We start from the raw sequence: 72,089 nt of genomic DNA on the forward strand, positions 1-72,089 counted from the left end.
GAACTAGTTTATTTTTAGTAAATGCTTAGTTGAACTTGTTGAATTAATATATATAACTAGTTTATTTTTAGTAAATGCTTAGTTGAACTTGTTGAATTAATATATAGAACTAGTTTATTTTTAGTAAATGCTTACTTTGAACTAGTTGAATTAATATATAGAACTAGTTTATTTTTAGTAAATGCTTAGTTGAACTAATTGAATTAATATAACTAGTTTATTTTTAGTAAATGCTTAGTTGAATTAATAGAAGTAGTTGAATTAATTGAATTAGTAAGTGTTTAATGTTTCGCCTAATATGAACATAGGAAATGTCGTCTGACGACGGAAAAAATTTCGGTATGTGCCAATACTGTGAAGACCAGTGCGGCCAGTGCGACAGAAATTTCCTTGTTGATGGTAGGCGATTCAGCATCAAGCTGGATGAGACTTTCGAATTCGATACAGTAAGTCACAACGACAAGTCTGTTTTCGTAATTAAGAATGACTTATATATGCTTCATTTTCCTGACTTATAATTTTTAATTTTCACTATTCTACTAGCGCATCCCCTGCCATGCAAGAATTTTTGTCTTGGATAAGATAGGTTTCAAAGATATGGAAACTATGGAGGTAAAGAGAGCTTACCTGAAAACTGAGCATGATGGTTATACTTTCAACGTCAAAGTATACAATGCACACACGTACACCTATTTTGAATGCAAAACTTGGCAAGCACTATGCAAGGCTTATGCATTTGAGCCTGGTATGGTTATCACCTTTGATATTCGTCCGAAAGATGATATTGAAGGTAATAGAGACATATGGGTCGATGTGCAGACGCCTCCAGTTCTACCATTATGTGAGTTCTTCTCAAATATATTTTTGTCTTTGATATTGCTTATTTCAAAAATAACTGACAACTAATTTCTATTGACAGCTTATCTCCATTCAACCAAACATGTACGACGCTTGGTAGACAGGACCTTCTACTGTCCCGGAGCTGAACTAAACTGCGAGGAGATAAGTCATTATGTTTCATGGCTTGAGGATCTTCATACTGTCAAGACAAATTTTTTTCCTGCACTTACAAATGTTAGTACTCAAAACGTGCGACCAATAGTGATGGTATTGAACTACGGTCACATCTATTTAGGAATGAAGGTAAGATATTTACTATTTGTCCTCAGTGCATATTTTGCATACATATTTTTTTGCTAAACTTTCATTGCTAAGTATATTAATTAAGTACTATACGATGTTCTTCAACAGGGACTCCCGATGACAGTTGTGCCTCAGGGGATCGAGACTAAAGGTCAGATGTCAATTGTTAGCTTATGACCAAGATATCCTGCATTGCACATGAATGCATTCAGGATTTCTAGAAGCGATGAATGCTTAATAGTGAAAGATTGGAGGAAAATTGTTAATGATCGCAGAGAAGTACTAGGGGGCAGCAATGAGAAGCGCAACCCACGATTAGGAGACAGGTTCATCGGCATGCTCCAGTATGATCAATCAGGAGAGCTATACATGTTCTATGCTATTTTACCAGAGAGAGTAGCTAGCAGGAGTGATTTAGCTAGTTCTTCATGCTGCTCTTAGTTAGTACTTGTTCTTTCATGTCCGTGTTCTTTTTTCTGAACTTAAGTGATTTGCTTTTGTGGTGTTATATATGAACACTTATAATATCATGACAATCATGTTGAACTCGATGATTGGTTCTACTAGAAATTCTCTCTCTCTCTCTCTCTATATATATATATATATATATATATATATATATATGCATAACGTTTACAATGTGTAGTATCGTAAAATACCAGCAAACAAAAAAGAATTAAAATGGAAACACAAAATTAAATGAAAAAGAAATCATAAAACTAAAAACCCCCAAACCTTATAGTATCGGTTGGTCTTACCAACCGGTACTAAAGGGCTCCAGGCCCCCGGAGCTGGCTCGTGCCACGTGGTTGCCCTTTAGCATCTGTTCGTGCTGAACCGGTACTAAAGGGGGGGGGCCTTTAGTGACCACACTTTAGTGCCGGTTATGGAACTGGCACTAAAGGGCCTTACGAACCGGTGCTATTGCCCGCTTCTGCACTAGTGCTTAATGGGAAAGGAAGGGGTAAAGTGATGAGGTTGCAGCAGCGACTAAGCATGATATGGTGGCTAACATATGCAAATAAGAGCGAAAAGAGAACAAGCAGAATGGTCGTGAAGCTAGCAATTCACTTCCCGGACTCCGCCGAAAAGAGACCATCACGGCTACACACGTGGTTGATGCGTTTTAATTCGGATCTGGTGTCAAGTTATCTAGAACCGGACATTAACAAATTCCCATCTGCCTATAACCGCAGGCACGGCTTTTGAAAGATTATACCCTGCAGGGGTGTCCCAACTTAGCCCATGATAAGCTCTCGCGATCAACGAAGGATATACCTTCTCCCAGGAAGACCCGATCAGACTCGGAATCCCGGTTTACAAGACATTTCGACAATGGTAAAACAAGACCAGCAAAGCCGCCCGATGCACCGACAAATCCCGATAGGAGCTCCACATATCTCGTTCTCAGGGCAACACCGGATGAGACTAGCTACGAGTAAAACCAACCCTCAAGTTGCCCCGAGGTGGCCCCACAGGCATCTCAGTTCGGACCAACACTTAGACAAGCACTGGCCCGGGGGGCTAAAATAAAGATGACCCTCGGGCTCCGGAAACCCAAGGGAAAAAAGGGGTAGGTGAGGCAAATGGTAAAACCAAGGTTGGGCCTTGCTGGAGGAGTTTTATTCAAAGCGAACTGTCAAGGGGGTCCCATAAATCACCCAACCGCGTAAGGAACGCAAAATCCGGGAACATAACACTGGTACGACGGAAACTAGGGCGGCAAGAGTGGAACAAAACACCAGGCAAAAGGCCGAGTCTTCCACCCTTTACCAAGTATATAGATGCATTAATAATATAAGAGATATTTTCATATCCCAACAAATCCTGTCCACCATGGAGCAATCTTCAACTTCACCTGCAACTAACAATGCTATAAGAGGGGCTGAGCAAAAGCGGTAACATATCCAAGCAACGGTTTTCTAGGAAGGGTGAAAAGGTTAGAGGCTAACATGGCAAAATAGGGAGGCTGGAAGAGCAAGCGATAGGTAGCGCAGCAACGCGATAGAACGAATCAACTAGCATAGCAATGATAGTAGTGAGATCCAGGGTAGCGGTCATCTTGCCTGAAATCCCGCTAGGAAGAAGAACGAGTCCATGAAGTAGACGAACCAACGTAGTCGAACGAATCCTCACAATCGCGACATTACCGGAACTCAGAAGAAACACCAGAAAAGAAACAAACAACATGGTAAACACACAAGCATAATCATGGCATGATGCACAATCAAGTATGATGCATGACCGGTTTAATAAGGCATGGCATGGCAAAGTGCAACAACAATACTACAAGTTAAATGGGGCTCAATATGCAACGAGTTGCATATTGACAAAACACCACATGGACATATTTAGTTAAATCTCATTTAAGCTACCAAACAATATTAAATGTTGTTAAACATGTCAAGAGGTGAGGCATAATAAAACTACCTATCTAAGCAAGTTTAAATGACGCCGGAACAACAAAACAATAATTCCGGAAAAACCTCATGTGCAATTTATGAATTTGGTACTGTTCTGCCTATTACATAATTTTAGAGTTGTTAAACAGTAAAACAAAGTGCACCATGTTCTTCTATTTATTTTTCCACCACATTTACATATAAAGTTTATTTAAAACGGAGCTACAGTTATTTAGTTATGAAATAAATCATTTTAGCATGGCATTTATGCAAATTTAAACAAACAACATTTTAAACACTTCAAACATGGATGAAAGTGGCATATTATGAAATTAGACAAAATTCTAAGCACTTTTCATATATATATATCATTTTAATCCAATGCATGATTGTGAAGTTATTAGATGCATGAACAAAAGGGGTAATCTGTAAATAAGCAGTTTCTCTGGAAAATAGAAAAAAACACAACAGGAAAAAATATGACACAGGCCGAATCTGGAGGGGCTGGGAGGGGCCTCACCCCTGGGCTCGGCCCAGTCGGTGTAGGAGGCCTGGCAGGCCGGCTGGATCTAGAGGCGACCGGGCTTCTCACCATGGGCTCAAAGGCCAACTGGAACAGAGGGGTTCGCGGGCCGGCAGATCTGGATGCGGCTGCTGGGCTTGGCACTGCGGACGGGGTCGACAGGAGCCTCGTGAACAGAAGTCAACGCGGGCGCTCGGGCAGAGGAGCTCGATGCAAAAAAGTCATTGCTCGTCTCCCTCGCTCGAACAGAAGGAAGGGGCGCTGGGGACTCGCAGCAGGGCCAGCAGGCGCGGGACTTGGAGCTCGGGGAGGATCCGGGCGGCGGTGGCTTGCAGCCAGGGCGGGAGGATGGGGAGGCTTGGCGAAAGAAGGCGCGGGAAGCAGCGGCGGGGCAAGCTGAGCAGATGGGCGCCGACCGCGCGATGACGACAAGGCAGGCAACGGCTGGGAAAACCCCGGCGTGGACGAGCCAAATTCCGAAGGCCGGCGAGGACGGCCGGGGAATGAGGCAAGCTCGGTCATGGCTATGGCGTCTCTGACGGCAGCGGAGGCAAACAGTGGCGGGGACGAAGCTGCAGCAGGCTCCGGCAAGGAGGTGTCGGAGATGGCCGGATCCGAGGCCAGGGCGACGGTGGAGCTCCGTTCCGAGGTAGCCCGCGGGCAGAGACGAGGCGACGTCCTGGTTCAGAGAGAGAGATGTGAGAGGAGGTACTAGAACGCAGGGGAGGGGAAGGAAGGAGCGACGCGGGGCTCATCTGTTGGTTCGATCGGCCGGCGACGAGGCGGACGAGGTGGCCGTCGGGGTCGAGTGGAGGCGCACACAGGAGGAGCTCGGGCTCCTACGGGATCAAGAGGGGCTGGTTGGTCTCTGTGATTTGGTGGAGGCGATGGATGGGGAAAATCCCAAGGAGGAGGAAGATGGCTGTGATTGGTCAGGCACAGAAACAGAGGAGGTGGGCGGCGACAGATCTGGGTGATGGATGGAGAACAGTGGCGGCGGCTAGGGAGGATCCCTAGGAAATAGGGTTAGGTTCAAAATGGACTAGGGGTAGACTATATATATAGGAAGGGATTAGGATAGGGTTAATCCGGTCCGTCCGATCATAATCGGGCGATCAAGAATAACTAGGTTAGAGAGTCCAAATAAGAAAACGAAGATGTTTTATAGATGTTAGGGGATGATCCGGACTCATTGGTCATGACCGCTCGGGTCGGGTTCGGGGGAGTTTCGGACGCGCACGCGGGGTCTGCGGGCTGGCAAGAGAGGTTAGGTGCTCACGGTCAAGAGGGAAGCAAAAACCCGATTGGTCTCGGAACGGTCAACGAAGGCAACAGAGAGAAGTGAGGAACGCAACTACGAACGGTTACGAGTTTTGTGAAAACATGCGGATGCAAGTTAAAAAAAACGATGATGGCAACGAGTGCCGATGCAATGCAAATGATGCGATGATGAAATGCATGACATGAACAAAATGCAAAACAAAAGATAAAAACCCAAGCACGGAGCAAATAACAAATCCCATAGCCGGAAATGGCAAGAGTCGGAGTTACGAATATGGAAAGTTGCATCTGGGGCGTTACAATGGATGTGATGCCTATATACATGATCATGCCTAGATAACATCATAATTATTCGCTTTTCTATCAATTTCTTGACAGTAATTTGTTCACCCACCGTAATACTTATGCTCTCGAGAGAAGCCTCTAGTGAAACCTATGGCCCCTGGGTCTATCTCTTCTCATATTTTCTTTCAGTCTACTTTTATTTGCATCTTTTCTTTCTTGCATCTATATTATAAAATACCAAAAATATATTTATCTTATCATACTATCTCTTTCAGATCTCACTTTCGCAAGTGGCCGTGAAGGGATTGACAACCCCTTTATTGCGTTGGTTGCGAGTTCTCAGTTTGTTTGTGTAGGTGCGTGGGACTTTTGAGGAGCCTCCTACTAGATTGATACCTTGGTTCTCAAAAACTGAGGGAAATACTTACACTACACTTGTTGCATCACCCTCTCCTCTTCGGGGAAAACCAACGCTAGCTCAAAATGTAGCAAGAAGGATTTCTGGCGCCATTGCCGGGGAGGTCTTCGCTCAAGTCAAGACATACCAAGTACCCATCACAAACTCATCTCCCTCGCATTTACATTATTTGCCATTTGCTTCTCGTTTTCCTCTCCCCCACTTCACCCTTGCCGTTTTATTCGCCCTCTCTTTCCCAATCTCCTCCTCTCTTTTCCGCTTGCCTCCTTTTGTGTGCTTGATTGCTTGTTTGACCTTATGGCTACGCCTAAGGGACCTAAATACCTTCTCAGAAGGATGGATGAGATTTAATCAAATATTAGAAGCTTTATGAATTTACAATTTGAGCATAATAATTTCTTTAGAAAAGAGCTTAAGGAACAAAAAAGTTTTTTGGGATTTATGAACAAAGAGCTTGATGATATGAATAAAGAATTCTATGGTGTTAATGCTCAAATTACCCGGCTTGAAAATGCTATAGCCAAAATTTCTGACAAGCAAGCCACCTTAGTCAATAAGATGGCCGCTAAACCAGTAAAATTACATGAAAATAATGATGAGGATCTTAAAGTTATTGATGCGTCTCTGATTAGATCTATGTTTTGCAATATGAATTTTGATGATTATGGGACTGATGATGAATCAACTTTGCCTAGAAGGTGTCCCAAGAATTCAGAGTCTTTAGATCTTAATGCTAAATTTGGTAAAAGAGAGATTGGAGAATCCTCAACTTCTAATAATGTTGAACCTACAATCTTGGATTTCAAGGAATTTGATTATGATAATTGTTCTTTAAAAGGTTGTATTTCCTTGTTGCAATCTGTTGTTAATTCTCCTCATGCTTATAGTCAAAACAAAGCTTTTACCAAACATATTGTTGATGCTTTGATGCAATCTTATGATGAAAAACTGAATTTGGAAGTTTCTATACCTAGAAAACTCAATGATGAGTGGGAACCTACTATAAAGATTAGAATTAAAGATTTTGAGTGTTTTTCTTTGTGTGATTTGGGTGCTAGTGTTTCCACGATTCCGAAAACTTTATGTGATATTCTAGATTTTCATGATCTTGACGATTGCTCTTTGAATTTGCACCTTGCGGATTCCACCATTAAAAAGCCTATGGGAAGGATCAATGATGTTCTTATTGTTGCAAATAGAAATTTGGTGCCCCCTATTATTCTTGGTAGACCTTTCCTTAGAACGATTGGTGTGATTATTGATATGAAGGAAGGGAACATTAGATTCCAATTTCCTTTAAAGAAAGGCATGGAGCACTTTCCAAGAAAGAAAGTCAAATTACCTTATGAATCTATCATGCGTGCTACTTATGAATCAAGTGCCAAAGATGGCACTAGTTAGATCTATCCTTGCTTTTATGCCTAGCTAAGGGCGTTAAACGATAGTGCTAGTTGGGAGGCAACCCAATTTTTCTTTATGTTCTTTGTTTTTGTTCCTCTTTAGTAATAAATTTTGTTTCTACTTTATGTTTAGTTGTGTTTTTATCTTTTGTTTAGTGTTTGTGCCAACTAGAACCTATAGGATAAACTATGATGATGGTTGATTTGATTCTGCTGAAAAACAGAAACTTTGCGCTCATGAAAAAACATTCAATAAATCACAGAAAAGAGCTTTTGCATTGATTATTTTTTATGCTGTTAAATAAACAAAGTTTCTAGTACTTCCTATTTTTTTAGGATTTGTAGAGCTCCAGAAGTTTGCGTTAGTTACAGATTGCTACAGACTGTTCTGTTTTTGACAGATTCTGTTTTTCGTGTGTTGTTTGCTTATTTCAATGCATCTATGGCTAATAAATTAGTTTATAAACCATAAGGAAGTTGTAATACAGTAGGTTTAACACCAAAATAAATAAAGAATGAGTTCATTATAGTACCTTATGTGGTGGTTTTGTTTTCTTTCACTAGCGGAGCTTATAAGATTTCCTGTTGAGTTTTGTGTTGTGAAGTTTTCAAGTTTTGGGTAAAGCTTTTATGGACTATGGAATAAAGAGTGGCAAGATCCTAAGCTTGGGGATGCTTATGGCACCACAAGATATTCAAGAATAGGCAAAAGCCTAAGCTTGGGGATGCCCCGGTAAGGCATCCCCTCTTTCGTCTTCGTTCATTGGTAACTTTACTTGGAGCTATATTTTTATTCGCCACATGATATGTGTTTTGCTTGGAGCGTCGTGTATTATATTGGTCTTTGCTTGTTAGTTTACCACAATCATACTTGCTGTAACACACCTTTTGGGAGAAGCCTATTTGAATAGAATTTGCTAGAATACTCTATGTGCTTCACTTATATCTTTTGAGCTTGATAATTTTTGCTCTAGTGCTTCACTTATATCTTTTAGAGCATGGTGGTGGATTAATTTTATAGAAATTTCTAGTCTCTCATGCTTCACTTATATTATTTTGAGAGTCTCTTAGAACAGCATGGTATTTGCTATGGTTTTAATTTGGTCCTAGAATGACGAGCATCCAAGTTGGGTATAATAAAAACTATCATAGAAAGTGAATTGGATGCTATGATCAATTTGATGCTTGATAATTGTTTTGAGATATGGAGGTAGTAATATTGAAGTCATGCTAGTTGAGTAATTATGGATTTAAAGAATGCTTGTGTTGAAGTTTGTGATTCCCGTAGCATGCACGTATGGTGAACCGCTTTGTGATGAAGTTGGAGCACAATTTTATTTATTGAATGTCTTCCTTATGAGTGGCAATCGGGGACGAGCGATGGTCTTTTCCTACCAATCTATCCCCCTAGGAGCATTCGCATAATGCTTTGGTTTTTGATGACTTCTAAATTTGTATAGCAAGTATATGAGTTATTTTGACTACTGTTGAGTCCATGGATTATATGCACCCTTTCACCCCTCCATTATTGCTAGCCTCTCTTGTACCGTGCAACTCTCGCCGGTACCATACACCCATCATATACCTTCCTCAAAACAGCCACCATACCTACCTATTATGGCATTTCCATAGCCATTCCAAGATATATTGCCATGCAACTTTCCATCGTTACATTTATTATGACACGTTCCATCATTGTCATATTGCTCTTTACATGATCATGTAGTTGACATCGTATTTGTGGCAAAGCCACCATCATAATCTTCATACATGTCGCTCTTGATTCATTGCATATCCCTATATACCACTGGAGGCATTCACATAGAGTCATATATTGTTCTAGCTTTGAGTTGTAAATCCATAAAAGTGTGATGATCTTCATTATTAGAGCATTGTCCCAGTGAGGAAAGGATGATGAAGACTATGATTCCCCCACAAGTCGGGATGAGACTTCGGACTTTACAAAAAGAAAAAAAAGAAGGCCAAAAAGAAAAAAAAGATAAGGCCAAAAAGAAAAAAAAGGGAAAGAAGAAAAGAAAAGAACAAAAAGAATGAGAGAAAAAGAGGGAAGACACAATGCTACTATCTATTTTTCCACACTTGTGCTTCAAAATAGCACCATGATGTTCATGATAGAGAGTCTCATATCTTGTCACTTTCATATACTAGTGGGAATTTTTCATTATAGAACTTGACTTGTATATTCCAATGATGGGCTTACTCAAAATGCCCTAGGTCTTCGTGAGCAAGCAAGTTGGATGCACCCCCACTAGTTTTCTTTTGTTGAGCTTTCATATATTTATAGCTCTAGTGCATCCGTTGGATGGCAATCCCTACTCACTCACATTGATATCTATTAATGGGCATCTCCATAGCCCGTTGATATGCGTAGTTGATGTGAGAGTATCTTCTCCCTTTTTGTCTTCTCCACAACCACCATTCTATTCCACATATAGTGCTATGTCCATGGCTCACGCTCATGTATTGTGTGAAAGTTGAAAGAGTTTGAGATTATTAAAGTATGAAACAATTGCTTGGCTCGTCATCGGGGTTGTGCATGATTAAATACTTTGTATGATGAAGATGAAGCATACCCAGACTATATGATTTTCTAGGGATAACTTTCTTTTGGCCATGCTATTTTTAGAAGACATGATTACTTGCTTGGTATGCTTGAAGTATTACTATTTCTCATGTCAATATGATCTTTTATTTTGTGTTATTTGGATCTGAACATTCATGCCACAATGAAAGAAAATTATATTATGAATTATGCTAGGTAGCATTCCACATCAAAAATTCTCTTTTTATCATTTACCTACTCGAGGACGAGCAGGAATTAAGCTTGGGGATGCTTGATACGTCTCCAACGTATCTATAATTTTTTATTATTCCATGCTATTATATTACCTGTTTTGGATGTTTATGGGCTTTATTCTACACATTTATATCATTTTTGGGACTAACCTACTAACCGGAGGCCCGGTCCATATTGCTGTTTTTTTTTTGCCTATTTCAGTATTTCAAAGAAAAGGAATATCAAATGGAGTCCAAACGAAATGAAACCTTCAGGAGCGTTATTTTTGGAACAAATCTGATCCGGAGAGCCTCGAGTGCAAGTCAAGAAAGCTCCGAGGGCCCCACGAGATAGGAGGGCCCCCCCCTGTAGGGCGCGCCCCCTGTCTCGTGGGCCCCTCGGGCGTCCACCGACGTACTTCTTCTTCCTATATATATCCTCGGACCCCGAAAACATCTAGGGGCACCACAAAACACAATATCCACCACCATAACCTGCTGTATCCGCGAGATCCCATCTTGGAGCCTCCGTCGGCACTCTGCCGGAGGGGGAATCGACCATGGAGGGCCTCTACATCAACATCCTTGCCCCTCCTATGAGTTGTGAGTAGTTTACCACAGACCTACGGGTCCATAGTCATTAGCTAGATGGCTTCTTCTCTCTTTTTGGATCTCAATACAATGTTCTCCCCCTCTCTTGTGGAGATCTATTCGATGTAATCTCTTTTTGCGGTGTGTTTGTCAAGATCCGATGAATTGTGGGTTTATGATCAGATTTATCTATGGATATTAATTGAATCTTCTCTGAATTCTTTTATGTACGATTGAGTTATCTTTGCAAGTCTCTTCGAATTATCAGTTTGGTTTGGCCTACTAGATTGATCTTTCTTGCCATGGGAGAAGTGATTAGCTTTGGGTTCAATCTTGTGGTGTGCTTACCCAGTGATAGAAAGGGTTGCAAGACACGTATTGTATTGTTGCCATCGAGGATAACAAGATGGGGTTTATATCATATTGCATGTGTTTATCCCTCTACATCATATCATCTTGTTTAATGCGTTACTCTGTTCTTATGAACTTAATACTCTAGATGCAGGTAGGAGTCGGTCGATGTGTGGAGTAATAGTAGTAGATGCAGGCAGGAGTCGGTCTACTTGTTATGGATGTGATGCCTATATACATGATCATGCCTAGATAACGTCATAATTATTCGCTTTTCTATCAATTGCTTGACAGTAATTTGTTCACCCACCGTAATACTTATGCTCTCGAGAGAAGCCTCTAGTGAAACCTATGTCCCCCGGGTCTATCTCTTATCATATTTGCTTTCAATCTACTTTTATTTGCATATTTACTTTCTTGCATCTATATTATAAAATACTAAAAATATATTTATCTTATCATACTATCTCTTTCAGATCTCACTTTCGCAAGTGGCCGTGAAGGGATTGACAACCCCTTTATTGCGTTGGTTGCGAGTTCTCAGTTTGTTTGTGTAGGTGCATGGGACTTTTGAGGAGCCTCCTACTGGATTGATACCTTGGTTCTCAAAAACTGAGGGAAATACTTACGCTACACTTGTTGCATCACCCTCTCCTCTTCGGGGAAAACCAACGCTAGCTCAAGACGTAGCAGTTCCCAACCTGGTAATAGCAAAGTTGATGGAGATAGTGTTGCTATGAATATTGGTCCAAGCACACTTGGTGGCTCTCCTGTTCATCGGAGTCCACAAGTTTTGACAAATAAGAAGACTTCTTCGTCTCCTCTTCTAGAGCGCTCTTTGTTGAAGCAAAATAAGAAGCATAAAGTTCCTCCTACGAAGGTGAACAAAGGTGTGACGAAGCATGCTCGTGTTGAAGCTGAAGATCCTATATCTTAAGAAGATGATATCGAAGTTAATTTTGAAGATGAATATGCCGTGGTACGTGTTTGTACTGTATGTGACTTACTATTTGTACTTGCAATGATTTAGTTATGTCTAGGCTGGTATGCTGGCCAGGTGAGGGCTGGTCATTGTTTGCATCAATTGAGGTGGTACTGATGTTGTTTTAAGAATTGAAATTGTGCAATCTTTGTTTTTTATTCTTGCCTTCATATGCTTGTTTTGTTTTCTATATTCATTTAATTAAGATGTGCCTTCTTTATTTTCATTTACAGCCTGTTAGCGTTATGGGTCCGGTCAAGCCGGTGAGAGGCAATGCCGGAAAAGTTGTTTTGGATGAAGGTGACCTACAACGATTGAACATAACTGTGCGATGTTCGTTGAGAGAGATTGATGCTTGTGCTAAATTGCTTGAGAGTCGCCATGTGGCTAGGGTTCATGCTGCTTGTTTTGGTTCTATCTTCAAGTGGAAGGTGAAGTCTAACATTTCCCGCGCTCTCATGGGAGCTTTGTACCTGAAGATAGATCCTGATATGATGACTCTTGACATGGGTGAGGCTAATAAGAAGCTTCCCATCACTAGCGATGGTATACATCAACTATTTGGGTTCCCTGGTGGTGGTCGTTCTGCACCAAGGCCGTCAAAGGATGGATATGACGACGCTCTGATGAAGTTAAGACCGGAGCTTGACATTAGCAGGAACAAAAATATCAAGACAAAGGATTTGAGGGATAGGCTCAAGGTGCTTGTCAAGGATCCTAGAAAAGATGACCTTGCTCTCAAAGTGTTCTTCATTATGGTATTTATGAAGGTTGTGTTGCCTGGTGCCACCCCGCGTGTTTCCAGAGAGGCAGCAATGTTTGAGGATCTTGTCATTGAGGACATGGCTAATATGGATTATTGCCAGCTGATGGTTGATGAGCTTAGAAGGCCTGTTGTCAGGTACCAAGATGGTATTACCACGGGGAAGGCAATCATAGGCTGTGATATAGGGCATGTACTAATGTACCTTGACGGCCTTATCCGTGGCAAGACTTCGGAACCTGACATGCGAGTCCCCCTCATATGTTTCATGGATCCTGACAAGCTTTTCGATCTGGCTGATGCAGATTTGATAAAAAAAGGCAACGCAGATCCAAAGACTTGGGTGTTTGGGAAGCTTCCGGTGAGTTTTATTTCTGTCGTGTCTTGCAGACCTTTTTTATTTAGGTATAGATGTTTTTGCTGGAGTGAACATGTGTAGTGCAGAGTTACGTGTTTAGATTTTGTCATTTCTTAAGCTTTGTGAGGTTTAGGTATGATTTTTAGTACTGTTGTGTCATGTGTGGTTGAATTGAATCTCTTGTTCAACTGACCTGTTTGTAAATACTAACAAACTGGCACTGATACTGAAAGATTGTTAGTGACGTTGATTTAAATCTGTTAATATAATGTTTATTTTTCCTTGTGTATTGCATTAATTAATTAACTCTTTTCCCCCTTGTTTGTAGTGGAAAACTCAAGATGAGGTTGTCTTTTTCCAAGTGTATAAACGGCCAGTCCTGGAGATGTCGTCGTCTTAGGTTCCAAAGATTTCATCTCTGCATGATGAGTTGAGAGATGGCCGTGGTGTTGAGGGTGCTCGTTATGTTCCCCCTGGCCCTAGTAAGGCTAGTACTTCACAGAGGTAGGGTTTTTGCGTTGGAGCGCGCTGAGCATATTTTTAGTAATGTGTGTTCTGAGCTGCAAAAGGTCCCAACTACAGTTGAGCGTCTGAGTTGTATCAATGGTATCCTTCTTGAAGGTTATCAATTTAATGTTGAGGAAGCAGCGGATTATATTGAGATGGAGAGAATTTTAATTAGTGACATGCGTGATGGTGTTGCTCAACTAATTCAGAGCTCGGTTCGTCTGTTGAACAACATGAAGCATTTCAAAACTATGCAAGACTCTTGCTGCAAGCCATATGAAGAAAGTGCAAATGTTGTTATCAGGCAGATTGAGCAAGATGAGGCTGCTGCCACCGACTGCAGGGCTGGTGATGGTATTGAGGCTAATGTTTCTGATCACCATACGAATGATGTTGGCTTGGAGCGCCTTGTTGTTGATGTGAGTTAGTCCTTGATGTTTGCAATTTTTACTATGTTGTTCTGCTGTCAGTATTGTAGTTGAACTTCCTCTTCTTCATCTGTTTATTAATTTTTCTTTCATGCAGGATGAGGCTGCTTCCACCGACAGCACGGCTGGTGATGGTACTAAGGCTAATGTTTCTGATCACCATATGAAAGATGTTGGCTTGGAACCCCCTATTGTTGATGTGAGTCAGTCCTCGATGTTTGCAATTATTACTATGTTGGTCTGCTGTCACTATTGTAGTTGAACTTCCTCATCTTCATCTGTTTATTAATTTTTCTTTCATGTAGGAGACCAGTCATAATGTTGAGGCTGTTATAATAGCATTCTTTTTTTGCTTCATTACTATGAATCAGGGTCCTGTTGTTGGCGATGAGCCTTGTTCGACCATTGGTGGTGTTCCTTTGAATTTTAGTAGCAGCAAGATCGATGATGTTGCTGTGAATGCTGCTAAGGTTTGTTTTTCTGTGCACCTCTTGCTAGCTTTTTTATTGTTAGTTTTGCTCATATTATTCACTTTTTTGAATTTTCATTTTTTTCAGATGACTGATGTTGAGGGTGAGGCTACCGTTAGTGGTGGAGATGATGCTTATGGTGTTCCGTTGAGTAGTGGGCGCAATGTTGGTACCAAAGTTGCTGATGAGGATGTTGGTGCTGCCAGCATACTTGATGCCAAATTGTCTGGTGTTGGTATTGCTGGGAATGAAAATCTTTCTGATTGTGAAGATTTGCCATCGGAAAATTTCCCGCCTGGAGGCCTTGATTACGGTGATGCATTGCAAGATGCCTCTAGTGTGGAGGAGGTGTCATCCGAGGATGATGATTTACTTTTGTCGATTTCTTCTGGCCCCTTGACGTAAGAGGCGCTCGTGTCGTCCCAGGAATTTTTTTCTTCAGAACCTGAAAGCGCAACCATACTGCCTTCCTCACAAGATCTTCCATCGTCAAACCCTAAAACTGGAGGCATATTGGTGTCATCACAGGAACTCCCATCGTCAAACGCTGATAGTGCAGGTAAGGACTTGTAAATGAGGCATACTTCTCATTTATGGCATTTTGGACATGTTCACTTGTAGTGCTTGAACTTATTATTTTTCTTCTTTTTCTGCAAGCAGAAGGTGCTAATGTTGTTAACTTTGATTAGTTTTTCTTCGCTATTATGAGGTTGCGCACGAACCGTGGGAAACAGTTTGTTTGGGATTTTGCCCGTATCATTTTCATCTCTTTTTCTTTCTCTCATATGACTATTGTTGTTATTGCAGTAGTTTTAATTCATGTCATCTTTTGTGTTTTCATAGTGACAAGCCAATGTTTCAAAATCGCGAATGTGATGCCAGTGTTGGTTCTATTGCTAAAGCGTTTATCCCCACTGGCATGCTCAACTCAGACAGTGCTGACGTTGTTTTATATTCTCTACGTCAGAAGTAGCAAGACACTGGCAAGTTGATAGTTCCCAGATGGGCGAAGGTAAGCATTTTGTTTTGTAGATAGGATGATAACTTATTTTGCCAATTTTCTAACTGTTGTTGTTCTTTTTGTACAACAGACCAAGATCCGTGATGGAAACATTGATGCCAATGTGCTACAGTGGTTCAAGAGATAATGGCCTGATGGTTTTGACCAAGTAGGTCAACTTGAACTTATTGTACTCATGAACTAGAACTGTCATGTTTTCTTGCAAGTTTGGGAGGTGGGAATGAACTTGAGTAGGCTACTTTTTACCCCTATACTTATGAATGATGTGTGCTTCTTTTTTTAAAGATGGACTTATTGTCGCAAGGAAATTGAACTGATATGTTTGTTGCAAGTTTGGGCGGTGGATATAAACTTGAGTAGCATTTATTTTTTGTAGTGGGTTGCTTAATCAATTAGAACTTACGATCATCTGATTTTTTTTGTACTTCTGAATTTCAATTTCCCTCTTCTATTTTGTTGTTTGGAGGCTGAATTTATTGTTTCATTATGATTTGTTAAATTCATTTTTCCTCTGCGTTTTTTTGTTAGCTTCTTTTCCCTACTTTTGATCCGCCATCATTTGCGCCTACCACGAAGCCTAGTGAAGAATTTGGGCATTGGTGCTTGATTGTTCTGAATTTCAGGTTTCGTCGTTTCGAGTGTCTTTATTCACTCCACGGTGAAACCCGGAGTGATGCAGTTAGATTCTTAATGACTATGACAAATAACGTAAAGAATCTTTGGAGGGAGTCCAGCATAGAGAGGGCCAAACCGTTGTCACCGGCGCATATTGATGGTTACTCTTGCGAGTTTGTGCGGGTGCCGCAGCAGAAAAACACGTGAGTATCTGTTTTTAATGATTTTTATTAGTTGTTTTTGTTGCTGGTAGGATGATGATCCTATTTTTTCAAATTTGTGATGTACCCTTTTGTATTTGCTTTTGTTAATAGGCATGATTGTGGCTTCTTTATGCTACAAAACAGCAAGACCTATCATTGCCGGGAGGATGGTGTGATTGAAATGTTGGATTACAACCACGAAGACATTCTTGACATTAGGAAGACTTTGCTGTATACCTGCACAACTAGCGATGTGTTTGATGTTGACTTCTGGGGTTTGTTTGGCATCGAACCCTATACGTATGCATGACCTTCTGTAATTTTTTGCAGCTTGTACTTGTTGATTAGTACTGTCATGAATTTTGTATTTGAACTTACCCTTGATGCGGTCCTTTTTTTATTTAGCAGGTGAGTGGATGGATCTTGGTGAGCATGACTATAGGATCTTTGACAACCAGTTCTCGAAGCTCGAGCGTGTAGCTATTGATTTTAGCCAAGGGCGTTCTCCTGAAAAGACAAGATCTGGTGTTATGAAGGGGCAGTTGGCAGCTCTGAAAGGTTCTACGACTGCTTGTGTAGAGAGCCCCTCTATACCCAAGAATCCCATTGCGGAATTGATAGACAACGATGATGATGCATTTGACAAGATTGCTGGCATGGGAAGAGTCACCAGGAGCGCCGCTGCCAAGGGTTTATCCCCCCTTGCTGGAATAGTGGCCCATAGAGATGGTGCTGCTAGGAAGGATCCTGCTTTGGATTTCGGAAATGTTACAAGCACGAAGCATGCACCCAAAGCTCCTATAAAGTTTTGCTCCCCTATGTAGTAGCTTCACCCTCATAAATTCCCTCACCTGGACAAGTCTCGCAAGTTGTATAATATGTTGCTTAGTGATGAATGGCGTGAGAAGTATGCCGAGTGAGTATCTCTCATTATGTTTCCTCTTCATTTCTTCTGTTCTTTCTAACTGCTAGATAAATATGACCTGAACTGTTCCTTTTTATACAACTTGAACTGCTGTGAATGCCTTATCTTGCTTCCCCTGCTTTTTGTTCTTGTCTGTGCTGCAGGACTGCATTCTCAATGATACCTCAGCCTGATGATAGCGCAACTAGCTTCACTGGGAAACGCATCTGGGAAGTTTTTTCACCTAGGAAAATGATGGAGGGTGATGTAATGGACTTCCTCATTGATGATTGGAAGCAAGATCCCGAGAGAAATAATGATTTTGCATCTGGAAAAAGGGTATTGCTGAGTCCATATTTCATCACGGTAATCAATCAGATCATTTGTTTCTGTTAAACAAGACTGCCTATTGTTTTTCAAGTTTTAATAATACTTTGCTTGTTGATCCTTTCCCCCTGTCTCTTTCTTTTTTGGCTTTTTGCAGTTTGTGCTTGACTGTATGTTTTACGGTGATGAAGATAAAGAGTTTAATGTGGAGAATACAGCGAGAGATTTCAAGAGCTATGTTAAAGATGAGGAAGACTTGCTCACTGCCGACCATGTGAGTTCTACTAGCTGATTTTCGGTTTTATTTTTTTGCTATGATGCTGGTTTTTATTTTGAATATTTAATATCTATTTTTGGTCATTTGTTTTTAGATCATGAAGCCTCTATTCAAACCTATGATTTTAGCAAAGGATAGGAAAGTGAACCACTTTTCCTTATATGTCATGAATCGGTACCGAAGTAGCGTCGACATCCTTGACTCTTTACCTTATAAGAAGAACCATGGTCCTTCAAAGAACACCTATCATAAAGACTGCGAGAACATTGTGAGTGACATTTATTATCTATACTCGATTAACTTTTCCACATCTTTGTTTCTGCTTTTCTGAGACCTGAAAATGGGTGGTTTCTTTTCTTTTTTTATAGATCTCTAGATTGGTCCAAGTAATGAAGGCTGTGTATGGTGATGCTCAGTAAAATGCAAGAAAGCAGCCCAAATGGGAGGTTTTTGCAAAGAAACCAACGTTTGTCAAGGTTCCACTTCAAGGGAAGAATGAATGTGGTCATTATACTCTGAAGTATGCGGGAACCTATGATGATGAAAAGATCGTTGAGAACATTCGAAATAATGACGTGGGTTCTAGTTGAGCTTGTCACTTTTCTGTGTTTGGCTGATTGTGTATTCTTTTTTTATGTGTCATGACTTTTGATTAAAAAAATATTGTTTTGCAGCCTCATATTGTTGATTGGAACGCTGAGGATCTGTATACAGTTGTGTTCAACCGGAATAACCAGCTTCTGGTGACGGACCTTCGCAAGGAGGTTCAGGATTTGGCTCCTGGTGCATAGAAGAAATGGTCATCATTTGCGTTGTGAATGGGATAGTTGTGTGATATATCTCTTGAAAGCATTGTAGGCTTTGTTTGTAGTGTTTGGATGTCTTGTCAAGTACTATGTTATAACTGGTATATTTTGTGATGTGTTTAAGTGTGGCGCAATGTTTAACAAACTTTTTTTCCATGATGATAGTGTGGTTGAATAGCTGTTCCACTTGTGTATGTTTCATCGGGAATTCATTTTGGTTAAGTTTTATTTTTGTACTAAAGTCTTATAAACTACTTGAACTGAAAACACATTTTTTCAAGTGCATTACGAGTTGTTGCTGAAAAAGTGAGATTTATTTTATTTTTCATCTGTTCCAACCTAAGTTGGACCTTTATAGTTTATGTACCCTCATTTCTTGTACTTATGATATAGTTCTATTAGTACTGAATTGTAATCTCATTCAGCGTAAGGCTTTTAAAATTTGGTGTCACAATAGCACTTGTGGATCTAGCGTGAGTGGAGTGACGCTTACTTGTTATGTAGAACTAATATCATATAATGTATTAGAACTGAAGTTTTTTTGGGACCGAAATTATTTACGACGAAGTTCCTACATGATCTCTAGCCAGATTTTCTTTAAGTATAAGAAATTTAGCAAAATTTGGGAGCCAAATTTTTTTTGAACTTCTTGAATTTAAGTAGTTGAACTTCATAGTAAAAGTTAAAGCACTGGTTTAAATTAGCTACATTTAACAGATAGCCCTATTAAGTTCATAATTACTTAACTAGTCAATGTGGACTGATGCTTCTGTTGTTTGTTTTTCTGAATTTTTGTCCTTGGTTGAACTGTGATCTATTTGGTTGAGTCTTGGCCTTCTTTCTCAAGGCATTAATTGGTATCATCATAGCACTTACCGAGTAAACTAAGTTGTACTGAGATTTCAATTGTGCTAGTACTTTGATCATTTTTTTGTTGTTTGAAACAAGTACCTCGCTAGTCAATGTGGGCTGATGCTTCTGTTGTCTTTCTTGTGATTTTTCTCCTTGGTCAAACTGATATCTTTTTGATTTAGTTTTGTCCTTCTTTTTTCTAGGCTGTGGTTCTTCTCAAGGCAATATTTGGTATCATCATAGTACTTGCCATATAGACTAAGTTGTACTGAGATTTCAATTGTACTATTATTGTTATTCTTAGTGTGTCACTGTGTTAGGGAATGCGAACTGAAGCTTCATGTTCCTTTTTATTTTTGTAGAATGAATGTACTGTGTGTTCAAGTGTACAAGTACTTCCAATCCTAGCATGCTAGTGACTAGGAAATACGTACTGATGGTTCTTTGTTTTTCCTGTTGCGGTACTTAGTAATTTTCTAACTACTATTACCATGATGTTGTTAGTACTGAATGTTGTCCTCGGCTAAAACTTAGTCTTTTTAGTGTTCTTCTGAAACTAAAAACTGCTTTTTAGTGTGATAGTACTACTGACATGTCTAAGCTGTACTGAGCATCCAAGGCTACTATTTGTTGTTGTCCTTAGTTAGTCTGCCACTGTTTTTTTGTGAAAATATCCATGTGTGATTTGTTGATCCATGACTAGTGCTGCATAGAAGCCATCAAGTTTCATTCACAACCTACTTGAACTTCAAATGATGGATAAGCAAAATAGGAAGCTAGCAAACTTGTCGAACGACATAAGCAAACGATGTACTTGATAGACATAGGCAAACTTGTTCAAACCCCAACACACATAACACAAGGAAGCTGGTTCAACCTAACGAAGGCAAACAACAAATCTGAAACAACAAGATTAAGGACAAGGAGAAGCGCGAGTAACACGAAGGCAGACTTTCATGCCTCTTCATCCCGCGAAGTTGCAGTGGTAGTAGGGGTCAGCCTCTTGCTCTTTTGAAATATCCCAACCTGTCATGATGTTATCGATTATCTTCCATAACTTGTACGTGGCGTGCGCATCTATTCTTGCGTACTCGATGAGCTTGTCTAGCAGCGGGCTGACCCCCCATAGTTTGTGGTCTTCCTCCTTGTCGATCTTCTTCTTCATGCCTTTGTAGAATGGGTGGATGACGCTACCTGCAACATCGGCCAAGGAGTCATAGAATTTGTTGGTGGTTGGAACTTTCCACTTGCGCTGCATGTCGATGAAGTTGTTGGGGTTGATCTCCAAACCAGACTTGTTCAGCATCCGCTTGTCACCTTCAATGTTGAAACCGGCAAATGTGTACAATTTCTCCTCCTGCAGGAACTTTTTGAGGCGCTTGGGCCTGCAAGGGGGGAGACACATATTGAACATTAGTGTTCTTTTTTTAAGATTTAATTCTCCTACTTTTTGGTTTACAAGTGATAATCCATGAGGTAGATGCTTATATAGTACAAGTCATGGATGAATGTAGTTCAGAAACTAGTACACAAAGTCCTGAAATTAAATTCAACTACACCATGTTATTTTTCTTTTTTGGTATCTTTAGTGCTCACCAAATGCTTCACCAAGTTCAAGAACCTATTTACCAGAGTCAATGATATATGTGCTGCTTACTTCAAGTTTAGTTTTCTTTTTTGTTGAATAAAACACCTATACCAGTGCTTGATACATCTTTGTGCATCAATTCTATATCAAGCTCAGAAATTAATTTGAGAAACATGTGCATCAAGATATGGACCTATACCACTTCACCAAACATCTTTTAATACATCAATTCTATAAACTATACTAGTGCATCAAGATCAGAATCTATGCTAGTACATCAAGTTCGGAAATTAATTTGGTGAAACATTTTTCAGATGCTAATCGAGTGCATCAGTTTCAGATGCTAATCTGGTGAAACAATCCACTTCACAATTTCAGAAATGCATGTAACTTGAGAAACATGTACTCGTGCATCCACTTCACAAACTATAGTAGTTCATCTAGTTGGGAAACAAGTTTAATGAAGTTTTTAGGGAGTAGTACTAGTACAACAGATGAATGAACAGTAGTATGGGTTACCATTTTGTGGCCGCTGCGATGTGGTACACCAAGCAGAGTTCCTCGACGCACAACTGCAGGACTACTGCCATCTGGGGAGGTTCATCTTCGCTGGTGTACTCCACATCAACTCCGATGAAGCTCAGATAAAAGCCGCCGCCTTTCATCCTAAGCCTGCTCATCATCTCGTCAACCTTGTCTGGTTCGCTGGTGCAGACGACCTCCAGCGTCTCCTTGTCGTGGAGCTCAACCCCTGTGAGGGTTTTCGTGTACTCGTGCTTCTCGCCGGGGACATGAACGTCATCGAGGTTGCTGCTCTTGTAAGACATCTCGCCATGATGTCGCTTGGTGGACGGTTCCTCCGCCATCGCCCTCCTTCGACGACTATGGGCTTGGGGGAGCGATGTTTGTGGTTTGTCTGCAGTGGAGATGGAAGCAGAAATGGTTGTTCTGGGAATGAGGCATAGATGGAAGACAATGGGTTATTTTCCAGCGCGTTGACGGGGATGTGTGGGAGGTGGTTCGTCGGGGACGTGGATGTAGTGGTCGTGGGGGTCGCCATTTGCAGTCCCTTGTGGCAACCGCCCAGTGGGTGGCGCGAGTGGTGGCATGGAAGAACAATCCGTCCAAGTCAAGGGTTTTTACTGTCGCACTAAGTAGTCTTGTCAAGTTGTACTTATCAGCTGCTTATCCCACTTGCACGTCTCAGGGGTGGTGATGATGGCATTTTGCACTGTTTAAGTAATGTATGCTTTTTGATGTTTTTCCATGTGGAGGTTAAATCTTGTTTTTCCACTAAAGTCTTATACAATAGTTGATCTCAAAACATTTTTCAGTGCCCTGCGAGTCAAAATTGGGACTTATTTTATTTTCATCTGTCCGAACCTAAGTTAGGCCTTTATAGTTTTTGTATTCTCTTTTTAGTGCACTTATGGTTTAGTGCCGTGTGAACTGAATTGTAATTTCATACAGCGTACGGTTTTGAAATTTGGTTTCAGAGTGGTGTGAGTGGCCTGACTGTTCCTGCTTTTTTAGTACAGATGTCATATGTATGTTTGAACTGAGTTTTTTTGGGGGGATTGAGATTATTTACGATGAAATCATTCGTTGAGGTGTGGACAGATTTTATATAAATAAGAAATTTAGTAGAATTGACAAAAAAATCTATTTGAACTTCTTGCATTTTAGTAGTTGAACTAGTCAGACTTTATATAAATAAGAAATTTAGCAGAATTGACAAAGAAAATCTATTTGAACTTCTTGCATTTTAGTAGTTGAACTTGTCAGATTTTATATAAATAAGATATTTAGCATAATTGACGAACATTATCTATTTGAACTTCTTGCATTTTTGCAGTCGAACTAGTCAGATTTTATATAAATAAGAAATTTAGCAGAATTGAGAAACATTATCTATTTAAACTTCTTGCATTTTAGTAGTTGAACTTGAAAGTAATATTTAATTTGGTGTTTTAAATTATGTACATTTAACAGATAGGCTATTAAGTTCTTTGCTTTTTAGAGTTTCATTGTTTTTGTATCATATTTTTTTCCTTTTTATCATCCTTGGTGCAGAGCTAAAATTATTTTTATTTTTATTTTCGTATTTAAAGTTATTGTCTGCGAACTAGTATTTGAACTTTTATAATTTTAGTTTTCGAAGATTTTTTTGTAGTTTATATTTCTTTGCCCCACGCTCTGCTTTGTTTAACTAGCCTTATTGGTGGGGTGTTTGTAGACGATGGAGGCTATTGGGCCATTTTCCGGCCCAAATGGCCCGCTCAGGCATTTTGGGGACAGCTGGATGTGCATGTGCTCTGGGTTTAGTCCCAGCTTGCTAAGGGAGGAGGCTCTCGACCTGTTTATAAGCGCAACCGAGTCCTACTGGTCGAACTCCTTTGAATAGTTACCTGAGTGCATATACATGGTGCTCGCTCTCTCTCATGACCTGTGGGCCCTGGTCAGCTGGCCCTGTATTGTGCGGATTACTAGGGATTCCCCGATGGCTCCGCCGTGGGCTCGAGTTCAAGTATCTAGCAGCGTTAGGGCTTGCGCATGTCCTTGGGCGGTTAATTTTTACTTTTTTTTGTTTGAATCTAGTACTTGACTCCACCAGTAACTTGCACTGATACTTTTTGTTCTAGTTCTTGTGAGTTTTGTGGAAGTGTTATCTTTTTCATTCGAGTTTTTTTGCCTTTTTTGTGTTTGTTTTTGTGATTATTCTCAAGGGTCTTCTGGTATCATTTTCAGCACTATGGTACTTGCGTGTAGACTAAGTTGTATTGATAGTCCATTAATAGTAGCACTTATGTTCTTAGTCTGATATTTTTTTGTGAGGATTACGAACTGATGCTTCTTTGTACTTTTTATTATAGTAAGTATGTACTGTCCGATCAAATGTACTAGTACTGTCATTCTTAGTCTACAAGTGTGTGCTGATGCTTCTTAACCTTTTCTATTGTAGTACTTGTTAATTTTCTAGCAGCTACATATGAATGAGAACAGTACATGAAGTACTAAGAATTTCTGCTTCAACTTTTTGAAGCGTTGTTAAGCAACTCAAATTGTACTGATTGTTTTCAACGTTATGTTTTCTATACAATACTGAATCGAAACTACACATGGAACATCATTGTGTGATTAGTTGCTTCATAACTAGTACAGAAGAGCAGCCACAAAGTTCCATTCAGAAGCTACTTTGAATTTGAAATGATGGATTAACAAAATATGAAGCTACCAAACTTATATAATGAGATAAGCAAAACAATGTACTTGATGACATAAGTAAACTTGTCCAACCATGACAAGCACGGCATAAGCATAATGGTTCAACCCAACAAGAGCAAACTATGATTTTGAAACTACAAGATAAAAGGCAAGCACAAGAGGAAGCAAAAAGAAGGCAGGCTTTGATGTATCTTCATCCCTAAAAGGGGCAGTGGTAGTGGGGGTCAGCCTCCCGTGCTTTTGAAATTTCCCAACCATTTATGATGTTGTTGATCATGTTCGATGACTTGTACGTGGCGTACGCATCTACTCCTGCGTACTCGATGAGGTTGTCTGGCATCGGACTGATCCCCCACAACTTGTGGTCTTCCTGCCTGTCGATGTTCTTCTTCATGCCTTTGTAGAATGGGTGGATGACGCTGGCTACAACATCAGTCAAGGAGTCGTACTCTTTTCCGGTGTATGGAACTGTCACACCCTGATTTTCATGGCACAACACTTAAGATGATAAATCATGATAAAATGTGGTTTGACAAAAACTTTTGAGTGTTTTGGACTTTTCCTTGATTTATTTTTGTCTGTTGTTTGCAAGTGCTCTAAAAATCAAATAAATCCTCCAACTCTTATACTCCTTCTCCCTGATCCAAAACTTCTGCCCAATGATCATGCCATGTGTATAGTACAACATAGAATTTTCTTATAAAAATAATTTGGCTAAAAATTATTTTCTAAATTTAGTTTTCCAAAACCCCTGAATTGAGGTTTGCACTGCAAGTACTTGATTTGGGGTATGAAAACTATTTCAAAGAGTATGTTTGAATCCTATTAGGTATAGGACTGCCATAAACCACAAAAATATAATTTTAAAAGTTATTTTACTATTTTATTTATAGGAATTTTCTTCAGGCCAGAAATGGTATTTAATAGATTAAAATTATTTTAATGTTTTAAAAATATTTGTGAAAATTTAGGGAAACTCAGTGGACATATAGTGTCCATATATAGGAGTTCCAACACATGGTCATGTTCAAAATATTGGTCAAATCACTCAAAAACCCTTTCTGGATATTTAAAGCTTTTCAAATATTTACAAAGGAAATATTCTCTAAAAATTTCAAGAACATTCTAGCATGTCACAAATTCTCTGTTTGGTGATCTTGCCAAGTCTCATGTCTTGGAGAACAATATAATATGATCAAATCCCCTCAAAACCATTTCTCTCCATTTTGAAGTTTGAGCAACTTTACATTGCCAAACATGTCCAAACGTTCTCAAACTTGGTGCACATGCTCGAATGGTCTAATTATTCATCTATACCAAATGTCACAAGTTGGAGTGAATGTTATATTGATCAAAGTGCCCCAAAACCCTCTCTGTCCAGAACCAAATTTGAACAACTTTACATTGCCAACTTCCTCCTTTTGCTCTCAACCTTTGTGGGCATGTTCTAAACCCTAAATGATGACACTAGACAAAGTGGTGCATCAAGGATAATAGTTTTGCATGACTAGATCTTGGAAAACTCATTTCTGTTGATTTCTAGGGTTTACAAAAGTTGCATAGGCAACTTTGCCCAAATGGACTCAATCTTGGTGGAACCTCTTATTTTCTCATGCCATTTGACCCTATCAAGCCTCATGACAATAGGAGTTCATCTTATTACCCAAATCAACATCAAACACCTTCTAGCAGAAACTTAAAATGCATGTTTTGGACATTTCCACAAATCTCCATGAGCTGAACTTTTTCCCATAGCCTCATCTGCTCCTCCTCTACCTCATACATGCTTTGCTTCCGAAGAAGCAATGATTAAGGGGGGCATAGACCCATTTTTCCTCTCTGGACAACAGCATGTCCCCTCTCTCTCCACCTCCACTCTCTTCCAGAGAGCACACAAGGCATCCAATGCCACTTTCCCATTGTTTAGTCCCCCTGCAGCTGCCAGACACAAGTGGACGTGCTGGTGCGCGCAAAAAGCCGCGGACACCGGCCAAATATGCGCTCTGGAGCACGTCATCATGCTCCCGAGTGTTGACGCTGCGTCCCCTGACCACCTTGAGCCTCCCCCTTGCGCCAGCCGAGGCGCCTCGACGTCTGCAACATGCTACCATGTCAGGGGCCTTCTCTTCCCTCCTCTCTCTCACCCGGCCGCGCGTGCTCGACGCCGCCCGGCTCGGCCAATGCATGGCCTCGCACACGCGAGCATTAGAGCCCTGTCGCCTCTCCCCTCTCTCTCCCCAGCGGCCTACTCCACCCCCACGAATGCCACAGGTCGGCTACTTAAGGTCGTCCCAGGACCTCCTCTCCACTCCATTTGCTCCCCCCTCTCCTTGAGCCCCTCTGGACCAACCCACACCCCTCCTCGTTCCCTCCATCCACCACCATGACCGAAGCCTTGCCGTCGGCCTCCACCTAAATTCACACCTACCACTCCTCCTCCTCCCCTCTAGACCGCACTAGAGCACCTCCACCATCAATGCGCGCCCCTCCCGTGCTTCTCCCTCTCCTCCCCGTTTCCGTGCCGTCAAGATCCATCACTGTCGGTCAAACCGGCGGATCTCGGGTAGGGGGTCCCGATCTATGCGTCTAAGGCTAATGGTAACAAGAGGCAAGGGACACGATGTTTTACCCAGGTTTGGGCCCTCTCAATGGAGGTAAAACCCTACTTCCTGCTTGATTGATATTGATGATATGGGTATTACAAGAGTTGATCTACCACGAGATCCTAGAGGCTAAACCCTAGAAGCTAGCCTATGATGATTATGATTGTGTCTCTAAGGACTAAACTCTCCGGTTTATATAGACACTGGAGAGGGCTAGGTTTACATGGAGTCAGTTACAAAGAAGGAAATACAATATCCGGATTGCCAAGCTTGTCTTCCACGCAAAGGAGAGTCCCATCCGAACATGGGATGAAGTCTTGACTCTTGTATCTTCACGGTCCAACAGTCCGGCCAAAGTATATAGTCCGGCTGTCCGGATACCCCCTAATCCAGGACTCCCTTAGTAGCCCCTGAATCAGGCTTCATTAACGATGAGTCTGGCACGCAGTTTGTTTTCGGCATTGCAAGGCGGGTTCTATCTCCGAATACTCCAAAGTAATTATCGAACACTTGAACCGTGTCCGGATCTGCAAAATGATCTTCACAGCCTAGCACTTCATAAATCTGATCTGCTGGTAATTTTTGCACGGCGTGCTCCTGCAACGTGGCCCGACCCAACACGAAGCGGTTTTACTTGGCCTTCCCCGATATGCGTCGCAAGGCGGTTTTACTGGCATGCCTTGCCAAAGCAGGGATCGTGCTCCCCTTAGCGCGGGATCTTCCATTAATATAGGTGCACGCGTCCCCACAATGTATTTGGTATGACTCTGTGTTTTTAGGTAAGTCCCGAGCGGTTATGCCGAGGACGCTTGATATTCACCCCCTATGTAAAGGGGCCGAGGCCTATCCCTCTTTTACACCACCCTTGCACCTTTTCGCATCTCGAGTTCTAACACCCGAAGACCAGGCTTAAGCACTTCAGATCCTTAACCATGTCCGGATCCGACCTTCAAGGCCGGTGGGTGGCCTCCTCGGTCACAGAGGAAGATATTGTGAAGCTTAGGGAGGTCAGATATCTGACCGCCGACATCAAGCACAGGCTTCCTGCTCTCGGGCAGGTCATCCCTACTCCCGAGCCCAAAACGAGCGTCGTGTTTGTTTCCCACTTCCTCCGTGGCTTGGGCTCCACCCTTGATCCCTTTGTGAGAGGGCTCATGTTCTATTACGGGTTAGATTTTCATGATCTAGCTCCGGACGCTATCCTCCATATCTCGTCGTTCATCATTGTGTGCGAAGCTTTTCTCCATGTCACCCCACACTTCAGCTTATGGCTCAAGACCTTCAATGTGAAGCTGAAGATGATTGAGGGGAGACACGCGGAGTGTGGAGGTGCTGTAATAAGCAGGAATGCCGATGCCCCATGGCCAGAGGGCTCCTTCCCAGAGGAGTCCGATCTATGGCAGCGGAGGTGGTTTTACGTCACGGCTCCCAGAGGCACAAAGTGGGTAGCTGTCCCAGACTTCCGTTCGGGCCCTCCTTCTCAACTGGCATCGTGGACCAATATAGGACGGGATTGGGGATCTGCTAGTGATGTACCAACATTGCAGAGCCGTATCTGGGAGCTTCTTGAGAGGGACATTAGCCTTGTCAGCATAATTCAAGTAATGCTAATCCGACGGATGTTGCCGCGCAAACGCCGGCCTCTCCAGATGTGGGAGTTCAATCCGGAAGGTCCGCGGACTATTCTGCACTTCTTCGGCCTGACGCTCCAAGGGATGTGTAAATTATTCTTCGGACCGCAAGTAAAGTGTCCGGATACCACCGAAGATGCGGGCCTGAGTTGCAATCGCCCAGATACCCAAGTAAGTAACCCACAAAACGAACACTTCATCTATTTTTGTCATAGTCATTATTCTGAAAATCTTCCGTGGGCAGGAATGGCTTAGCAAGGTGGAGAGAATCATGTGTCCGACGCCACTTCTCGAAGGCTCGCCAAGTCTCACCATAGCCATGATGCTAGGTCGTGTGCTAAGCAAATTGCCCTCAGGGAAAGGCGAAGGGAAGAACAGGGAAGCAGAACTTCACACATTGTGCATCCAAACCGGGGGAATTGCTACCTCCCCAAAGGGGGATAGCCGAGAAGAGGAATCTAAGGCCTCCTCCCCTCGCGGGAAGAAGAGGGCCACCTCCGAAGACTTGGAGATGGAGGAGCCCAAACAGGGGAAGAAATCTTCACCATGGGGCCCTGCCCCGAAGGGCGTCCTCAATGCGTCATGCCCGCCAACGGGCCAGCCCTCAGCCGAGCTATAAGTTCATCGTAAATATGAAGGTACTACTTTTCTCCGAGAACTATAACCAGGATCCATTATTTGCAGTCCGGCTAGCAGCTCTTCTCGATAGAGTTCATCTTTGGGGGATCTCCTTCCGGAGATGATGGAAAGTTACACCCCACCAACTTCTCCGCCTCATGAGGTGGGCGACCCCGAGGTGTCGTCACGGAGGAGTCCGGATCTGCCGAAGCCAGAAGCTAATCCTTCGGCCGCCTTGAGCCCGGAGTGCTCGGCTCCCACGGGGGGCGATGAGAAGGGTCCAACACAGTTCGGTGTCCGGCCGGACACACTGACAGGACTTCTGGAGCAAGCTGCTCTCTCGAAGGAGCACCGTTCATTAATGAGAATGGTGCTCGAGAAGATTTCCTCCACCACAAGCGGGTTGAATGAAGCCTTTACGAGCCTGCTTAAAGGTTTTGAGGTATGTAATGAAAAATACGTCATTTTTGGCTATGACGCACGCGCTAGGTGTGCTCCATATGGATGTAGCCCCTGAGACTCTGGTTGCCCGCCCTAGGTGGCAAATGGAGGATCATATTGTGTAAGTAATGATTGCGCTATATTTATGCGCGGGTGTCCAAGGATCCAGCAGCCGACCGGTCCGTTGAAGTTGCCGAACTAAGGAGGCAAATTGGGGTTATTGACGCCGATATCACATTGGTGAACGAGCGGCTTAACGAGTCACAAGGTATGTGCTCTGCTATCCTTTATTATTTATTATTTTTTATAGGAAAAATTTGAGAGGAGTATAATATTAATGTGATATGCTTGGGCTGCAGACGGTGCTGCTGCCGTGGAAGCCCTGAGGGTGGAACTTGCCTTGGCCAAGGAACAGGCCCGGGCGAGCAATGCGGCTGCCCTAAATGCAGTCGAAGAGTTGAGAGCCGAATAGGCTGCTCATTGCCGAAGCGAAGAGAAAATAGCCGAAATGGCTGTGGAGCTAAAAAACACCGCCAACCATTATGAGCTTCTTGAAAAAGAAAATCATGCGAATAAAGATGACCTAAAGAAGGCCCTTGATGTGGCCAAGGAGACGCGTTCCGACCTTAGGGATGCGCGGGAGGAGCTTCGACAGGCCGGAGAAATCGCGGCTGGAAACCCCTATTTGTTGCGGGTGAAGTTTTTAGATCCGTAGTATGCTCCTCTGGATCGACGCTGGAGTCCTGTAGACGCCTATGTGGATTTGTCGAAGGCTGCGGCTGATGCAGCCAAGTTTTTTGAGGATCAAAAAGATGATGAAGTGGAAAAGCTGTTCTGGTGGCAGTTCAGCGCTCCAACGTGAAAATTGCCTTTGATTGAGAACATGGTTTTTGTGGCCGAGCTCCACAGGCTATCCGGTCTTGCAATGCGGTCTGTAATAGACCATCTATGGCCGAAGGGGCCTAAGCCGGGCAGTTATTTTGGTTTGGTGCAACAATTCCTTGGTGCCGTATCGCAGATCGATTCCATGAAGAGGTCGGCGTGCATAGAGGGTGCACGGATGGCTCTTTCCCGTGTTAAAGCATACTGGACAGATATGGAGGCCACCATCATTGCGACCCAGAATCCGGCGGGCGGCCAGGATCCGGCCGAGCACATCTTGGAGCAAGTAGTAGAAGGTGCTCGCTTAATAGAGGCTTAGTGCTCGAAGAATATCAAGTTCGAGTGACAAATTGTAAAACAATGTTATTTTGGTTATGTAGGCTATATTTATACTTTTTGCCCAAAAGTATTGTTGGGCCTCCTGTGCGGCCGTTTTTTATGTATATGTGTAATCTGAAAGTTAGCAGTCGTTGGCTTCAGCCCCCACGCATACAATGCGGGGGTGTTCACGAAAAATATGCGTAATCACACTTGATCCAACGTCTTGGTCCATTAAGGAGGTGATCGCACGTCGAACTAGGCAACCGGACTATATAGCTGTAACACTTTCACTTTGCCATAGGAGTTTGATGGTGGGGCTATTAATTAGCCCCTGGTACCTTTGCGTGCATCCAAATACGGGCGCGTGTGTACATGACCGGGAAACGGTCCTTCGTTAATGCGGAGGAATCCTAGAGATTCTGATACGTCTTCGAGTGGTTGAACAGTCTCTCGCTATATCATGACAGTCAGTTTTTGGCTTTCTCTATTGAGGTGCTCGTCCGGAATAACCAGGGCACAATTGTAGTAGTTCTCCTTTGGCCGCCTTAGCCGATAAGAACGGAACGTAAGGCGGCGAACCCAGGAGCCGGGTAAACCAAACATTTGACCAAAGACATGATTCGGAGCTGATGCATATAAGGCCAAACTCGCGACGCCGAACACTCCCGAAGGTATTCGGACTTTATAACATATACTGAGCCGAGTAACTCCCTTTATTCTGAACCCTGTATTCCCAGGTACGTGCATTAGTCTGTCGTGGCGAAATGCCAATAACGGCAGTATCCTCTGTGGGTGTAGTACCCATGGGATGTGTAAGCAACAAGAGACAATAAAAAAGGTTTACACAGGGGCTTAATCTAAAGAGAAAGCTTTGAGCGGGGTCCTGCTGCACGTTTGTGCCTTTGTCCCCGTTGTGCCGTGTCCTGGGAGGGTGTCGCACAAATGACGTCTGTAAAAAGAAAAAACTCATGTAGAAGAGTGTGACATAAGCGTGCGAAAAGTTGGCTATCACTAATGGATAGTAAAATTGTAAGACATTGGCATGTTAATAAGGTCAGGCCAGGAATTGGGATTTATTAATTATCTATAGCCCCTTGTGTCCTCTATGGGATTACATGTGTGGCGCCTAGATAAGGTTTATCTGGGCTGCTGGACTTGTCTAACCGTGTCTGTGGTCTTAATGACCAGTCATGTTTTCAGGTATTAGAGGCCGCTTAAAGTCCGGCGGCTTGAGCCGTCGCATATTCTTCCGCGCGTAAGGAACGCTCTGTGTTTCCGTTAACGGTGATGATGCCACGTGGACCGGGCATCTTGAGTTTAAGGTAGGCATAGTGCGGTACTGCGTTGAAGTGGGTGAAGGCCGTTTTCCCAAGCAGTGCATGATAGCCGCTTTGGAGGGGAGCGATGGTGAAGAGCAGTTCTTTGCTTCCGGAGTTGCCTGGGGAACCGAATGTTACTTCCAGTATGAGGGAGCCCCTGCCGTAGGCTTCAGTGCCTGGTATCACCCCTTCAAAGGTGGTGTTACTTTGGATGATTCTCGATGGGTCTATCCCCATCCTGTGGATAGTGTCCTGGTATATTAGGTTAAGACTACTGCCGCCGTCCATGAGGACGTGAGTGAGATGGTATCCATCGATTATTGGGTCGAGCAACAAGGCAGCTGATCCTTTGTGCTGGGCAGTCCCTGTGATCGAAAGTGATCGGGCAAGCTGACCAGTGGTTAAGTTTGGGTGCGACGGGCTCCACAGCGTATGCGTCTCTGAGTGCGCAGTCGCGCCTTCTCGTGGATGTGTGAGCGTGTGGATCATGTTTACCGTTTTCACCTCTGGGGGGAATTTTTTTTCTCCCCCAGTGTTCGGCTGGCGATTCTCATCTTCATCTTCACTTGGTGTTTCTCTTTCCTTGTGTTCGGCATTTCACTTTCCGGCCTGCTTGAAGACTCGACATTCTTTGTGAGTGTGGTTCGCAGGTTTTCCGGGGGTGCCATGAATTTGGCATAGTCTGTCCAGGACTTTGTTCAGGCCGGACGGTCCTTCTTTGCCGCCTTTAAGTGGCTTCTTTTGTGGACCGGGTTGAGAGCCCCTGAATCCGGTGTTGACCGTTGTGTTGTCCGTACTTTCTTCCATGTTCTGACGTTTCTTTTTGTTACGCCGTGGCCTCCCGTTGCCATCCCTGATTTCGGATGTACTTGGGTCGCTGGTGCCTTTACGGGCCAACCAGCTATCTTCGCCTGCACCAAAACGGGTCATAAGGCTTGTTAAGGCTGCCATTGTCGTCGGTTTTTCTTGGCTGAGGTGTCTGGCGAGCCATGTTGGAAATATGCCCTAGAGGCAATAATAAAAGTATTATTATTATATTTCCTTGTTCATGATAATTGTCTTTTATTCATGCTATAACTGTATTATCCGGAAATCATAATACACATGTGAATACATAGACCACAATATGTCCCTAGTGAGCCTCTAGTTGACTAGCTCATTGTGATCAACAGATAGTCATGGTTTCCTGGCTATGGACATTGGATGTCGTTGATAACGGGATCACATCATTAGGAGAATGATGTGATGGACAAGACCCAATCCTAAGACTAGCACAAAAGATCGTGTAGTTCATTTGCTAGAGCTTTGCCAATGTCAAGTATCTCTTCCTTCGACCATGAGAGCGTGTAAGTCCTGGATACCGTAGGAGTGCTTTGGGTGTATCAAACGTCACAACGTAACTGGGTGACTATAAAGGTGCACTACAGGTATCTCCAAAAGTATCTATTGTTTTATGCGGATCGAGACTGGGATTTGTCACTCCGTGTAAACGGAGAGGTATCTCTGGGCCCACTCGGTAGGACATCATCATATACGCAATGTGACCAAGGAGTTGATCACGGGATGATGTGTTACGGAACGAGTAAAGTGACTTGCCGGTAACGAGATTGAACAAGGTATTGGATACCGACGATCGAATCTCGGGCAAGTAACATACCGATAGACAAAGGGAATTGAATACGGGATTGATTAAGTCCTTGACATCGTGGTTCATCCGATGAGATCATCGTGGAACATGTGGGATCCATCATGGGTATCCAGATCCCGCTGTTGGTTATTGACCGGAGAACGTCTCGGTCATGTCTACATGTCTCCCGAACCCATAGGGTCTACACACTTAAGGTTCGATGACGCTAGGGTTATAAAGGAAGTTTGTATGTGGTTACCAAATGTTGTTCGGAGTCCCGGATGAGATCCCAGACGCCACGAGGAGTTCCGGAATGGTCCGGAGGTAAAGATTTATATATGGGAAGTCCTATTTTGGCCACCGGAAAATGTTCGGGATTTTTCGGTATTGTACCGGGAAGGTTCTAGAAGGTTCCGGAGTGGGGGCCACCTGCATGGGGGGACCCACATGGACGTGGGTAGTGGGGGCAAGGCCCCACACCCCTGGTCAAGGCGCACCAAGATCCCCCCTTAGAAGGAATAAGATCATATCCCGAAGGGATAAGATCAAGATCCCTAAAAAGGGGGGATAACAATCGGTGGGGAAGGAAATAATGAGATTTCTTTCCTCCCACCTTGGCCAACGCCCCAATGGACTTGGAGGGAAAGAAACCAGCCCCTCCACCCCTATATATAGTGGGGAGGCGCATGGGAGCTATAGACGAAGTTATGGCGCAGCCCTCCCCCTCTCCCATGTCGTCCTCCTCTCCCGTGGTGCTTGGCGAAGCCCTGCAGGATTGCCACGCTCCTCCACCACCACCACGCCGTTGTGCTGCTGCTGGATGGAGTCTTCCTCAACCTCTCCCTCTCTCCTTGCTGGATCAAGGCGTGGGATACGTCACCGGGCTGTACGTGTGTTGAACGCGGAGGTGCCGTGCGTTCGGCACTTGATCATCGGTGATTTGAATCACGACGAGTACGACTTCACCAACCCTGTTCACTTGAACGCTTCCGCTTAGCGATCTACAAGGGTATGTAGATGCACTCTCCTTCTACTCGTAGCTGGTCTCTCCATAGATAGATCTTGGTGACACGTAGGAAAATTTTGAATTTCTGCTACGTTCCCCAACAGTGGCATCATGAGCTAGGTCTATTGCGTAGATTCTTTGCACGAGTAGAACACAAAGTAGTTGTGGGCGTTGATGTTGTTCAATATGCTTACCGTTACTAGTCCAATCTTGTTTCGACGGTATTGTGGGATGAAGCGGCCCGGACCGACCTTACACGTACTCTTACGTGAGACAGGTTCCACCGATTGACATGCACTTGGTGCATAAGGTGGCTAGCGGGTGCCAGTCTCTCCCACTTTAGTCGGAGCGGATTCGATGAAAAGGGTCCTTATGAAGGGTAAATAGCAATTGGCATATCACGTTGTGGTTTTGCGTAGGTAAGAAACGTTCTTGCTAGAAACCATAGCAGCCACGTAAAACATGCAGACAACAATTAGAGGACGTCTAACTTGTTTTTGCAGGGTATGCTATGTGATGTGATATGGCCAAAAGGATGTGATGAATGATATATGTGATGTATGAGATTGATCATGTTCTTGTAATAGGATTCACGACTTGCATGTCGATGAGTATGACAACCGGCAGGAGCCATAGGAGTTGTCTTTATTTATTGTATGACCTGCGTGTCATTAAAGAACGCCATGTAAACTACTTTACTTTATTGCTAAACGCGTTAGTCATAGAAGTAGAAGTAGTCGTTGGCGTGAGAACTTCATGAAGACACGATGATGGAGATCATGATGATGGAGATCATGGTGTCATGCCGGTGACAAGATGATCATGGAGCCCCGAAGATGAAGATCAAAGGAGCTATATGATATTGGCCATATCATGTCACTACTCTATTTGATTGCATGTGATGTTTATCATGTTTATGCATCTTGTTTGCTTAGAACGACGGTAGTAAATAAGATGATCCCTTACAACAATTTCAAGAAGTGTTCTCCCCTAACTGTGCACCGTTGCTACAGTTCGTCGCTTCTAAGCACCACATGATGATCGGGTGTGATGGATTCTTATACAACGGGTGTAAGACAGTTTTACACAGCGAAAACACTTCGGGTTAACTTGACGAGCCTAGCATGTACAGACATGGCCTCGGAACACGGAGACCGAAAGGTCGAGCATGAGTCGTATAGTAGATACGATCAACATGAAGATGTTCACCGATGATGACTAGTCCGTCTCACGTGATGATCGGACACGGCCTAGTTGACTCGGATCATGTAATCACTTAGATGACCAGAGGGATGTCTATCTAAGTGGGAGTTCATAAGATGAACTTAATTATCTTGAACATAGTCAAAAGATTCTTTGCAAATTATGTCGTAGCTCGCGCTTTAGTTCTACTGTTTAGTTATGTTCCTAGAGAAAATATAGTTGAAAGTTGACAGTAGCGATTATGCGGACAGTAGAAAGCTTATGTCCTTAATGCACCGCTCAGTGTGCTGAACCCCAAACCTCGTCTGTGGATGTTGTGAACATCGGACATACACGTTTTGATAACTACGTGATAGTTCAGTTAAACGGTTTAGAGTTGAGGCACCAAAGACGTTTTCGAAACATCGCGGAACATATGAGATGTTTCGAGGGCTGAAATTGGGATTTCAGGCTCGTGCCCACGTCAAGAGGTATAAGACCTCCGATGATTTTCTTAGCCTGCAGACTAAGGAGAAAAGCTCAATTGTTGTGCTTGTGCTCAGATTGTCTGAGTACAACAATCGCTTGAATCGAGTGGGAGTTGATCTTCCAGATGAAATAGTGATGGTTCTTCGAAGTCATTACCACCAAGCTACTAGAGCTTCGTGATGAACTATGATATATCAGGGACATATATGATTATCCTTGAGATATTCGCGATGTTTGACACCACGAAAGTAGAAATCAAGAAGGAGCATCAATTGTTGATGGTTGGTGAAACCACTAGTTTCAAGAAGGGCAAGGGCAAGAAGGGATACTTCATGAAACGGCAATTCAGCTGCTGCTCTAGTGAACAAACCCAAGGTTGAACCCAAACCCGAGACTAAGTGCTTCTTTAATAAGGGGAACAACCACTGGAGCAGAATTACCCTAGATACTTGGTAGATGAGAAGGCTGGCAAAGTCGATATAAGTATATTGGATATACATTATGTTAATGTGTACTTTACTAGTACTCCTAGTAGCACCAGGGTATTAAGATACCGGTTCGGTTGCTAAGTGTTAGTAACTCGAAATAAAAGGCTACGGAATAAACGGAGACTAGCTAAAGGTGAGCTGACGATATATGTTGGAAGTGTTTCCAAGTTTGATGTGATCAAACATCGCACGCTCCCTCTACCATCAAGATTAGTATTGAACCTGAATGGTTTATTGAATCTCGATCGTAGTGATACACATTTTCATTCCAAAAGATATAAGATAGTAATGATAGTACCACTTACTTGTGGCACTGCCATGTAAGTCATATTGGTGTAAAACGCATGAAGAAGCTCCATGTTGATGGATCTTTGGACTCACACGTTTTTGAAAAGTTTGAGACATGCGAACCATGTCTATTGGTGTATATGCATGAAGAAACTCCATGCAAATGGATCGTTCGGACTCACTTGATTTTGAATCACTTGAGATATGCAAATCATACCACATGGGCAAGATGACTGAAAAGCCTCATTTTCAGTAAGATGGAACAAGATAGCAACTTGTTGGAAGTAACACATTTTGAAGTGTGCAGTCGAATGAGTGCTGAGGCATGCAGTGAATATCATTATGTTCTTACTTCACAGATGATTCGAGTAAATGTTGAGTATATTTACTTGATGAAACACAAGTCTGAATTATTGAATGGTTCAAGTAATTTCAGAGTGAAGTAGCAGATCATTGTGACAAGAGGATAAAATGTCTATGATATGATCATAGAGATGAATATCTGAGTTACGAGTTTTGGCACACAATTAAGACATTGTGGAAATTGTTTCGCAATTAATACCGCCTGGAACACCATAATGTGATGGTGTGTCCGAACATCATAGTTGCACCCTATTGGATATGGTGCGTACCATGATGTCTCTTATCGAATTACCACTATCGTTCATGGGTTAGGCATTAGAGACAACCACATTCACTTTAAATAGGGCACCACGTAATTCCGTTGAGATGACACCATATGAACTATGGTTTAGAGAAACCTAAGTTGTCGTTTCTTAAAAGTTTGGGGCTGCGACGCTTATATGAAAAAGTTTCAGGTTGATAAGCTCGAACCCAAAGCGGATAAAATGCATCTTCATAGGAAACCCAAAACAGTTGGGTATACCTCCTAATTCAGATCCGAAAGCAATATGGATTGTTTCTAGAATCGGGTCCTTTCTCGAGGAAAAGTTTCTCTCGAAAGAATTGAGTGGGAGGATGGTGGAGACTTGATGAGGTTATTGAACCGTCTCTTTAATTAGTGTGTGACAGGGCACAGGGAGTTGTTCCTGTGGCACCTACACCAATTGAAGTGGAAGCTTATGATATTGATCATGAAACTTCGGATCAAGTCACTCCCAAACCTCGTAGGATGACAAGGATGCGTACTACTTCAGAGTGGTACGTAATCCTGTCTTGAAGGTCATGTTGCTAGACAACAATGAACCTACGAGCTATGGAGAAGCGATGGTGGGCCCGGATTCCGATAAATGGCTTGAGGCCATAAAATCCGAGAGAGGATCCATGTATGAAAACAAAGTGTAGACTTTGGCAGAATGGCTCGATGGTCGTAAGGCTAATGAGTACAGATGGATTTCAAAAGGAAGACGGACAATGATGGTAAATGTCACCATTAAGAAAGCTCGACTTGTCGTTAAGATGTTTTTCGACAAGTTCAAGGAGTTGACTACGATGAGATTTTCTCACTCGTAGCGATGCTAAGAGTCTGTTGGAATTATATTAGCAATTACTGCATTATTTATGAAATCTTGCAGATAGGATGTCAAAACATTGTTTCCTCGACGATTTTAATGAGGAAAGGTTGTATGTGATACAACCGGAAGGTTTTGTCAATCCCGAAAGATGCTAATAGGTATGCAAATCTCCAGCAATCCTTCTAAGGACTGGAGTGAGCATCTCGGAGTTGGAATGTATGCTTTGATGATGATCAAAAATTTTGGGTTTGTACAAAGTTTATGAGAAACTTGTATTTCCAAAGAAGTGAGTGGGAGCACTATAGAATTTCTGATGAGTATATGTTGTTGACATATTGTTGATCAGAAATGACGTAGAATTTCTGGAAAGCATATAGGGTTATTTTGAAAGTGTTTTTCAATGGAAAGCCTGGATTAAGCTACTTGAACATTGAGCATCAAGATCTATAAGGATAGATCAAAATGCTTGATAATACTTTCAAATGAGCACATACCTTGACATGATCTTGAAGGTGTTCAAGATGGACCAGTCAAAGAAGGAGTTCTTGCCTGAGTTGTAAGGTACGAAGTTAAGACTTAAAGCTCGACCACGGCAGAATAGAGAGAAAGGACGAAGGTCGTCCCCTATGCTTAAGACGTAGGCTCTTCAGTATGCTATGCTGTGTACCGCACCTGAAGTGTTCCTTGCCATGAGTCAGTCAAGGGGTACAAGAGTGATCCAAGAATGGCTCACAGGACAGCGGTCAAAGTTATCCTTAGTAACTAGTGGACTAAGGAATTTTCTCGATTATGGAGGTGGTAAAAGAGTTCGTCGTAAAGGTTACGACGATGCAAGCTTGACACCTATCCGGATAGCTCTGAGTAGAGAGACCGGATACATATAATGGAGCAATAATTTAGAATAGCTCCAAGTAGAACAGTTGTTTGGAATAGCTCCAAATAGAGCGTGGTAGCTGCATCTAGGAGATGACATAGAGATTTGTAAAACACACACGGATCTGAAAGGTTCGGACCCGTTGACTAAAACATCTCTCACAAGCAACATGATCAAACCTAAAACTCATTGAGTATTAATCACAGAGTGATGTGAACTAGACTACTCATTCTAGTAAACTCTTGGGTGTTAGTCACATGGCGATGTGACCTGTGAGTGTTAATCACATGGCGATGTGAACTAGATTATTGACTCTAGTGCAAGTGGGAGACTGTTGGAAATATGCCCTAGAGGCAATAATAAAAGTATTATTATTATATTTCCTTGTTCATGATAATTGTCTTTTATTCATGCTATAACTGTATTATCCGGAAATCGTAATACACGTGTGAATACATAGACCACAATATGTCCCTAGTGAGCCTCTAGTTGACTAGCTCGTTGTGATCAACAGATAGTCATGGTTTCCTGGCTATGGACATTGGATGTCATTGATAACGGGATCACATCATTAGGAGAATGATGTGATGGACAAGACCCAATCCTAAGACTAGCACAAAAGATCGTGTAGTTCATTTGCTAGAGCTTTGCCAATGTCAAGTATCTCTTCCTTCGACCATGAGAGCGTGTAACTCCTGGATACCATAGGAGTGCTTTGGGTGTATCAAACGTCACAACGTAACTGGGTGACTATAAAGGTGCACTACAGGTATCTCCGAAAGTATCTATTGTTTTATGCGGATCGAGACTGGGATTTGTCACTCCGTGTAAACGGAGAGGTATCTCTGGGCCCACTCGGTAGGACATCATCATATGCGCAATGTGACCAAGGAGTTGATCACGGGATGATGTGTTACAGAACGAGTAAAGTGACTTGCCGGTAACGAGATTGAACAAGGTATTGGATACCGACGATCGAATCTCGGGCAAGTAACATACCGATAGACAAAGGGAATTGAATACAGGATTGATTAAGTCCTTGACATCGTGGTTCATCCGATGAGATCATCGTGGAACATGTGGGAGCCATCATGGGTATCCAGATCCCGCTGTTGGTTATTGACCGGAGAACGTCTCGGTCATGTCTACATGTCTCCCGAACCCGTAGGGTCTACACACTTAAGGTTCGATGACGCTAGGGTTATAAAGGAAGTTTGTATGTGGTTACCGAATGTTGTTCGGAGTCCCGGATGAGATCCCGGACGTCACGAGGAGTTCCGGAATGGTCCAGAGGTAAAGATTTATATATGGGAAGTCCTATTTTGGCCACCGGAAAATGTTCGGGATTTTTCGGTATTGTACCGGGAAGGTTCTAGAAGGTTCCGGAGTGGGGGCCACCTGCATGGGGGGACCCACATGGACGTGGGTAGTGGGGGCAAGGCCCCACACCCCTGGTCAAGGCGCACCAAGATCCCCCCTTAGAAGGAATAAGATCATATCCCGAAGGGATAAGATCAAGATCCCTAAAAAGGGGGGATAACAATCGGTGGGGAAGGAAATAATGAGATTTCTTTCCTCCCACCTTGGCCAATGCCCCAATGGACTTGGAGGGCAAGAAACCAGCCCCTCCACCCCTATATATAGTGGGGAGGCGCATGGGAGCTATAGACGAACTTATGGCGCAGCCCTCCCCCTCTCCCAAGTCGTCCTCCTCTCCCGTGGTGCTTGGCGAAGCCCTGCAGGATTGCCACGCTCCTCCACCACCACCACGCCGTTGTGCTGCTGCTGGATGGAGTCTTCCTCAACCTCTCCCTCTCTCCTTGCTGGATCAAGGCGTGGGATACGTCACCGGTCTGTACGTGTGTTGAATGCGGAGGTGTCGTGCGTTCGGCACTTGATCATCGGTGATTTGAATCACGACGAGTACGACTTCACCAACCCCGTTCACTTGAACGCTTCCGCTTAGAGATCTACAAGGGTATGTAGATGCACTCTCCTTCTACTCGTAGCTGGTCTCTCCATAGATAGATCTTGGTGACACGTAGGAAAATTTTGAATTTCTGCTACGTTCCCCAACAGTGGCATCATGAGCTACGTTCCGTCGTATGCCTCTATGTTCACAGGTTTAAAACCCTGTGGAAATTCATGGTCTAGCACCTCTTCGGTGAAGCACGAGGGGTGAGCAGCTCCTCTGTATCTGGACATGTAGTGGCGTGCCGTCAGCTGTTGTTGTGTCCGGTGCTGATTCCGAACTGGTATCCGATCGGTATGATCATTTTGGTGACCATAGTCCTGCGCCGGGGTGTGTCCTTTAGATCCATAGATGGACCTAGCCGTGCCGGCCTTTTTATCCAGGAGCTCGCATAAATCATGTGCAGCGTCGGTAGCTGCTCTATTGCGATTACAAAGTGGTTTGTCCGGCCTCCTGGCCGTATTGTTCTTTGGTGGAACGGCCTCATCGTCGAATTCTGGCAGCAGCTTGCGTTTTGGATAGCTCTTTGTGTGGCGATCATCGTCATACTTTTCTTCAGTGTCTAGCACTTTATTCCATCTGCGATTGAGCGTTTCCTGTGCGGCCTTAAGCCGTTGCTTCTGCTTCTTTAGACTTCCCGCAATGGCCATAAGCTTTCTGTGGAGGTTATCTCGTTCCAAACGTGTTTTCGGGATGATGAGTGCATCGTCGTCCGGACTGTGCTCTTGTCCCGGGGCGATTTGATGAATTCGTCCCTCAGGATCATTGTGATCGGGCGTCTGCTCTGAGCTGTGTTTGGCATGACCTGGCTCATCCTGCTCCATTGCTGGGTCCATATGGTTGTTGTTTCCTTCAGATATGGCTGGGGTGTCGATCTTTCAAGCGCCATTATCGCTATTTTTACTGTTGCTGGACTTGGAGCGGCGTCTGCACCGTCGTTTTGGCCCTTGCCCGGGGGTTTTGTCCTCCGGTTTGTCGTTGTCGTCCTCCTTAGGCGTATCCACCATGTATATATCATATGATGAGGTGGCAGTCCAGCGCCCTGTTGGTTCTGAATCGTCTCCTGCGCCGACGTCCATATCGTCAGTATCATCGGAGTCAAAGTCAAGCATGTCCGACTTTAATGAGTTCAGCATGTCGCCAAAGGGAGAGCACTGGAAGATAACCACAGCGGTGAACTCCATTACCGGAACCCAACCAGATTCGGCAGGCTCGGGAGTGCGCGGACTGGAACCTACGGCCGGATACGAGTCCGGGGGTCCAGTGTCACAGGCTTCCTTGGGGGTGAGGCCTGTGTTCGGCTCTACCGCCGATGAGTGTGCGGCCTCTGGGGCAGGGTCCATCCACCCGTCCTCGGGCGACGCAATCTGCTCCGGATTTAGATCCGGGGCTCCTGGAGGGGTGATATCCCGAGCATTGTCCGACAGCAGGTCTAAGCTGTGCTCATCGTGACTATCTGGCGCTCCTGGAGCAGGCCCGAATCCGTTGAAGATCAAGTCTCCACGGATATCGGGTGTTTAGTTCAAGTTTCCGAACCTGACCTGGTGGCCAGAGACGTAGCTGTCGATCTACTCTAGATGGCCAACCGAATTGGCCCACAGTGCGAAGCCGCCGAACACGAAGATCTGTCCGGGGAGAAAAGTCTCACCCTGGACCACATTGTTGTTGATGATTGAAGGAGCCATCAAGCATTGCCGCAACGACACAGAGGAACTCTCAATGAAAGCACCATTGTCGGTGTCAAAACCGGCGGATCTCGGGTAGGGGGTCCCGATCTGTGCGTCTAAGGATAATGGTAACAGGAGGCAAGGGACACGATGTTTTACCTAGGTTCAGGCCCTCTTGATGGAGGTAAAACCCTACTTCGTGCTTGATTGATATTGATGATATGGGTATTACAAGAGTTGATCTACCACGAGATCATAGAGGCTAAACCCTATAAGCTAGCCTATGATGATTATGATTATGTCTCTAAGGACTAAACTCTCTGGTCTATATAGACACCGGAGAGGGCTAGGGTTTACATGGAGTCGGTTACAAAGAAGGAAATATAATATCCGGATTGCCAAGCTTGTCTTCCACGCAAAGGAGAGTCCCATCCGGACACGGGACGAAGTCTTGAGTCTTGTATCTTCACAGTCCAACAGTCCGGACAAAGTATATAGTCCGGCTGTCCGGATACCCCCTAATCAAGGACTCCCTCAATCACCACCGCCGGTCTCGCCCGCCACGGCCGATGATGCGCTCATGTCTCGCCACCCCTGCGGTCATGGCGCACCTCGGAGGATGCGGCACGCTCTCCTGAGCACCCCGGTATGTCGGGCGTCGCCAGAGGTGGCCGGTACCACCGGGGGGAAACGCCAATGCCCGCTCGGCCTCACCTTTCCTGCCTCTGCTCTATTTGAGCGGGAGGTAGGAGACGTCTTGAGCATTGGGCCCCGCTCGTCAGCGACCCGGTGGGTGGACCCCGCCCGTTTAAGTGGAGACAGACCGGGTGTAAACCTGCTTCCCCCGCAGCGAATGCATATTCAACCAGGGGCGTCTTCAACGTCGCCCCTGCCACCCGTGCAGCTGAGCCGCTGGGTCAGCACTGTCTATCTCCTGCCCGGCACGGAAGATAACGGTAAAGCCCATTTTCATTTCTTTTTATTTTCTAGTGAGTTTCAAAAAGCCATAAACAATTTAAACGGACTCCAAATTTGATGATTCAAATTTCTACCTGTTCATAAATTAGTTATCCATCACAGGGTGCAATTTGCACATTTTTCCAGAAAATTTGTCTTCACAAGTAATTATCAAATCCCATATCTTCCATTTCTGTGATAAATTTAGAAAATCACAAAGAGCTCAGATTTAATCCAAATGCCATGATTCAAGTTCCTAGATACTTCTAGGTCCATAACTTAGTTTTTGGACATTTTTCCCAATACTTTCTGTGCCACATGAAATATTGGTCCATTTCTCCATATATTGCCAACTTTGCAAATTCATAGGAAAATCATTTGAACTCCATATCCAGTGAAACCAACTCCTAGGTGCTTCTAAAATCATTCCTTGTTAAATGGGTGTATTTGATGATTTTTCAAAATAATATTTCTGTACACTTCTTGCAAATCCAAAAATACCTTAATTCCATCATATTGAAATGTTCAGAGATATCCATAGATCAAATCCCAATGAAACCACTTTGGTCATTACTCATATGACCAATGGTATCCTAGAAAAGTCCAACTTGCATTTTAGAGAACTTTTATTGTTTTCCCTTGTTGTGTTGCTTATTATGATTGTTTTCGGTGTTAGTTGACGAAGTAGACGGAGTACTTGGAGAAGGACCAGAAGATTTCAATACTCTGATGAACCAGGCAAGCAACCCTTTGACCATGATGAACCCTTTTTATCATAGTAGCATTTCTTTCCGTGATTGTTGAATGCATGATATCTTGAATGGCAACCTTGCTAGGTTTGCCTTTGTTGCATACCTCGTTGATACTTGCATTGTTCATGACTCTATCCTTGTTCAGAGTTGTGTTGGTGGGTTGTAGAAATATGCTATAGTTGTTGGCTGAGCAAAATGGGTCAGAGTTATGCATGGTAAGGAACAAGTGTGGTTTGACATACTTGCAGATAGCCCCAGTGGGTGCCACTAATGCCCCTGGGAGATGATGATGAACTAGGTCACTACTTGGTGGAGAGATAGTGTACCGAGGCTTGATGAAAGTGTTGTTTACAGAGATGGATTAGATTTAAGATTTGTTGACTGTCCCAACCCTACATGCACAACCACTCTACCCTTATATGGGAAAGGGCATTATTGATTACCTAGGTCAATACTAGCATGGTGCCCACATTACTAGTGACGGGAGTGATTTGTGGTCACTCTGGGGACGGGGTCGTGCCAGGTAGGGCGGCCATGACTGTTTTTACATGGCACCGGACACACCGTTGGTACCCCGTGCTTGTGATATGTGATGAATATGGGAGCGTGGCTCCACAAAAAGAATTTATTTTGTGACAATGTTGGGCACGAGGGCTACTACCAATCGAGTGGACTCCTTGTTAGTCACGACTAGGGAAAGGTAGTGATCGGGTGCTTACCCGGGGTACTTGAGGTACCGCGGGTCGTGGATGACACAGAAGTTCCCCGGATCTTGTGGGTAAAGTGTGCAACCTCTGCAAAGTGTCAAACTATTCGAATAGCCGTGTCCACGGTCAAGGATAGTTGGGTGGTGCTTCTTAGACTATGTCCATATTTTTCTAAAAAACAATACGGTTTGGTGATATTCTTGATGTGATTCATGAGGAAGTCATGATGAGCTTGAGCATGAGTTGTTCATAACTCTTTCTCGAGGCTGATGTCTGTAACCTCCTGATACTTGCTGCAGACGCATTCATGTCCTTGGAAAATGTTGATCATACTTGCATGAGAAAAACTAGCTTTCCGCAACAATGCCAATTAAGCAGTAGAGCTTTGCATAATTATTTTGTTCTCACTCTTGGGTTGCTTGCGAGTACATTCAAAGTACTCATTGGCTTGCCACTGGTTATTTTATTGGCCAGGCATGAAAGAACATGATATAATGAAGAGTACCTTGGTGACGAACATGCGAGCTAGGACGCTTCCCAGTCAGAATGCCTGTAGGGTTAAGGCAGATGGTATGGGTCGAAGTTATTGACAAAGATTTCCGCTGCAATGTTATACTGAAGACTTGATCATAATGGTCATAATTTATGTAAGATGGTATGTACGGATGTAAGACTCTTGTTATTCAGCTTCTGTGTGTTTAGTGAGCATTGGTCTCTGGGATCACTGTACACGTGCATTCGATGATCACGACTTATGAGTCGGGGTACCCACAGGAACTCTCGAGGTGCGCTGAATGTCAATGTACTTGTTGGAGTTGATCTTGAAACCAGACTTCGTCAGCTTCTTTTTGTCGCCTTCAATGTTGAAACTGGCAAATGTGAACAACTTCTCATGGTTCAGCATCTCGTTGAGGCGCTTGGGCCTGCAAAGGGAGAGACATTTTGAAGATTAGCATTACTTTGATATTTGAATTATTCATTTTTTTTGTTTTACAAGCGATGAATCCATGAAGTAGATGTTTATATAGCATAATTAATGGATGAATGTACTTCGGAAACTAGTAAACAAAGTTCTGAAATTAAATTCAAGTACATCATGTTATTTTTATTTTTGGATTATACATAGTTCGAGTCAATGTTGTATGTGCTGCTTTAGTACTTGTTTAGTTTACTTTTGTTGAATAGGACAACACATAACCAGTGCTTCACCAAGTTATAAGTTTTTTTTGCTTATGAAAATAACATTAGACCAAATTCAGAAAATACTTCACTACATCAAGTTCAGAAACATCTTTTTAATACATCAAGGACATAAACTACACTATCGGATCAATATCAGAAACTACACTAGTACATCAACTTCAGAAATTAATCTTCTGCAAGATTTTTCAAATAGTAATCCAGTGCATCAGGTTCAAAAATATATTTATAGTGTATCTACTTGAAAAAATGCAGTAGTGCATCCACTTTCACAAACCACACTAGTACATCTAGTTGGGAAACAAGTTTGATGAAATTTTCAGGATACAGTACTAATTAAACAGTTGAACCAAACAGTCACCATTTTGTGGCCGCTGCGATGTGGTACACCAAGCAGAGTTCCTCAACGCACAACTGTAGGACTGCTACCATCTGGGAAGGTTCATCTTCACTAGTGTACTGCACACCAACGCTGATGATCCTACGATGCAAGCCGCCAGCCTTCCTCTAGAGCCTGGAGATCATCTCGTCGGCCTTGTTTGGTTGGCTGGTGCAGACGAGTGTCGGTGTCAAAACTGGTGGATCTCGGGTAGGGGCTCCCGATCTGTGCGTCTAAGGCTAATGGTAATAGGAGGCAAGGGACACTTTGTTTTACCCAGGTTCGGGCCCTCTCGATGGAGGTAAAACCCTACTTCCTGCTTGATTGATATTGATGATATGGGTATTACAAGAGTTGATCTACCACGAGATCGTAGAGGCTAAACCCTAGAAGCTAGCCTATGATGATTATGATTCTGTCTCTAAGGACTAAAGTCTCCGGTTTATATATACACCGGAGAGGGCTAGGGTTTACATGGAGTCAGTTACAAAGAAGGAAATATAATATCTGGATCGCCAAGCTTGTCTTCCACGCAAAGGAGAGTCCCATCCGGACATGGGACGAAGTCTTGAGTCTTGTATCTTCACGGTCCAACAGTCCGGCCAAAGTATATAGTCCGGCTGTCTGGATACACCCTAGTCCAGGATTCCCTCCGTAGCCCCTAAACCAAGCTTCAATGGCGATGAGTCCGGTGCGCAATTTTGTCTTCGGCATTGCAAGGCGGGTTCCATCTCCGAATACTCCAAAGTAATTATTGAACACTTAAACCGTGTCTGGATCTGCAAGATGATCTTCACATACCACCATAGAGGAAATGATATTTCACAAATGTAATCTGCTGACAACTTTAGACAACATGACACAACACTACGGTCGGGTCATTATTCGAACCATTTTCCCACAACCAGCCCTAGCGCATATTGCGAGGCGGTTTCATCGGCACATCTTGTCAAAGCAGAGATCATGTCCCCTTATCACGGGATTCCCATCAATACGGGTATGGGTAACCCAACCGCGCAATCAATCGTGGCACTTGGGAAATAAGTGATTCTCAACAGGAAAGTGGGAAGGCGCACCATTCTTGTCGCCTCTATAAAGGGATAAGGATTCCCCATTTTCACCCATGCCTTCTTCCTCCTCTGCTTATCCATTCTCACACCCTCGAGCTCCAGCGCTCTAGTTCACGCTTTCTCCGCACAGTCAAACATGTCCAGAGCAGCAGGCAAGTGGGTGGCCTCCACCGTGAAGGAGGAGCATATTGCAAAGCTCCGGGCGGCCGGATACTTGGCCGCAGACACCGCGCACCAGCTACCGAACGAAGGGCAGATCATTCCAACTCTGGAACCCCACGAGAGGGTCGTGTTTCTCGCCCACTTCGTCCGTGGACCGGGGTTTCCACTTCATCCCTTCGTCCGCGGGCTCATGTTCTACTACAGGCTAGATTTCCATGATCTAGACCCAAATTTCGTCCTCAACATCTCGGCGTTTATCGTCGTGTGCGAGGCCTTCCTCCACATCAAGCCTCACTTAGGCTTGTGGCTACGAATCTTCTGGGTGAAGCCGAAGATCGTGAGCGGCCAACAAGCGGAGTGTGGAGGCGCCATGGTGGGCAAGATGCCCAACTTCCCCTGGCTTGACGGCTCCTTCGCAGAGACCTTGAAAGGGTGGCAGTCGAGGTGGTTCTACATCACCGAGCCGCGCGACGCCAACTGGGTGGCGGCCCCCGAATTCCGATCTGGAATTCCCATGCGGCTCACCTCCTGGGAAAAGAAGGGCCTGGCCTGGGGTGAGCCTACGGAGCTGACCAAACTTCAAAACTATATCAAGAATATGAAGGACAAGAAAATCAATCTAGTCAACATGGTCCAAGTCATGCTAGTCCACCGAATTCTTCCGTGCCAAAGACAGGCTTTTAATCTGTGGGAGTTCGTCCCGACCGAACACCAGACGCTTCAAAAGCTCTACGGCATGACACACAAGGGCGCATGGAAGGCACTATTCAAGGCCTTCGAAATACCTCCTCCCACATTCGAGGACCGTGGACTTCACGCCGCGCGGCTCCCTCGTCCGGTGAGTTTTCTGACTACCATCGGATGCAGTTTTTCCCAATGTACTCATGGGGGAATCTTAAGTCATTCCGGTGAGTTTTCTGACGGCGGAGCGGATTGACTGTCCAGCTCCACTACCAGAAGGTCCAGCAGATGCTCTCCTGACAGAGATGCTAGTCCCGGCTCCCTACAAGGCACCGGAAAAGAAGGCCGAAAAGAAGGCCCCGGGGACCAGGAAGGGTCTTCGGCGTAAGGTCGTACCGGACGCCTCGTTCGAAGACGACGAGGCACACTCCTCCCTCGAAGGGGGGGAGGAAGAGGAAAGGGCCGCCCCATCCGAAGAGGACGAGGGGCCTAGGAAGGCGGCCCAGGGGACCGGGAAGGGTCCCCGGCGCAAGGCCGTCATACCCTCGTCGTCCGAAGACGACGAGGCAGATTCCTCCCACGGAGGCGGGGGGAAACACGAAGAAACTCTGCCTCCCAGCACTGGGGAGGAGAAGAAAAGGAAAGCCGCCCCGGAGGGGGAGGCTAGGATGCCCAAGAAGGGAAAGGCGTCCCTTTCGGAGTACTCCACCATTGCCGCCTATAGCAAGGAGGAGTGGCTGCCTAGGGCAAGCCCCTAGTAAGATCGTAAGTATCCGCACTCTATTGTACTTTAGTACGACTTTGCTTCATAGTCTGTTATAATGCCAAACACGTAAATGCAGTCCAGCCAGGGCCCATCCCGAGGTATCTTCTTCGGATGGGTCCTTGATTGATTCGGCGATGAAGTCGCTCCCGACGGCCACTACCCCTCGTCCTGCGGACGACACGGAGGTGTTGTCCCAAAGGTTCCCCGAGCAGGGGGAGGTGACTCTGGAGACGCCCCAGGGCGAAATCCCAGACGCCGGGTATGCAGGACGTAAGATCCCCCGCGGATTGTGCCGACGAGAGCTGCAGCAAGCCGGGCTCTCAGCCGGACACTATACCGGAACGTCCAATGGTTCCGGATTCGGGCAGGCAGCCCCTCGCTAAGGAGGTGAGCCGTCCGTGTCGATGACTTCCATTATGCCAGAGGCGTTGGATAGTCTACTTGAAGCGCTTCGTGGAGCTTCCATGGATGAAGAGCACCGTACTCTTATGAGTGCGGTGATTCAGAAGGTTCTGTCTGCCAAGAGCAAACTAACCGAAGCCTGCACCAGCCTCCTGACAGGCTTTGAGGTAAGTAATCAAAAATGTATGAAAGTATCACCCGATACGTAGTAGCCCCTGATACTCTGTTTGGTGTTCGGAACGAAAAGCCAAACGGAGGGTCGAATATAATCCGCAGGAGTCTAATAGTAGGTGTGCATGGCCAAGGTCGCCGGACATAAACGGGACCTGGAGCAGGCACAGGGAGAGCTCGGCCTCACGAAGAGGTAGCTCGAAGAGAACAAAGGTGAGTGATACCCCGTTCGCATATCATAAAGAATAGACAAAATTGGTGATTCTAACGACAAAGCATCGTGACTTTGTAATAGGGGCCACAACAGAAGTGGCGTCCCTGAAGAAAGCGTTGTCCAAGACCGAAGACAAGGCGACCGTGGAGCGCATTGAGCGTGAAAAGCAGAATGCTAGGGTGGGCGAGGTACAGCAAGAGCTCTAGGAGCTCGGCAAGAAGTTCGAGTCCGTGGAGCGTGACCTCAAGACGAAGGAGCCTGAGCTTGCGAAGGCCCTTGCGATTGTGAAAGACGCCAAGGCCAAGGCCGAAAAGGCCCAGCAGGAGATCCAGGCGGCCAAGAAGATAGCGGCAGGTAAGACATTCTTTATGCAAAGCAAGCATGTGGAGGAGGCATTTCTCTTACTTACCCGAATTCGGAGCTCTCTAGGGGCATTTGCAGATCTGCCACACAGCATATCAGATGCCGCGGAGTTCTACCATGCCGAGGAAGGGAGATCGACGGAGAAGTTGTTCAGGTCCCAATATGCTGGAGCCGACCACCTGATGCCTCTGAGTGACCAATTGAAGCAATTGGTTGAACTCCATAGGGTGGCCGAAGTGTCTATGAAAGATTTCATAGTCCAGATGTGGCCTGGTGAGCCCTTGCCTGCCAGCTACTTCGGCCTGATAAAGTGGATGGTAAACGCCTGTCAGCGGCTTGAGGTGATCAAGCGATCCGTTTGCATTGAGGGTGCCCGCCAGGCCTTTACCTGTGCGAAGGTGCATTGGGGCAAGCTGGATGCGGAGAAGCTGGTGAAGGACGGGCCGCCGGAGGGCAAGGCGCATCGTTGTCCCGAAAAACATTATGATGGCATTATGAAAGGCGCTCGTCTCGTGGCTGATGAATGTACCAAGGACACGATCCTTGAGTAAATGTACTTCTGTCGTTGTTGTAATATAAAGACGAAGTTACTTGCCCTATATAGCGCTTTTTGATTTAAAATATTACCTTCTATGCGGCTGTTTATAAAATTCTGACTATGCAGCTGAAGGAGGTGTTTAGCGCAGCGAACAAGGCAATCGGACTATGCAGCTTTATAACTTTCACTTAGCCATAGAAGTCTACAATTTTAAATTTCGGCGAAGCCCCTAGAATTCAAAAAGCCGAATTGGGGCGCTATATACGCCTAAATCGGACGAAGCCGATTCCTCGCCTCAAGGGGAAAAATCTTTAAGGATTTTAAGACCTCTCGAACCGCGACCAGCTCTCGCCGCATTATGCCGGTCAGTTTTCGGCTTTCTCTACTGAGGTGCTCGTCCGGAAGAACCGGGACACAATCGCAGTAGTTCTCCCTGCGCTACCTTAGCCGATATAACGGAACATAAGGTAGCAAAACAAGGGAGTCGGGAAAACCCAACTATTGACCCAAGACATGATTCGGAGCTGATGCATATAGTGCTATAAGTTCGGGGTGTCGCACTATTGAAAGTGTCCGGACATGTCTTGACGTGTTATGGGGCGCCATAAGGTGCCCCTGGAAAACTAAATGTACCAATGCGTACGGAAACATTTATAGAAATTTTTTGCAAATAGGAATAATAAGCTGACGCTATATATTATCTCCCATTGATAAATAATACGTCTAAGTGTATGTTTACAATAAATGCGTTAAGCCGAAGTAAATAGGACTGTTTGACATGCCGATCCAAGGGCGGGCTGCATGTAGGTATATAAAACAGGTATAACGATCGTGAACAGATTCCACCTGGTTATTCCCTTTGTGCGCAAAGCCTTTTGCCTCCTTGGTTTTTTCTCCTGTGCGAGTCCGACAATCCGGCTCAGGCTGCCCAAAAGCAGTATCCTGAAAGGTAAAAAAAGGGGGGATTATTAAAGTATGTTGTGGCTGAGCCGCACTATTTGACTGAGTCCCTTATTGTGCCTCCGCCTATGCCCATGGTATATTTAGTGCATAATTGTGTACCCGCAGCACGAATGCTGCCTTGATGGTGCTAGAGCGGAGGCCGGACTGCTAGTCGCGCTCTTGGCATGCCTGGCGATCTTGTTGCAGGGTACTCCGGACTCGCTTGACGGTGTTCGGGGTTGTTGTCGCCGGATTGGTGGTTTGCCGGAGAAGGCCGCCTTGTACTTCCGCTGCGAGGGCTGCAGTATGCTCTTCTGTACGGAGAGAGCGGTCCATGTTTCCGTTAACTGTTATGACCCCGCGCGGTCCTGACATCTTGGGCTTGAGGTATGCATAGTGTGGTACCGCATTGAATCGAGTGAATGTGGTTCGTCCAAGTAGTGTGTGATAACCACTGCGGAAAGGGACGATATTGAAGATTAACTCCTCGCTTCGGAAGTTATCTAGAGATCCGAAGACCACTTCCAGTGTTATGGAGCCCGTGCAACAGGCCTCTACTCCTGGAATTACACCTTTGAAGGTGGTTTTGGTGAGGTTGATCCTTGAAGGGTCGATGCCCATTTTGCGCACTGTGTCCTGATAAGGCAGGTTCAGGCTGCTACTGCCATCCATAAGGACTCACGTGAGGTGGAATCTGTCGATGATTGGGTCTAGGACCAATGCGGCTGAACCGCCGTGACGGATGCTGCTAGGGTGATCCCTACAATCAAAGGTGATCGGATAGGCTGACCATGGGTTGAATTTTGGGGCGACTGGCTCCATCTCATAGACGTCCCGTAGTGCTCGCTTCCGTTTCCGTTTGGGAATATGGGTGGCATAGATCATGTTGACCGTTTTCACCTAGGGAGGAAATTTCTTCTGTCCTCCTGTGTTCGGACGCCGGGGCTCCTCGTCATCGTCGTTGTGCAGCCCCTTGTCCTTGCTTTCAGTGTTTATTTTACCTGCCTGTTTGAACACCCAGCAGTCTCTGTTAGTGTGGTTTGCTGGCTTATCCGGGGTGCCATGAATTTGGCACGAGCGTTCAAGTATGCGGTCCAGACTGGACGGTCCCTGATTGTTTCTTTTGAACGGCTTTTTCCGCTGACTGGATTTCGAGCCACTGAATCCGGCGTTGACCGTCGTGTCTTCGGTGTTGTCACCATTGCTCCGTCGCTTGTGTCTGTTGCGCCGTGGCTTGCCGTTATTGTCGCGGACGTCTGAGGTGCCTGAATTTATTGGCGTGGTGCTACTGCGAGCCAGCCAGATGTCCTCGCCCACGCAAAAGCGGGTCATGAGTGTCGTGAGGGCCACCATGGACTTTGGTTTTTCCTAGACAAGGTGTCGGGCGAGCCACTCGTCGCGGATATTATGCTTGAAGGCCACCAGGGCTTCGGCGTCTGGACAGTCGACTATTTGGTTCAGGAACCGAGTCCAGAATTTCCTGGCTGACTCTCCGGGCTGTTGGGTAATGTGGCTCAAGTCATCGGCATCTGGTGGTCGCACGTACGTGCCCTGGAAGTTTTCGAGGAACGCGTCCTCCGGGTTTTCCCAACTGCCAATGGAATTTGCCGACAGGCTGTTTATCCAGTGCCTTGCCGGTCCTTTGAGCTTGAGGGGAAGGTACTTGATGGCGTGTAGATCGTCACCACGGGCCATGTGAATGTGGAGAAGGAAATCTTCGACCCATACTGCGGGGTCTGTTGTGCCATCGTATGATTCAATGTTTACGGGTTTAAATCCTTCTAGGAATTCATGATGCATCACTTTGTCAGCGAAGCAGAGGGGGTGTGCGGCGCCTCTATGCCGGGCTATGTGGCTATGCAGTTCGACTGAGTCCGGTTGGATGTATTCGGCCCGGCCGGACTTGTTGATGGTGTATCCGGCGTAACAATCATCGTTACGTGTTGGGGCGCACCCCCGCGATCCGTAGATCGATCTTGGCTACCCTGCTTTGTTTTCTAGTATATCTTGCAGGTCCTGCCCATTGCCTTGGGCCGTAGTGTGTTGGCGTGGGGGTGCGGGCTAGTATTCGGGCTGATATGCCGTTTTATCCCGGCCACGAGGTGGCCGGTCAGCCGTGTGGCGCTCGAGTCTATATTCCTCAGCTGCCAGGACATTAGTCCATCTATCAGTGAGCAGGTCTTGATCAGCTTGGAGCTGCTACTGCTTCTTTTTCAGGCTCCTCGCGGTGGCAATAAGTCGGTGCTTGAAGCGCTCCTGCTCCACGGGGTCCTCTGGCACGCCGAACTCGTCGTCGCCGAGGCTAATCTCGCCTTCAGAGGGGGGCATGTAGTTGTCCTCCTCCGGGTATCCGTCCGTCGCCTGTTCGTCTGAGCTGACCTGCCCGTCGTCCTGTTTGGCCTGCTTGAAGGCAGGCTGATCGGGGTTGTATTCATCTTCGGCACCATCTGGATTGTTTTCGTTTCCTGTGCCGGTATCGCTGTGTCGAGGCTTGGAGCGGCGCCGACGACGTCCATGCTTTGCTTTCTTCCCTGAGGGGTTATCCTCCATTGCCTCATCACCATTGGTTTCCTTTGGAGTGTCCACCATATATATATCATATGAGGAGGTGGCTGTCCACCGCCCCGTGGGCAGTGGTTCCTGTTCTTCTGCTACATCGTCGTCCATACCGTCGATGTCTTAGGATTCGAAGTCAAGCATGTTGGTTAAATCATCGATCATGGCAATGAACTGGGTGGTGGGTGGGCAACGAGTTCCTTCGTCGCCTGCTTCCCACTCGAGCCGGACATAGTTCTGCCAAGAGTCTACTTACAAAGAGAGAGACTTTAACGAATTCAGTACGTTGCCAAAGGGCGAGTGCTGGAATATATCCGCAGCGGTGAACTCCATTACCGGAGCCCAACTAGATTCAGCGGGCTCGGGAGTGCGCGGACCGGAACCTACATCCGGATATGAGTCCAAGGGTCCGGTGTCACAAGCCTCCTTGGGAGTGAAGCCTGTGTTCGGCTCTATCGCCGATGAGTGTGTGGCCTCTGGGGCGGGGTCCATCTACCCGTCCTCGGGCGACGCAATCTGCTCTGGATTTAGGTCTGAGGCTCCTGCAGGGGCGATATCCCGAGCATTGTCCGACAGCAGGTCTATGCCGTGCTCATCATGACTGTCCGGCGCTCCTGGTGCTGGCCCGAACCCGTTGAAGATCAAGTCTTCACGGATATCAGCCGTGTAGTTCAGGTTTCCGAACCTGACCTGGTGGCCAGGGGCGTAGCTGTCGATCTACTCCAGATGGCCAAGCGAATTGGCCCGTAGTGTGAAGCCGCCGAACACGAAAATCTGTCCGGGGAGAAAAGTCTCACCCCAGACTGTGTTGTTGTTGACGATTGAAGGAGCCATCAAGCCTTGCAGCGACGACACAGAGGAACTCTCAATGAAAGCACCAATGTCGGTGTCAAAACCGGCGGATCTCGGGTAGGGGGTCTCGATCTGTGCGTCTAAGGCTAATGGTAACAGGAGGCAAGGGACACGATGTTTTACCCAGGTTTGGGCCCTCTCGATGGAGGTAAAACCCTACTTCCTACTTGATTGATATTCATGATATGGGTATTACAAGAGTTGATCTACCACGAGATCGTAGAGGCTAAACCGTAGAAGCTAGCCTATGATGATTATGATTCTTTCTCTAAGGACTAAACTCTCCGGTTTATATAGACACCGGAGAGGGCTAGGGTTTACATGGAGTCGGTTACAAAGAAGGAAATATAATATCTGGATTGCCAAGCTTGTCTTCCACGCAAACGAGAGTCCCATCCGGACACGGGACGAAGTCTTGAGTCTTGTATCTTCACGGTCCAACAGTCCGGCCAAAGTATATAGTCCGGCTATCCGGATACCCCCTAGTCCAGGACTCCCTCAACGACCTCCAGCGTCTCCTTGCCGTGGAGCTCAACCCCTGTGAGGGTTTTGGTGTGCTTGCGCTTCTCGCCAGGGACATGAACGTCGACGAGTTTGCTGCTCTTGTCGGACGTCTCGCCATGATGATGCTTGGCGGACGGTTCCTCCACCATCTCCCTCCTCCGGCGACTGTGGGCTTCAGAGAGAGAAGTTTTTGGTTTGTCTGCAGTGGAGATGGAAGCGGCAATGGTGGTTCTGGGAATGAGGCAGAGATGGAAGACAATGGGTTATTTACCAGTGCGTCAACGGGGATGTGTGGGAGGCGGTTCGTCGGGGACGTGGGTGTAGTGGGTGTAGTGGCGTGTGGTCGCCGTTTGTAGTCCCTTGTGGCAACCGCCCAGTGGATGTCGCGGGCGGTGGCCTAGAAGAACCAACCGTCCAAGCCAATTTCTTTGCCAGGGTATTAATCTTGTCGCACTAATTAGTCTTGTCAAGCTATACTTACCAGTTGCTTATCCCACTTGCTTGTCTCAGAGTCGGTGATGATGGCATTTTACTGTCACACTGATCCCTCTTGTCAAGTTGTACTTATTAGCTGCATATCCCACTTGCATGTGTTAGGGTTGGTGATGATGGAGGTTTGTACTCCTCTACTATGGGTACTTGGACTGGTGATTGAAGTGTAATTGAACTTACCAAATACCAGTCAGACTATGTGTGTCATGATAATGTTTTTAAAACAATTTTTGTTTTTTTGAAAGGATTGTTTATATCATGATAATCTTTGAAAGTATTTTTACAGATAAATTAGTTTTTCATCAGTACAGGTGTATTATATTTGCATTTGCTTGAGGTAATTATTTTTATGTACTGATAGACTTTCTGAACTAGGACTGGCAGAAGCAGACATAACTTGTTTGACATAGCTTGTTTTTGAAACGATGTTTTTTGAGGTGTTCACGGGTGTGTTTGGTTACTCTGGCTTGTACTGACAAGTGAGAATTATCAATACTGATGTACTATAAGAGTTTAAATTTTCCTTAACATATTTTTGCTGAATTACTGGTCGACAGTAGTGTTGGCGTCAGATAAATCCAGATAAGTTTCTTCAAATATATTTGTGACTGCATTCAAATGGATTATCAAATGGTTTACATAATAATGTCACTGGTCCAGTGGGCACAAATCACAAATTATATCTTAACTATAGTGCTGATCGAGAAATCGATGATAAAGCTAAATAAGTTTTGGTAACGACAGTCTTTCTGATATGTTTCCTCATTGTGTACCGATGCAACTGAGAGTACAAGCTTATTTTTCAGTTGACGCAGCAGCATAACCACTATGGATTTTTCAGTCCTGAGCTCCTCCTAACTGGCCCCGGATATTGTCCCTTGTCAGCGCCATTTCCTGGTTAAGCCTTGGCAGCTTTATTGTCAGTTTCAGTTTCCTCGTCCCCAATACTGTCATCTTCATTGTCTTCGTCTAATTGGTCATCATTCTCGTCAAACTCTTCTTCTTCATCCTCTTCTTTTGATTTTTTTGAACTCTGGACCTTGCCCTGTTGCTGTTCAGCGCCACTGACCTCCTGGCCCACTTTGCATGTGCGGGCATTATGTCTGTTAGTTCCCCCACACTTGCGGCAAGTGTAACTATTACGTGTGTCGTCTACATTGGTAGAAACCTGGGCGGCTCCAATCTGCTTCTGTACCTTTTGCTTGTTGACAATGGCATCTGTGCGAAGTGGGCATGTGCGGTAATTATGATTGGTCACGACGTTGCAAAATCCACATGCCCTTATCCCGAGAGGTTTACCGTCCGGGCCAAATTCCACGCACCTAATGGGGCATGGCGGCTTTTTGGCTGTTGCTTTTGCGACTTTCGCTGCTTGCGTTTGTCAGGGCCAGTTTTCCAATAAAATATTTATTGAAAAATTGGCCATTTTATCAGACCAGTATAGGAAAATCTTCCTTACTAGTAGACAAATCCTTGATACAGAAATCCAGTAATACTAAATATTATACATGGTTGAGCTGAGGCTGCTCAACAATTTATTACAAGTATGCCGATATTATACATAAAGGCGGATATGACACAAGAGGTATGGTGGCATAACTACTGACTCGTAATAAAAGTGGTGGTGGATATGTCATAGTGACATGGGTGACATGACTCCTAAATCTTACAGTTCATCGAGCGCCGGAGTGAGGCTCGATGATTTTATTTGGGTAGCGGAAGCGTATATGATACAAGTGACCAATTCCAGGATCGCACGGGACTGACTGGGACTCCTCTAGGCGTCGGACTCGCTACCATACTCTTCATCCATAAGGTCGCCTTCATCAATATCTGGCCAAATCAACAAGCCAGGTGAGTACTTTGAATGTACTCGCAAGATAGTTTGGACATAAGATATAACAAATGCAAACATGATGCACATGAGCAGATTAGTAATGCACACAAAAAAATAAGTTTTTCACGGCATGTAACATAAAAAGGAAGTCAGGCGGTAGTCCTCCCGAGATCCCAATAAAATACATGAAGACCGATCAGGTGTCTGAAGCGACGCCTCGAAAGGTAAAAATAAATTAACATGCCGCAGTCGGGCGTCAGGGCGACACCACATAAAGGACTTATATTGAAATGTAAATGACAGTGCGTGCCACAGCCGGACGTCTAAGCGATATCTTGCAAAGGGCTTATATTGAAATTAAATAACATGGATGCCACAGTCAGACGTCTGAGCGACGTCACATAAAGGGCTTATATCAAAAGTAAACAACGAGAATGCCACAGTCGGACGTCTGAGCGACATCACATAAAGGGCTTATATCAAAAGTAAACAACGAGAATGCCACAGTCGGATGTCTGAGCGACATCACATAAAGGGCTTATATCAAAAGTAAACAACGAGAATGCCACAGTCGGACATCTGAGCGACATCACATGAAGGGCTTATATTTCACCATTCGAATTCAAGTAGCTCATGAATTTAAATCATCCCAAGGAAATACTCAATATGTAATAATAAACAGGTTAGTCCATCTACAGGAATAACATTCAGCCGGGTTTACCACTCATGTTTATTCACCGGAGATTGTCACTGAAACTGACACTAAGACTGACAATGAGACGGACGTTGAGACTGATACTGACACTAATATGTTGATCACAGTCCTTGACCATGTACACGGTTACTCGAATGGTTTGACTCTACAGAGTTTGTACTCTTTACCCACAGTCAACGGATTTCCGTAGTCAGAAAGGACTAGTTCCGTTTTACGGTATTTAGAAGAAACTCATCTAACCAGTACACACCCATTCCACATTCCGCTGCCAGGAATCACCCTAGGCAACGTTCAAGAAAAACTTTAAGACGGGGAGGCCACAACCTCGAGTAGCATGGGATCAAATTTATATCGCGCGCTCTAAGGGTGCCGCCCTCTCGATCCCAACCGGAAACACCCATGCCCCCTGACCAGATGACGGGCTTTAATCCAGGGCCATGGAACCCTCATCACGGCCCCTCTATTTGGTTTGTACAAGGAAAGAGGTTTGCAACTGACTAGACCGCATTCTTTGCAGAAGACATGAGGTAGCACAAAAAAGGGGATGAACGGGAACATGACTTGATCCACGTTAATACCGGAGTTAAACGGTTGGCATAAGCCTGGCATGCTTCAACAATACGAGCTTGCAACCTATCATGCCACCACATGATCAGGTTATCTCACCATCATATGAACACATCAAACTTCAAAGCTCACTTGTAGCTTACCTTGCATGCAATATAACATTCATTAATGCATATAAAGGCATGCCATGAGAACACCACTCAAGCAAACATGCAAAACACTCATCATATCAAAGATTCAAACATGCTTGCCTGGTTCGGAGTAGTCGGAGTCTAGCTCGGTGAAGTTCGCGGCACTGTCACCTCCTTCGGTATCTACGTTATATAAAAAAATTGGATACTAACGTAAATACCGTGCGTGCATAAAATTTGTTCGAAATAATTTTCCAATAAATATGATAAAAAATTAAATAGAAAAATAAAGATGACAGAAAAAGAATCAACTCAAAATCATCTTTTGTTTAAAAGTTATAAGGGTTTTAGTTCAGGGACTAATCTGTAATGAAACAGAAACTTTCCAGGGGCTAGTTTAGAAAAAGACAGAAAACGTTTCAGTTAGAAAGTGTATTTTTCCCGAAGGCATTTTCAGAAAACGTTTCAAAAAAGAAAGAAAGCTGATGAGGGGGTCCCACCCGTCAGGTTTAAAAACCAAGACAGAGTCCCGCCGGTGCCCGATGCTTGTGGTGGTCGCCGGCATCGATCCACGGCGAGGCAGGGGGAGTGGAGGGTACCGACGGACTCACGGAGCTCTCCCGCGTCTGTGGGTTGTGGAGTTGGTCGTCAGCGAGCACCACGTCGACGGCGGCCTCTTCTCCGGCGGACGGCGGTTCGGTCGAGGATGGATCTCACCGGGGAGGGCTGCAGACGCCAAATTGAAGCGTGAGTTAGAGGAGTGGGTGCACTAGGAGGCTACTGACGCCGTTTGGGAGGCGGGGGTGCTCTCACTAGAGAGCATCTAGCCGGAGCCCGAGGCGGATCGGGGCTGCCGGAGTCGAGGAAGAAGGCCTCCTCGAGGTCCTCCTAGTGGCTGGGCGCAGTTCTGGCGAGGTGGAGGGGTAGTGCTGGGTCGAGAACGAGCTTGAGGCCTCTTTTTATAGCCGGTCGAGGCGGTTGCCGAGAACGGGGTATCTCCGGCGAGTGATTAGGCGAGGCAGAGGCTGGACGGGAGGTTTAGGTGATTGGGCAGTTGCGGATTGGTCTACTGGTTCCATCCCGAGGCTAATCTTGGTTTATCTTGGGCAATACTCCAAGCTCTCGACGGAATGGCCTCACGGGCACGTCGGCGATAGAGAGCGTGCTCTGCGCCTCTCAGGCCACGACGACGGTTCTGCAGCACGAGCGGGGAAGGGGATGGCCACACGGCAGCTCCTGGTGGTGTGGGCGGTGCTGGACGGCGCCGTATGGCAGAGCTGGCCCATGATGGCCGCCACGGGTGGTTCTGCCACCGCGGAAGACGCCGGCGTTGGCGAGACACGTTGCCACCGATGCTTGTGCCCGTCCAAACGATTGTGCGGCGCGATGGATAAGAAGGGGGAGCAGTGAGCAAGGCGCCAACGCGTGCACTGGCGAGATTGACGCCACGGTTCTAAAGAAACGACACTGTCGACTGAACTGAAACTGAACTTTTCTAAAATTGAACAGAAACAATGCACGCCAACTGTTCGGCGAAATGTTTTTGGCACGAGGAAAATTTTCTGGAGTTGATCCATGGTGAGGTGGTCTCTTGATGCATCTAGAGGCTGCCTGATTTATCTCAGATTTTTAGGAAAATAAAAAAAATGAATTTCACCAAAAATGGCAAATCTGGCCCAAACTTGCAGCAAGCATATTTTGAAAATTTGAACTGTGGACCAGTGGATCTAGATGGATCTTGGTTGAGGGTACTAAGGACTAGCTAGGGTAATTTGCTTGGGCTCAGAAGCTTAAAGGATCTGGTACTTCCTTTGTAAATACCAAGAGTCCAAATTAAATGACAGAAAAAGATTTGAGGATAAAATAGATAGAAAGGAAATCTAAAAGAGGTTGAAACTTGCTGGAAAAGTATGCTTGGCTAGAACCAAAGTAGGGAGGTGGGTTTGGAAGAAAAATTTCAACATGGGTCATGGCAAGAGAAATTATTTTTGAGTGGGAAGGAATAAACCCATAATTTTATAGAAACTCTTTTTAATAAAACAAATATTAAAACAACCCAAGATAATTTGTGTTGACCCAACACATGTTGAAGAACCCTCAAGACCAAAAATCAATATTTAGAAGAGCTCCTAAAAAATATCTGTCAAAAAAGGTTTTGAGAAGGAGAGCCCTTCTTTTAGAAAAATTCAAATAACCCCCTTTAAATCAAATAAAGAATCTAATAAAAAAATAAATCAAATTTTTTGGAGTGTTACAACACCTACCCCCTTAGGAAAAATCTCGTCCCCGAGATTTCAGCTGATCCTCAAATAGGTGTGGGTGCTCTGTCCGAATGAAATCCTCTCTTTCCCACGTTGCTTCATCCTCGGTGTGATTGCTCCACTGTACCTTGAAAAATTTAATTGTTTTCTGACGGGTCCTGCTTTCAGACTCCTCCAATATTTTTATGGGATGCTCCCTGTAGGTGAGGTTTGGTTGCACGTCAATGCTCTCATGAGACACATGCTTCTCTGGGTTGCTTACACATTTCCTCAATTGTGAGATGTGGAACACGTCATGGACATCTGACAGTTCTTTGGGTAGGTCTAGCTGGTAGGCTACTGTGCCTCTTCGTGCAGTCACACAGAAGGGTCCAATAAACCGTGGTGCTAGCTTTCCTTTAACTTTGAACCGTTGTAGGCCCCTCATAGGAGATACTCGCAGATACACATATTCACCTGGTTCAAAGCTGACTTCATGATGTTTTTGATCGTAATAACTCTTTTGTCGGCTCTGGGCTATCTTGAGTCGATCCCTGATTAGTCTAACTTTCTCCTCAGCTTCCTTGAGTATGTTGGGGCCGAAGATACGACTGTCTCCTGTTTCTAACCAATTTAATGGGGTACGACAGCTTCGCCCGTACAAGTCTTCAAAAGGTGCCATTTGCAGACTGGCTTGGTAACTGTTGTTGTATGCGAACTCGGCATACGGCAAGCTTTCTTCCCAACTGGTTCCATAGGTGAGAACACATACTCTTAGCATGTCCTCTAGAATTTGGTTCACACGTTCAGTCTGTCCTCCAGTCTGGGGATGGTATGTTGTACTGAATACTAGTTGAGTTCCCAGAGCTTGTTGTAAATGATCCCAAAATCTAGAGACGAATTGAGTGCCTCTGTCGGATATTATAGTTTGGAATCCCATGCAGACAAACTATACAGGAGAGATAAAGCTTGGCAAGCTTCTGAGTGGAGTGGGTTGTCTTTACTGGGATGAAATGTGCCACTTTAGTTAATCTGTCTATGATGACCCATATGGCATCATTTCCGTGTCGTGACTGAGGTAGTCCGACAATAAAATCCATTCCAATTTCGTCCCATTTCCACTCAGGTATCTTGTTTGGCTGTAATAGTCCTGCTTGTTTTTGGTGCTCGGCTTTAATGCCTGATATGAATCACAACATGCAATGAATGTGGCTATATCCCTCTTCATATCGTGCCACCAAAAATTTTCCTGAATGTCCTTGTACATTTTGGTTCCTCCGGGGTGGATTGAATATGGAGCGGTGTGACCTTTGGCTAGAATTTGCTGTTTGAGGTCCTCTATATTTGGTACGCAAAGTCTGTCTCCGTACCATAATATTCCCGTATCGTCTATGACGAATTCTGAAGCCTTGCCCAGACTCACTTTTCTTTTTATGCCTTCGATGTTGGGGTGTCCAGGCTGGGCCTTCTTAATCTGTTCCATTAGGGTGGGATGTATTTCCAAATTTGAGATGTTGCCTTCAGTGACCATCACTAAGTTGAGTTTGGCGAACTCCTGCTGAAATTCAGGTCTCAAGTTTTGTAGACTGTCGTTGCCCGAGTTGGGGTTTCGACTAAGAGCATCAGCCACTACATTCGCCTTTCCTGGATGGTAGTGAATGCCAACATCATAATCTTTCACTAATTCCAACCAACGCCGTTGTCATAAATTGAGTTTTGGTTGTGTGAAAATATATTTGAGGCTTTTATGGTCCGTATATATTTCACAACGATTTCTGAGCAAAAAGTGCCTCCACTCTTTGAGTGCATGAATGACTTCTGCCAACTCCAAGTCGTGAGTAGGATAATTTTCTTCATGCTTTCGTAGTTTCCTGGAAGCGTATGCGACTACTTTGCCTTCTTGCATTAATACGCATCCGAGGCCCTTCCGGGATGCGTCACAATACACCTCAAAACTTTTGTGTATGTCTGGCACAACCAATACTGGTGCTGTTGTTAATTTCCTTTTTGAGTTCTTGGAAACTTTTCTCGCAAGCTTCAGTCCATACAAAATTCTTATCCTTCTTGAGTAAATGTGTCATTGGTTTTGCTATGGTGGAGAACCCCTCAATAAACCTTCGGTGATATCCAGCCATTCCCAGGAAACTTCGTACATCTGTTACGTTGGCTGGTGGTTTCCAGCCAAGTACGGCCTTGACTTTTTCTGGGTCTATGGCAACACCTTCTTGGGTCAATACATGGCCTAGAAAACCAACCTGTCTTAACCAAAATTCACATTTGCTGAATTTGGCGTATAATTGATGTTTCCTTAATTCTCCCAGTACAATCCTGAGATGTTCAGCATGCTCTTCTGGTGTCTTGGAGTATACTAGGATATCATCAATGAACACCACAACAAATTTGTCCATAAATTTCATAAACACTTTGTGCATGAGGTGGAAAAAATATGGGGGGGCATTCATCAGTCCAAACGGCATTACTGTAAACTCATATAGTCCGTATCTAGAGGTGAATGCCGTCTTAGGGATATCTTCTGTCCGTACTTTTAATTGATGATACCCCGACCTTAAATCAATTTTTGAGAAAACCATGGCTTGCGCGAGCTGGTCAAATAAATCATTTATCCGTGGCATCGGATATTTGTTTTTGATGGTGACCATGTTGAGTGCTCGATAGTCTATACATAATCTCAGTGTCCCATCCTTTTTCTTGGCAAATAATACTGGTGAACCCCAAGGTGAGGAGCTGGCTCGTATGAATCCTTTGTCCAGTAATTCTTTTATTTGCTTCTTTAATTCTACCAACTCGTAGGGTGCCATTCTATAGGGTTTCTTGTAAATGGGGGTGGTTCCACGTGCTAGTTCAATGATGAACTCTATTTCCCGGTCTTATGGCATGCCTGGTAGTTCTTCGGGAAATACGTCAGGGAACTCACACACGACTGGAACTTTTCTTAACTCTGAAATGTCCACCTTGTTCAACCTGGGTTGTCGTGACATTGGTCTTTCTTGAGCTGCAATTTTTATCATCTTCCCGTGATGATGGGTAAGAATTACAGTCCGATTGAAGCAGTCGATAAATCCCTTGTTGGTGGTTAACCAGCCCATTCCTATGATAACGTCTAGTCCCTTATTTTCCAATACCATGAGGTTTGCCTGAAACTTTTGTCTCTCAAACTCAATAACCACACCTCGGCAGTAACTCTGAGTGATTTGCTTAATCCCGGGGGACTTGATGATCATGGATTTTTCCAAGGGAAGCATCAAAAAATCATGTTCCAAAGCAAATTTCTTTGAAATGAACGAGTGAGAAGCTCCAGAATCAAACTAAACTGTGGCAGGTATTGTGTTGACAGGGAACGTACCGAGTACGGTATCCGGGGCATTCTGTGCTTCCTCCTTGGTCACATGGTTCAAGTGACCCTTCTTGTGATTGTTATTGGGGTTGAAGTTGTGACATTTGGGGGCTGAATTATTTCCACTATTGTTCGGCTTGGGGGCCGAGTTCCTTAGCTTTCGGCACTGTTTGGCATAGTGTCCTTCCGCTCCACAAGCGTAGAAAGTAACACCTGGGCGATATGTAAAATCCTTGTCCCTTGCATGAAATTTTTTGTTTGTGCGTGGAACATTGGTCATGGATTAGTTTGCTCCACTTTTATAAAAATCAGTCTTGTTCCGGTTGTTGCGAGCATGAGTAGTCTTGTCCCTTTTGCGCTTGCGAAAATCCTCCAAGCTGTGGCGCTCATTTTCCAATGTAATGGCTTTGTCCACAAGTGTTTTGAAATCCGGAAAGGTGTGTACGACCAGCTGGCATTTAAGTGCTGGTGCCAGACCGTCCAAGAATTTTTCCATCTTTTTATTTTCACTCATATGCTCTTCGTTGGCATAACGAGATAATTGAGTAAACTGACTGTTGTACTTAGTCACTATCATGCTTCTCTGCTTGAGGTCATCAAACTCCCTTGTCTTGATCTTCATAATCCTTCTGGGAATGTGTGCCCCACGAAAACCTTCTTTAAACTCTTCCCAGGTGATGTTATTTTCATTGGGGTGCATGTGTAGGAAATTTTCCCACCATGATACAGCTGCTCCAGTGAGGTAGTGAGGTGCATATAGTACCTTCTCATGGTCCGAACATTGTGCAATAATTAATTTCCTCTCAATGTCTCGAAGCCAATCATTGGCCTCAAGAGGTCTATCAGTGTGAGAGAATGTTGGGGGACGTGTCTTTTGTAGTTCAGACAATTTGGGTTGCTGCTGATACGGTCCATGGTGATTTCCCATATTGATAACATGGTTCATCATTTCTTGATGCTGCTGCTGGCTTTGCTCATAAAGGCGGCATACTTGAGAAAATGCTGCTTCACTGCCTTGCTGACTTGACTGCCCCTGTGTGAAATTGTTACTTGTCTGGGTACCATAATTTTCTTCTAGCGGACTTGGCATGGAACGAGTCCAGGGACGAGGCATTTTCCACTCTGGGGTATTTTTGCAGAACTTATGAGAAAAACTGAGTGGCAAAAATAATTAATTTTGCAAAGGCAGAATTTTTAAGGACTCCAAGATTTTTAAAGAAAATACTTGATTGCACATGGAGAAGGACCGCTTAGTACATATCTTACACGCAAGCAGTAATTATAATACATCACTCAGGATGTGCGTACACGTTCCTGACATGTTATTTAGGCTAGTGCACTTCTCCGAGTTCCTACATGATGCGCACACATACTACTTCTCACCAAACTAATATACATATAAACATATCATACAAGCTGGTACATCGCACGGCTGCTAGGCGCACTCAGCCGGAGATGGTAAGAACTTCCCTCGGCCTACCAAGGGTAAGACCCAGTGATGCTGGAGACTCAACCTCCTCCTCACTAATAGGCTCCAGGCGTGAAGTACTGAGTTGAGGAGCTGGTGCGGGCGCGGTAGGTGGTGTAGCTCTGACTGGAGTAGGAGCAATGACTTGGTCAAACTCTTCAGGGTAGGCAGGCGGCGAGCGTTGGCAAAGATGGCAGGTGCATAGGATGTTGAGGACGAGACGTAAGTCAGTGGTGGTGCTGTATGGAGGAGCTCCCTCCTGTTGGCGGAACAGCCCTGCACGAAGTCCATACGAGCAGCCACAAAGTTGTCCACAAGGTTATCAAAAGCTGCCTCAAGAGCTTTGAGTTATTCAACCAACATCTCAATAGCCTCATCTCTCTCCCCCCTAGCACAAGCGAACGCATAGTGACATGTGTATGGCACGTGGCATGGGAGGTAGCGATAGCGACGAGCCTTCATCGAAGGAAGAGCATCCCGGAGACGAGCTATCGCCTCACGGGCAGCCATTTGCATGGCATGCCTCTCCATAGGCATGGCCCTTCCCACAAATCGGAAGCGGTGTGACTCAGAACGTCCTCCCTTGAATTGCACTGCAGCCTGGTGCATAGACATGCTGTCGCTGATCTTGTGTTGGTAGAGTGTGAATTCCGGACGAGCCGATGGCCCGATCGCGACTTTGGTGATGGAGACGAGAAGCTTGATAAACCGCTCAGGTACATTGGCGAACACCTGTGACTCACAACCGCTGCCAATCATCTATAAAAGTAGACAAAAATTCCGAATAGTCAAATCATAAATTTATGATGACTAGCAAAAATTGTTACATTTGCAAAATGATAAATAAAAGCACTTATTATGCTAATAACCGATTAGCGATCGCACCTAGTGGCTTCCTACAGTCAGCCTAGCTCTGATACCAAGGTTGTCAGGATCGGTTTTCCAATAAAATATTTATTGAAAAATCGACCATTTTATCAGACTAGTATAGGAAAATCTTCCTTACTAGTAGACAAATCCTTGATATAGAAATCCAATAGTACTAAATATTATACAAGGTTGAGCTGAGGCTGCTCAACAATTTATTACAAGTACGCCGATATTATACATAAAGGTGGATATGACACAAGAGGTATGGTGGCATAACTACTGACTCGTAATAAAAGTGGTGGTGGATATGTCACAGTGATGTGGGTGACATGACTCCTAAATCTTGTAGCCCATCGATCGCTGGAGTGAGGCTCGATGATTTTATTTGGGTAGCGGAAGCGTATATGATACAAGTGACCAATTCCAAGATCGCACGGGACTGACTGGGACTCCCCTAGGCGTCGGACTCGCTATCGTACTCTTCATCCATAAGGTCGCCTTCATCAATATCTGGCCAAATCAACAAGCCAGGTGAGTACTTTGAATGTACTCGCAAGACAGTTTGGACATAAGATATAACAAATGCAAACATGATGCACATGAGCAGATTAGTAATGCACACAAAAAGAAATTCACGGCATGTAACATAAAAAGGAAGTCAGGTGGTAGTCCTCCCGAAATCTCAATAAAATACCTAAAGACCGATCGGGTGTCTGAAGAGACGCCTCGAAAGGTAAAAATAAATTAACATGCCGCAGTCGGGCATCAGGGCGACACCACATAAAGGGCTTATATTGAAATGTAAATGACAGTGCGTGCCACAGTCGGACGTCTAAGCGACATCTCGAAAAGGGCTTATATTGAAATTAAATAACATGGATGCCACAGTCAGACGTCTGAGCGATGTCACATAAAGGGCTTATATCAAAAGTAAACAACGAGAATGCCACAGTCGGACGTCTGAGCGACATCACATAAAGGGCTTATATCAAAGGTAAACAACGAGAATGCCACAGTCGGACGTCTGAGCGACATCACATAAAGGGCTTATATCAAAAGTAAACAACGAGAATGCCACAGTTGGACGTCTGAGCGACATCAAGGGCTTATATTTCACCATTCAAATTCAAGTAGCTCATGAATTTAAATCATCCCAAGGAAATACTCAGTACGTACTAATAAACAGGTTAGTCCATCTACAGGAATAACATTCAGCCGAGTTTACCACTCATGTTTATTCACCAGAGATTGTCACTGAAACTGAAACTGAGACTGACGATGAGACGGATGTTGAGACTGATACTGACACTGATATGTTGATCATAGTCCTTGACCATGGACACGGTTACTCGAATGGTTTGACTCTGCAGAGTTTGTACTCTTTACCCACAGTCAACGGATTTCCGTAGTCACAAAGGACTAGTTCCGTTTACGGTATTTTATAAGAAACTCATCTAACCAGTACACACCCATTCCACATTTCGCTGCCAGGAATCACCCTAGGCAACGTTCAAGAAAAACTTTAAGACAGGGAGGCCACAACCTCGAGTAGCATGGGATTAAATTTATATCGCGCACTCTAAGGGGTGCCCCCCTCTCGGTCCCAACTGGAAACACCCATGCCCCCTGACCGGATGACGGGCTTTAATCCAGGGCCACGGACCCTCATCACGGCCCCTCTATTTGGTGTGTACAAGGAAAGAGGTTTGCAACTGACTAGACCGCATTCTTTGAAGAAGACATGTGGTAGCACGAAAAAGGGGATGAACGGGAAGATTACTTGATCCACGTTAATACCGGAGTTAAACGGTTGGCATAAGCCTGGCATGCTTCAACAATACCAGCTTGCAACCTACCATGCCACCACATGATCAGGTTATCTCACCATCATATGAACAAATCAAACTTTGAAGCTCACTTGTAGCTTACCTTGCATGCAATATAACATTCACTAATGCATATAAAGACATGCCATGAGAACACCACTCAAGCAAACATGCAAAACACTCATCATATCAAAGGTTCAAACATGCTTGCCTCGTTCGGAGTAGTCGGAGTCTAGCTCGGTGAAGTTCGCGGCTCCGTCACCTCCTTCGGTATCTACGTTATATAAAAAAATCGGATACTAACGTAAATACCGTGCGTGCATAAAAGTTGTTCCAAATAATTTTCAAATAAATATGATAAAAAACTAGATAGAAAAATAAATATGACAGAAAAAGAATCAACTCAAAATAATCTTTTGTTTAAAAGTTCTAAGGGTTTAGGTTCAGGGACTAATCTGTAATGAAACAGAAACTTTCCAGGGGCTAGTTTAGAAAAAGACATAAAATGTTTCAGTTAGAAAGCGTATTTTGCCCGAAGGCATTTTCAGAAAACGTTTCAAAAAAAGAAAGAAAGCTGACGAGGGGGTCCCACCCGTCAGGTTTAAAAACCAAAATAGAGTCCCGCCGGCGCCCGAGGCTTGCGGTGGTCGTCGGCGTCGATCCACGGCGAGGCAGGGGGAGTGGAGGGTACCTACGGACTCACAGAGATCTCCCGCGTCTGTGGGTGGTGGAGTTGGTCGTCGGAGAGCACCACGTCAACAGCAGCCTCTTCTCCAGCGGACGACGGTTCGGTCGAGGATGGATCTCACCGGGGAGGGCTGCATATGCCAAATTGAAGCGCGGGTTAGAGGAGTGGGTGCACTAGGAGGCTACTAACGCCGTTTGGGAGGGGGTGCTCTCACCAAAGAGGATCTTGCCGGAGCCCGAGGTGGATCGGGGCTGCCGGTGTCAAGGAAGAAGGCCTCCTCGAGGTCCTCCTAGTGGCTGGGCGCAGTTCTGGCGAGGTGGAGGGGTAGTGCTGGGTCAAGAACGAGCTTGAGGCCTCCTTTTATAGCCGGTCGAGGCGGTTGCCGAGAATGGGGTATCTCCGGCGAGTGATTACAGCGAGGCAGAGGCTGGATGGGAGGTTTAGGTGACTGGGCAGCAGCAGATTGGTCTACTGGTTCCATCCCGAGGCTAATCTTGGTTTATCTTGGGCGATACTCCAAGCTCTCGACGGAACGGCCTCATGGGCACGTCGGTGATAGAGAGCGTGCTATGTGCCTCTTAGACCACGGTGATGGTTCTGCAGCACGAACGGGGAAGGGGACGGCCACGCGGCAGCTCCTGGTGGTGTGGGCGGTGCTGGACGGCGCCGTATGGCAGGGCTGGCCCCTGATGGCCGCCACGGGTGGTTCTGCCACCGTGGAACACACCGGTGTTGGCGAGACACATTGCCACGGACGCTTGCGCCCGTCCAAACGACCATGCGGCGTGATGGATAAGAAGGGGGAGCAGTGAGCAAGGCGCCAACGCATGCACTGCCGAGATTGACGCCGCGGTTCTGAAGAAACGACACTGTCGATTGAACTGAAACTGAAATTTTCTAAAATTGAACAGAAACAGTGCACACCAACTATTCGACGAAATGTTTTTGGCACGAGGAAAATTTTTCTGGGGTTGATCCTTGGTGAGGTGGTCTCTTGATGCATCTAGAGCCTGCCTGATTTTCTCAGATTTTTAGGAAAATAAAAAAATGAATTTCACCAAAAATGGCAAATCTGGCCCAAACTTGCAGCAAGCATATTTTGAAAATTTTGAACCGTGGACTAGTGGATCTTGATGGATCTTGGTTGAGGGTACTAAGGACTAGCTAGGGTAATTTGCTTGGGCTCAGAAGCTTAAAGGATCTGGTACTTCCTTTGTAAATACAAAGAGTCCAAATTAAATGACAAAAAAGATTTCAGGATAAATAAATAGAAAGGAAATCTAAA

The sequence above is a fragment of the Triticum dicoccoides genome, chromosome 7B (genome assembly GCF_002162155.2).
Source record: "Triticum dicoccoides isolate Atlit2015 ecotype Zavitan chromosome 7B, WEW_v2.0, whole genome shotgun sequence".
Classification (NCBI taxonomy): Eukaryota; Viridiplantae; Streptophyta; class Magnoliopsida; order Poales; family Poaceae; genus Triticum; species Triticum dicoccoides.